We start from the raw sequence: 69,623 nt of genomic DNA, 5'->3' as shown, positions 1-69,623 counted from the left end.
GTGCCAGAGAAGAAATTCCTGAACTTGAAGTCCCATGACTGTCACGTTCTAATGACGCAATTGCTGCCGGTCGTTTTAAGAGGAATTCTACCTCCACACGTACGTCTAGCCACCGTAAAGCTATGTGCATTCCTCAATGCAATTTCTCAGAAGGCAATCAATCCAGAGCAACTAGCTACTCTGCAGAATGATGTCGTTCAATGTCTCGTCAGCTTTGAGTTGGTGTTCCCTCCATCCTTCTTCGATATCATGACACACCTCCTAGTTCATCTGGTCAAAGAGATTCGTATTCTCGGTCCTGTGTTCCTACACAACATGTTCCCCTTCGAGAGATTCATGGGTGTCCTAAAGAAATATGTCCATAGTCGTCCCGGCCAGAAGGAAGCATTGCCAAGGGCTACGGAACAGAGGAGGTCATAGAGTTCTGTGTTGACTTTATTCCAGACCTTGACCCAATTGGCATTCCTGAATCTCGACACGAGGGCAGACTCAGCGGAAAGGGAACACTTGGGAAGAAAACATATATTGGTACGGGAAACGATTACTTCAATAAAGCACACTACACAATTCTCCAGAACTCCTCATTGGTGGAACCATATGTTGAGGTACACAAAGATTACCTACGGTCCCAGTGGCCCGGGAAGAATGAAGCTTGGATAATGCGTCAGCACATGGAAACTTTTGGCGATTGGTTGCGCAAAAAATGTCAAGGTGATGAAAACATTGATGAGCAGCTTTATTTGTTGGCCAGGCAACCATCATGGCATGTCCTCACATACAAAGGGTACGAGATAAATGGTAACACATTTTACACAGTTGGCCAAGATAAAAGGAGCACCAACCAAAATAGTGGTGTACGCGTGGATGCCACGGATCCAAATGGGAACAGACAAACATATTATGGACGCATAGAAGACATATGGGAACTAGTCTATGCAGCTAATTTTAAAGTTCCTTTGTTCCGGTGCCAATGGGTGAAGATGACCGGAGGTGGGGTAACAGTCGACAAGGAGTATGGGATGACAACCGTGGACCTTAACAATAGTGGGTTCAAAGACGAACCATTCGTCCTTGCTGCAGACGTGAGTCAGGTGTTCTATGTCAAAGATATGTCTACGAAACCAAAGAGAGGAAAAAATGATGACCACTCAATCATCAATGAGCCAAAGCGCCACATTGTCCTTTCTGGGAAAAGAAACATTGTCGGAATTGAGGACAAGTCAGACATGTCAGGCGATTACGAAAGGGATGATCGAATTCCGCCCTTCATAGTCAACAAAGACCCAAGCATTCTGTTAAACAATGAGGATACTCCATGGTTACGACAGGATCATAACCAAGGGTCATACGTCAAGAAGAAGTTCACTGTTGTGTCGGCTTGACTTTGTATGAAACTATATTTGAGAATTGTGAATTTTGATGTGTGTAACAAACTTTGTATTCATGACTTTGCCAATTGTTAGAGATCATCAAATGCAAAATTTGTCATGACTATATGTGTCAATTGTGGATTTTCAACTACACCTTCCCAAAACTTTGTCAAATGCAAAAATGGTCTATATATGAAATGTAGATTTTGATGAGTGGAACAATATTGGTATTCATGACTTTTCCATTCGAGACCATGTAGGGTTCCGAAACCGCTGCGTGGCTATGAGTTCTATGAAAATTCAAAATTCAGTGGTTCAAACTTTTCCAAATGAAAAGTTGACCATTAGACAAAATGTAGAACTTGATGAGTGTAGCAAACTTTGTATTCATGACTTTTCCATTTGGGACAATCTAGGGTTCGGTCAAAGGGTGTGTTTGTAAAAACCAATGCTTTGACTTTGGTCAAACTTGGTCAAATAGCCCATTTGATGACTTGAAATGAAAAAAGTTTGAATACAAAGTTGTTAGAGATCATCAAAATCTATATTTTATATATTGTCCATTTTTCCATTTGGATAATTTTGAGCCAATCCTAGTTACATTTCTATAAAATCCAAGACGGGTTTCGGTCAAACTTGGTCAAATGACAAACTAAATTACTTCAAATGAAAATATTTTGAATACCAAGTTGTTAGATATCTTCAAGATCTAAACTTTTTATATACACAACTTTTCCATTTGAGAAAATCTAAGTTAACAATACCCACCAATTCTTGAATCTCACACAAACTATATGAAACTATATGTGTCAATTGTGGATTTTCAACTACACCTTCCCAAAACTTTGTCAAATGCAAAAATGGTCTATATATGAAATGTAGATTTTGATGAGTGGAACAATATTGGTATTCATGACTTTTCCATTCGAGACCATGTAGGGTTCCGAAACCGCTGCGTGGCTATGAGTTCTATGAAAATTCAAAATTCAGTGGTTCAAACTTTTCCAAATGAAAAGTTGACCATTAGACAAAATGTAGAACTTGATGAGTGTAACAAACTTTGTATTCATGACTTTTCCATTTGGGACAATCTAGGGTTCGGTCAAAGGGTGTGTTCATCAAGATATATATTTTTATATGATTTTTTATTTGATGAAAATTATACCCAACTAGCATTCCTAGTAATAAATAACAAAAATAAAAAGTTTTACGTCAATATGATGTGAAAATAAATTTCCAGTTCATTGGATATAGTTTTTGTAAATTTATTGGAATAATATATTTTTGCATTAACAAAATACTAAACATTTCTTACAAAATCATTGTAAATTATAAAAATACAATAAGATATTTAAGTTTAAAAATTTTCATGTGTACATTAAAACAAATTACAATATATGTCACTATTTAAAAAACATTATGCAAAATATTTAATTTACTATACAATTTATAATATAAACTGTATATATAAAACAATTGAAAAACCCTAAACTAAAAAAATGGGCCTTTAGCACCGGCCCATAGTGGGAACCGGTGCTAAAGGGTCCTGAAAATTTCAGGACCCCGCCCGAGCCCGCCTAGACCCTTTAGCACCGGTCCGTGGCTGGAACCGGTGCTAAAGGGTCCCTTTAGCACCGGCTGGTAACACGAGCCGGTGCTAAAGGGTGACCCTTTAACACCGGCGCGTAACACCAGCCGGTGTTAAAGGCCCTTTAGCACCGGTTCCAGCCACGGACCGGTGCTAAAGGGTCCGCCTCTATTTAAGTCATGGGCGTCCTGGATCTGAGCAGTTCGTCTTCGTCTTCGTCGAGTTCATCGCATCCAGCGCCGCCGCCCGTTCATATGCCCGCGCGCGACCTCGCCGATCTCCAGCGCCGCCGTCTCCAGCGCCGCCGCGGTCAGCTCCGGCCACCAGCGCCGCCGCCGCGACCACCATCTCCACCAGCGCCGCCATCTACGTCTCGATCTCCACGCCCGGCCCCGCGCGCGTCCACTGCAATGTATAATCCAAAACCATATATATACATATATATATATATAATAAATACTCCACTGCAGTATATATATAAAATAAATAAATGTTATGAATTATATGTCAATCACTTTGCAATTTTAGTGATTTCTATATATTTGTACACAAAAATAATAATTAATGAATGCTAGCTAGTATATATATTAAGTATATATATATACACACTAAAAAATAATGCATGATGTTAGTATTTTATTCTAGTAATAGTTTTTAGTACATTAGTATAAGTGTAGTGTTGACCTGTTATAAATTATATTATGCTAGTATATATTTGTAATATATTAATATTATTCTTGTATTCTTGTATTATGCTAGTATATATTTGTAATATATTAATATTATTCTTGTATTATTTTGTAGTAAATTATATTATGCTAGTATATATTTGTAGTATATTATTCTTGTATTATTCTTATATTATTATTTTATTCTTGTTTTATTCTTGTATTATTCTAGTGTATTACTAGGCTTAAGATTCTAGTATTATTTTTTAGAGCACTCCAACACTTTTATTATTTTTGTAGTATTCTTGTAATATATATTCTTGTAGTATTTTTAGTATATATTTGAAGTATATTATTCTTGTATTATTCTTGTATCATATTTTATTTCTAGTGTGTTGTATATATTATTGTTTGTACTATTATTCTTGTATTATTCTTGTATTATATTTTATTTTGTAGTGTTTTGTATATATTATTGTTTGTACTATTATTCTAGTATTATTCTTTTAGTATATTATTCTAGTGTATTACTAGGCTTAAGATTCTAGTATTATTTTTTAGAGCACTCCAACACTTTCATTATTTTTGTAGTATTCTTGTAATATATATTCTTGTAGTATTTTTAGTATATAGTATGTATGTATGTTCTATTTTTTTATATATGTATTATTTTTTGTATGTATGTATATTATTTTTTGTACATACACACACACATATATATGTAATATTTTTTGTATGTATGTATTATTCTAGTATTGTTTTTTATTCTAATGTATTACTTGGCTTAAAAGATCCTAGTATTATTTTTAAAGCACTCCAACACTTTCATTTGTAGTAGTATTAGTGTATTTCTTATCTTATATAGAATATATATATGTATGGTTGCAGACATAGAAATGGCTGACCGTCCTCATGATGATCCTGATTATATGGAAGCTGCCATTCAAAATATAATCGACGACGGTAGTCAGTACTTCGTTGATTACCACGACATCATGCAAGGCAATCCTACTGAGCAACAAGAGGGCAATGCCCCTGAGCAACAACTTGTCGTGCAACAAGAAGAAAATACTGGCGAGGTATGTAAATGTAAACATATATAAATAATGCATCTCTTACATTAGGTTTTAGACTTATTACTTGGTTATTAATTTAGTATTTTTGTTTCTATATGTACGTGTAGCCTTCTGGATCGACCTCTACGGGGAGAAGCGTACCTCCACGAGGGCCAAAGAAGCCGTTGGAGGGCCGCTATGTAATCTCTGAGTTTGAGATAGCTACAGGCAGACCACTTGGTGAGCATGCAAATAAATATGTTAATCACTGTGGACAGCAGATTATGAGACAGAAATCTGCACCAATCTTATGAGGTTCTTTGTAAACCAAAAAGAAAAACAAAAAATACTCTTCCCCTTCAACTTCGAGTGAGTTATATAGTTATTAAGTGCATGCATATTTTATTTTACATTATAGGACTGACCCTATATATGTGTGTAAACAGCTTTCACTGGATACTCATGGTCATTGAAATTCCCAAGAACCGATTGATAATCTTTGACTCAATGAGAAAACCACAAGAAAATTATCAACAAATGGTAAACGTTATTCAAAGGTACGTAATGTCGATCTCAGCTACAAAAATATCATAATATGACTCTGTAATTATTAGTTCACGATCCACAATGGCTGTGTATAGGGTTTGGGAAAGATTCATTGACCGTGAACATCTCAGTGGATGTAAAGCGCCGCTTAACATAATACATCCACAAGTAAGTTCTACTAGCTAACAAACTTTCGCTAACTTTTAGCCTTCTTATTGTCGTGGTCATGAATATTTTTATATATATATACATCGTACAGTGGTGTTTAAGACAAGAAGGGGGGAACAATCTATGTGCATATTACGTGTGCAAATTCATGATGGCACAAGTCAATCAAACACCCACAGAGACGCTCAGAGTACGTTACAGGTCTCTTTTCATTATCTCATGAATTATATTGAATAACTTAGATAACTAATACCTTTTTTATTTATTTCAAATTAAAGACGGAATGGCTGAGGGAAAAGGTCCTACAACAAGACCGAATCAAAGCTATCCAAGAGACGATAGCAGGATTTCTCCGCGACCAAGTGATCAATCCAAACGGCGAGTTTCACTTCAACGGCAACGAAACTCTTATACCAAACAACGATGATCATTTGTATCGTTTGTAGACATTGGGAGAACAAACTCTATGTATATATGTGTTACGAATTTTGTACATATAAAACTATATATATATAAAGCTTTTTACATATATATTTAATTTTTGATGTGGTCTATTCATTTTATTATAGGCAAAGCTTAACTATTAAGCTTAGCCTATAATTTTCATTTATATATGCTTAATATGCGTGTAATATAAATATATTATTGTATCAGCAAAACATGTATTGAAAAAACTATTATTATATATTATATATAAACAATAAACAGAACCGAAGAAGTGAACCAAAAAAAAGAAAAAGAAACCCTTTAACACCGGTTGATAATACCAACCGGTGTTAAAGGGTCCTGCAACGTGGCAGCCCTGGCAGGACCCTTTAACACCGGTTGGTGTTACCAACCGGTGTTAAAGGGGGGGCTTTAGCCCCGGTTAACGGAACCGGGACTAAAGGGTGGGCCTTTAGTCCCGGAAGGGTAGCACCGGCTCGGGAACCGGGACAACAGGCCCTTCCCGACCGGTGCTAATGCCCGAACGTGTGGCAGTGGGTAGTCCAACATCGAGCTCCCTTATTTATTTAATATTAAAGAGGCAATGGCAACTTCAACAATATTAGAAGAAATAGCTCATAAAATATTTTATTCAATAAGAAGGAGATGAAATGATAAGCTAGCTTTTCATGACAAGTTAAACTCACACATTTTTTTAACGATTCATGTGACTATACTTACATATTTTCAAATATACTAGCATATGTTATGTTACTTATTTTTTTATGTTTATATGAACTATTAAGTTGACTCTATCGTTGAGGGTACGGTGCTCTAACGATTCTTCCGTCCATACTTATGAAATTGCGGTCAACCTCCTGTCATATCAATCAATAGTCTACATATAAACCTTATAATTACTTGAGTAAAATCCATCACCGGTCCTTGAACTTAGTTGACGGTGTCATCTAGGTCCCTAAACTTATAAAGTGATATTTGTAAGTCTGTAGATTTGGCAGACCATGTCATCTAGATACCTGAACTTTTAAGGTAATCAACACTGGTCCATAAACTTGGTCGGTGATGTCATTCTAGTCCGTAAACTTTTAAAATGATCACCACCGATCTCTAAATTTATCAAGCGGTATCATCCCTATCCAAACATAGTCTAACCTACTCTATAAGCTAATGTGAATCCAACATGTGTCAATTAATCAATCACTATTTATCTCATATTTATCATAAAAATATAAATTATATAAAATAATTTACATCAACAAAATAAATACTAAAATTAGAAGTAACTTTTAATAGAGAAAACTTTTAATACTATATATAGAATCTTAATATTATTTTATAATACTATCAATGATACATAAATATTTAATTAATTTTACTATTTTTATACTTTAGTTTAAATCTAATATATTTGTTGGTGTAAATTATTTTAACACTTTAATTTATTTTTTGTTGATGTAAAATATTTTATATAATTTGTGTTTTCATGATAAATATTAGATAAATAATGCTTGATTAATTGACACATGTTGGATTCATGACAACTTATAGAGTAGGTTAGACCATATTTGGACAACGATGATATTGCTTGCCAAGTTTAGGGACTTGTAGTGATCACCTTGAAACTTCATGGTCTGGAATGACACCACCGGTCAAGTTTAGGGACATGTGGTGATTACTTTGAAAGTTTAGGGATCTAGATGACACAGTCTGCCAAGTTTACGGACTTACAGATATCACTTTAGAAGTTTAGGGACCTAGATGATACCACCGGCCAAGTTCAGGGATCGGCGGGGATTTTGCTCTAATTACTTAATATAATTCCAGCAATTAACCATCGTCCATGTCATATAGCCGACTAGGTATGTACGAGCCCCATGGAACAACTAATAAAAGCAGCTGAAGAGAGGTCAACCACGCAGCCAGAGGTGTGTGCACCCTTCATCGATTAATAAAGAGGAAAAAATAATCACTTGCATTTCTTTTACTTTCTAAAGTGCTTTCATGCCCTTTGTATTTTTTTTTAATGAAGCCCTTTGTATTCCTTGGGTGACTGAAACTCACGACCCGTACTTCAGTTAAAACAACCTGTATATCGTCAAAACTCAAAACCGTGAAATCATCATACGCCTAACAAAAGAGAATGAAGTTTGTAGGCCTATTTGATGATGAAATAAAATAGCATCCGATCGACGAGAGGATGCCAACTCGGCGAAGTGAAGATGAAAATGCCATTAGGCTTGGCCCGATAATTGACATCTTGCCCGGCACATATAGCTATACAGTGGTTAGTGATGCGTTGCTGACAAAAACGGTGTCCGTCCATCCCTGTCCATCCAAGTCATCCAACAATAATGCTCAGCTCAATCATCAACCCCTTGCTCACCGAACTACCCCTCCCGCGCAAAAAGAGGGGAAAAAAGCAGCCATTCATGACAAAAGTCATTTTAAACACTAAACAAAAGTTAGATTATGTATATATTTTTAAACGAATCCACCAAACAACGCGCAAGACAGAGAAATACTTATTCAGAAAACTGAAAACGAGTGAGAGTATGATATGCATATGCACAGGGGGTCCTATTCATTCATGCATGGTCGCTGTTAGTTGCATTGGTCTCCTTTTATCGTCCACGGTCCACACTGATGCTGCTATTAAGTGATTCCGTGGTTTAGTTAATTAATTATCAAAAGTTCGGCCTTTTCTGGCGGAGCTAGTAGGTGCGTGCGTCGACCTTTCCTCTCTCTCTTTCTTTCTTGTTTACAAGCAAAGTCAAAGTATCAGACTCAGGTATATATGGTGTGTTAAAGCGTGAGTCGGGTAGAAATGGAATTTTTTGAGCATGAGAAATGGAATTTTCAGATTAGGATCATTTTGGATGGGCGAAAATAGCTTTAGACATCAAGTAGGTTGAGTTGGGTTTCCTAGCAAATTGGAGTTACAATTACTCTATCAACCTCTGTGCTCTCATACGGGTTAGAATATACTTTGGAATGGAGAGAGTACATGTTTGTGACTATATCGCTTGTCGTATTATTCTAATCTTTTAATTTTTTTCTCTAATTTTTGTGTTTTTAAGTAGTTGAGATGAGTGATGTGTATTCGTACTTACATATTTCAGAATTTTCGTGGATGCTCGTGTGTTGGGTGAACTGCCTGTGGATTGGATGCTAGTAGGAGTGGTTTGGATTAATGTTGGATTTGGGGAGGTGGATCGAGTGTATTGCTGTGGAGTGGATTATTGGAAATGGAGTGAGTTTTGACCCATTACCAGGCCATTGCCATGCATAAAATATATGTAACTATTATATGCAACCAGTGAGCCGCAATCTTTTTGTACGTACATATACCCTCATCAGTTAGACGAAAAGATGCCCCCACCCCCCTATTCAGTATTCAACATGGGTGTTATCCTTTTTCTACATAACAACCCAAACTTTTGGGTTTGAATATGCCTTCCAATTCAACCTGCTGGCCTTCATCATCTGAGAAAGTCCTGCTAGCTAGCTACAGTTTACATCATCTTTTACTTGCTTGGCTTGTAATTTGGCTCCATGCAATTTGCAATGCCGGCCATGCATGCACCTATAGCTAGCTAGCAGCCTACTAGCATGCAGCAATGCATCATCGATCTGCTGCTGTCTGTCTATACCACCTTAATTATCTAGCTAGCTTGGAATCATCCCATTTTTCTCTTCTGGAAATCATCAATCTACCTTTGGAATTCAGTCATCAGTTTATCGCAGACTTTGCAGCAGGCCTCGAGAATTCAGCTTGCATTGTGCACGCATGAGAAAAGCTAGCTAGTAGGCCGGCGGTCGGCAGAGGAATTCGAAGAGCTAGCAGGATCGGAGTCGGAGTAGGTGATAACAAACTGACGACCTTGACTGCTGAGGCGACGCGGTGATAGATGCATGATAGGCCGTTCGCAGGCTGCCATCGTATCGCCGTCAACAAAGGTTCGGCGTTGAAGACGCGGACATATATGCGTAGTTACGTAATACTACGTTGCTTCAACTCACAGTAATAATCTTGTAATGTTGACACGCTCGCACTGCATTATATATATTAATTTTCATATATGCACGCGTGTCTAGGTATTCCTATTCCTTCCATCCATCCATCCATCCATCCATCGCCAAATCTTTCAGTGTCCCTTTTGACCTTTTTCTTCTACCTGCCTGCTGCAAATGTGATGACGGATGGATGACGCGTTGTATATGCACGCACCGACGACGCTTCTGCCTTCTGATGATGTGCGTCCTATATATATGTTCTTTTTATTTTCTATACAACGCAATCTTTGTTTGGGTGAGGTATCATCAGGTAGTAGTAGTATATATAGTAGTATAATAGTAGTATTATTGTTTCCTAACGGCAGGATGTGAGAGTTTTTGGAGGATGATTATGTTTCTTTTATGGAATCTGATATGATGTTGCAGCTGCTTGCGTGTGTAAAGTCTGAATCCTGAAACAAACCTAGCTAACAACCTCGCTTGTTTGTTAAAAAATGGGGTGTTGGTGCAGCGTCTTACTTGCTTCCTTCTTTCATGCCCCTCCAACTCATTGGGGATGGTATATATGGGATGCAGTCCTCGATTGCCGTGTTGAGGTAGTCGGACTGTGCGACCGATGTCTTAATTGTTCAATAACTGTTTAACGAACGGGTGATCGATAAAGCTTTTGTCTTTTCCACTTCGACCTAGGCCATGCACCCAAAAACTCAAAACTTTACAAGATTTCCCGTCACATCGAATCTTACGGCAAATGCATGAAACATTAAATGTAGATAAAAAAGATAACTAATTGCACAGTTTATCTGTAAATCATGAGATTAATCTTTTAAGCCTAGTTACTCCATGATTAAACAATGTTTGTCAAATAAAAACGAAAGTGCTACAGTGTCAAAATCCAAAAAGTTTTTGCATCTAAACAAGGCCCTAAAATAACTACATACTCTCTCCGTCCACGAAAGAATTAATTTCTAGAGTTGTCCTAACTCAAACTTTTTAAACTTGGATCAAATTTTAGAAAAACTACTAAGTTTTATGGTATCAATCATTAGATTCATCGTAGAATATATTTTCATATAATGTGCATTTTATGTCATAAATGTTGTTACTTTTTTCTATAAAGTTAGCCAGTAACTTAAAAAAGTTTGATTGACACGAATTTTAGAAATTGATTCTTTTATGGACAGAGGGAGTACAACTTTACAAAAAAATAGTAGCGGCGCCGGCACAGCCCCTATGGCTAGATCCGGCAGCTGCGCGGCCCCTACGGCTAGATCCAGTGGCGGTGGCAGGATCAAGTGAGCGACGACGGCAGCGGCCCGTAGATGGACTCAGCGAGACTGTCCATAGGTTTCTCTTTTTTTCTTGTTTGACAACCGCTAAAAATATTCATATAACAAAAATATATTGATATTTATGTTGCATAATATGCATTACTAGATTAATTATGGCATAGTAAACTTATTTGAAGATACTCTCTCATTCTATAATATATGACGAAGCAATTTTTTTAGACAAAATAACACTACTATAGATATTTTTTTTCAGGCGGACATTTTTCATTAACGGAGGCGGGCATTCTAACCACCTCGAGTCAAAGGTCACAATCAATGGAGATCTAGGAAACTGTCCACTAAAGAATGGCATAACTAGAAGAAATGCATGTATTCTCAACATTTCTCTACGAGTACCCGTTCAGATGCATGTTTATGGATCCAATCCTATAAGACAAAGAAAAGGACAATATGCTAAATTATGGTCAGCGAATAATTTAGTTCCTTAATCCAATATATATGGCTGCGGCCCCGATAATACAGTATGTGTTACTATTGCAAGTGTGCCGTGCCTAGAGAGATATCGATGTGAAGGTCCAGTTTCGCCTAACACGCTGTCGCAAACTTTAACTAACCAAGCAAAGCTTGTTGTAAACGTGGACGTACTTCTCTTTATGCGTCAAAAAGCAAGCATTTTTTCCCCCTCCTTCCTGAAGGCTGCGCTGAAGCAGGATGGATGCATGGGTCGGAGGTTCCGTTTTGGATTCCATCTGAAGCATCCGATACTTGTCACAAGTTGTGCCAAAAAAAAAAACAAGCTTGTTCGTCACAGCAGCTGACAGGAACGTCCGGAGTCGTGGTAGGAAGGAAGGAGTACTCACTCACACCTGACAGCAACGTCGCAACGAACTCTCTCGTCAGGGGCCCCTAAAGATGTCAATAGGGGCCCACGACCCGCGATCCGATGGGTATTTACTCTATTAGGGTATCAATATGGAGTGAAACCAGTACCCATGGGTACACAAACGGAGCAAACCCTTCACCCATTGGGTACGCGGGTATGGGGACGTTCTAATAGTCCCCATACCCATTTACCCATGGGTGAAAAATACCCAGCCTAAAACTAAAGAAGCCCACCAGCCACCAGTCCACCGGCAGCCCATACATTGAAACCCTATGTAGTGCTAGCAAAGTACTACTCTCTACTACATGATTTGTATGGACAATGAACTATTATGATGTTGTGACTAGTGGTTGCAGCAGAAATTATTATGTTGCTATTTGCTAGGTATATGGTAAGGTGGCTATGTGACGATGCTTGTGAATGGCTATGCGACGATGCTTGTGAATTGCTACTACGTGACTGGTGCTTGTGAATTGTTGATGTTTGGCGGGTATGGGTGACCCGCTGGGTCTAATTTACCCACCCGGGTATGGGTCTGGGGAAATTCCCCCACCCATCACTGTATATGGGGATACCCGTGGTGTCATATTATTGTCACGGGGATGGGTCTGGGGAGTTCATACCCGATGGGGATTTACCCATTGCCAACACTAGGGGCCCCTTCTCCTCACCTGCGACACATACACGCTTCACGAGGTAGCCACCACACCTACAACACACACAATCACATTATTAGTCATTTAAGTACTTTTTTTAGGCTCTGTTTAGTTCCCCACTTAAAATTTTTTCATCCATCCCATCGAACCTTTAGACACATGCATGGAACATTAAATATACATAAAAAAATAAACTAATTACACAGTTTGGTTAAAAATCACGAGACGAATCTTCTAAACCTAGTTACTCTATGATTAGCCTTAAGTGCTACAGTAACATACATGTGCTAATGATAGATTAATTATGCTTAATAGATTTGTCTTACAGTTTCCATGTAATTTGTTTTTTTATTAGTTTCTAAAAACTCCTCCCGACATCCTTCCGACACATCCGATGTGACAGCCAAAAAATTTTCATCTCCAATCTAAACAGGGCCTTAAAAGAGCAATATATACTCTTTTTAATATGCTACCTAGGCACACATCATGCATCACGAGACTTTTCAGCTTAATGTTTTCTGGTTTTTCAAGCTATTAAACGAGAGTGACTAAAATTCAGTTTCTTTCTTATTCTCGTCTGTATTTCGATTGACTCTGTGATAGGTCGATGTGCATGTGTTGTTTGTGTGTGACTTTTGTGGTTGAGGGAATTTAATTCCTGTTTACTTACATGTTCAGAAAACCTTTTTTGCCTTCCGTGACATGCGACCTGATCATAGAAAACCAAGGCCAAACCAATTCTTCTACCCTCTTTTCTTCGTTCTTTCCATGAAAAAGACCACACTGGAACGATTGAGGCAATCCGTTAATTGGACACCAGGGCGTTGAAACAAAATCGCTATTAATTAACGGTTCATATATTGTCTGTATAAGATCATGGATGGATAGATACACACTGTATAAGAAAATTTCTTCAATGCCATTAAAAACTATAAATATACTTTTATTATTTGACATGATGCCATGCATCGAAGAATATATATAGTGCTCCTTCATTGCCATTTTTTCTTCCCTTCTATGGTATCACTGATAATATTTGGTAAAGTTAGAAGCTAATTACACCGCTAAATCATAATAATTTGATAGCACAAGTTATGACTATTTTACCCGTGGCGAATACCCACCACCACCAATCGTGCATTATTTAAGAGGAATCTCATTTTCGTGGGAGGTTCATTTTTTCATACAAATTTAATGGAAGAGTTATATTTCTGTCAAAATCCTGGAATATGTATAAAACCACATTTTGTCAAAATGCATGAATGATCTTTGGAAGATGAACGTACACTAGGTTGGGTTTGGACTACTTTTACCACAACACTGAAAAACTAAAGGAGTATAATTGTCTTTCTCTAGCACCAACTAACAGATAATTAACCAGCAATGGTACACAAGGGAAAGACAAAATTTAAACTAATTACATTAGAAGAAGAACCTATAGTTTTTATAGCGAATAAAAAATAGTTATAGATTTTGATAACATCGAAGAAATTTTCTTTATTGGATACATATAGCGAAGCAATGCAACCATTGTTTCGACCTACCTTCTCTTGGTTATTAACTGAACCCACATATATCATAGTGTTTGCCACGGCTTCTATTTTCAAACAATAGCAAAGAAAGAGCTTCACCAATCAGCTACTCTCTCTCCACCTGTTCTATAATTCTTGTCGCTTGGAAGTTGGAATAATGGAAATCTCAAAAAAAAAAAATCCAGCTTTTGGCTATGATTTTCTACTATTATTAATACAAACAGAAATCAATAGATATAGAATGATATCAAAGTGCTTTGTAAGAGTAGTTATCTATAGTACTCCTTAATCTCAAACTATAAGACATTTTGACTTCTATAGAGATTCATTGTTTTTATTATATATTTAGATAGACATAATATATATCTAAGTGTATAGAAAAAACCATGTATCTAGAAACTAAAATCTCTTATAATTTAGAATGGAGGTAGTACATGATATCTTAGTACCTCCATATCCAAGATGACAAGGGCTATGAAATCAGAGGAGGAAGTATACATCTATCTACTCCATATCATATCTATACTTTCTATTAAAATGAGAATTTTCCTTACCATCAATTTTTTCGCCCATACATCACTTTAATTTCTCCTCCATCCTTTTGTACCTACAGTCCTCCAAGTATAAGAGCAAGTACAATAACAAGTTTATATCTAAGCTAATATTGATGTGGAGAAGAGATGGGAGCTTAGTAGACTCTCATGTAAGCAATAAGCTATACACAGAAGCATATACATTAGTAGACTCAAGTAACAAATATTGTGAGAAGACACCTGTTGTACAACTTAACTCCTATAATTTAACTTATAGCCAAACACTTAGCTATATTATTGACCGTGCTCTATGAGTTATGTTTGGTTTTACTAGTATTAGTATACTCTCCACCGGGCTAGCACTAGCGAAAGAACTAAAAAGAGCATGGAAGCTAGTCATGGGCCCACCAGACGGGGTCTCTGTCGTGTGGGTACTACACAAGCAGTATAGCAGCACTGGAGGTGGCGTCCCTGTCATCCTCTTGTGAAGACACCGCCATGCCAAGCCAAAGCCTCCCCGACCTGCACTGCTGCCCTTTCACCAATCACCCACCAACCCGCCGCCGGTGCGTCCCCTGCAGGCTCCTCCTCCTCTTCTTCCATGCAGGCTCGCACGCACACGTGGCACGCCCGCGTTGCCTTCCTACTCCCGCCGCCGACCGCCTGTCTCTTCGTCCCAGAAGGCCCCCTCCGCCACAGCCATGTGTGTATAAATTCGTCGCCCCCTGCCGCCGCATCCATCTCCATCCCTGGGCTGGAGGCTGCAGGAGAGCGCTTCGTTCCCGCTGTGCCGTGCTCGCTTCGTCTTCTCCATTCCACCGCCGCCGCCGCCGCCGCCGCCAAGAAAACAAGGCATGCTAAATCTGGCAGCGTACCATTATTATTAGGCAGCCATTACTCAGCACTCACTCACTGCTGTTAGAGAGGCGTTTCCAATTCCAATTCCATTTCCATTTCGCCGCGACGACCGGCCGGGAGGATCTCGATCGTCGGACATCGGAGAACGAAGCTAGTCCAGGCCGCCGCCGCCGCGCGCCGGCTGTTCTTGGAAACAGGCCGCCGCCCCGGCGTACGTCGTCGCGGCGAGAGTCTGCTCGGAGTTTCACGGTGGTTTCCATTTGATCGATTCGGACACGCATGATTGATTGATCGCCCGGCTGGTTGGTCTGTCGTTCGTCGCCGGCGTGCTTCTCGTGCAATGAGCGACGTCTCCGTCCGCTTTGTGGTGGCGGTGGCGGTGGCGGCGGTGGCCGCCATCTCGCTCGCCGCCGCGGTGTCCGCCGCGTCCGCCGCTCACGACTACGGCGACGCGCTGCACAAGAGCCTGCTCTACTTCGAGGCGCAGCGGTCGGGGCGTCTACCGTACAACCAGCGGGTGCGGTGGCGTGGCCACTCGGGGCTCACCGACGGGCTGGAGCAAGGCGTGGACCTGGTGGGCGGCTACTACGACGCCGGCGACCACGTGAAGTTCGGCCTGCCCATGGCGTTCACGGTGACGCTCCTCTCCTGGGGCATGCTCGAGTACGGCGGCGGCGTGGCGGACGCCGGGGAGCTGGCGCACGCGCTGCAGGCCATCAAGTGGGGCACCGACTACTTCGTCAAGGCGCACACGGCGCCCACCGAGCTGTGGGCGCAGGTGGGCGACGGCGACTCCGACCACTACTGCTGGCAGCGGCCCGAGGACATGACCACGTCGCGGCGGGCGTACAAGGTGGACGCGGAACACCCGGGCTCCGAGGTCGCCGCCGAGACCGCCGCCGCCATGGCCGCCGCGTCCGCCGTGTTCCGCGCCGCCGGCGACGCGCACTACGCGCACCTGCTGCTCCACCACGCGCAGCAGCTGTTCGACTTCGCCGACACCTACCGGGGACGCTACGACGACAGCGTCGACGTGGTCAAGAGCTACTACCCGTCCTCCAGCGGCTACCAGGACGAGCTGCTGTGGGCGGCGCTCTGGCTGCACCGCGTCACCGGCCGCCGTGACTACCTCCGCTACGCGCTCGACAACGCCGAGGCGTTCGGCGGCACCGGCTGGGCCGTCTCCGAGTTCAGCTGGGACATCAAGTACGCCGGCCTCCAGGTTCTCGCATCCCAGGTACGTTCAGACATTTGTGTACAAAAATGTGTGAAAAACACAATATATATATATATATATATATATATATATATATATATATGGAATTAATAATGCACAATTTAATCCTTTTTATTATCTGATGAAGGCGTCGTCATGCTGTCCTCTTGTTGTGTTGTGGTTGAAGCCTAACAAAATTTACCACCGTTGATTGGGGAGAGTGAAATGTTTGCTTCAAAAAACAGATTCTTTTTTGTTCTTTTTTTTTGGGGGAGAAAAAAAAATGTTTGGCATGCATGCATTGCACAAGGCAGCACAACGTGTGAACTAACCAAGTGTAGTAGGTGGTTAACATTCTCTTTTGGATGGCCCACGCTTGATGGGGAAAGATGTTTTAACTGGAAGCCTGCAATGCAAAGTGAGTAGCAGCAGTTCCATGTTCCAAGATAGCATCAAGGGCAAGCCTGTTTGGTGCAACCTTCCCTTTTGCTTAGGCTATCTTACAAGCATAGGCATATAGCTCTGCTCACCCATTGCTTTTGCTTGTGTTTGAATTTGGTGGGTGCACAACATCTCCACATCAAACAACAACTTCATCTTGTGGAGGAATGCATATTGTGTAGTAGTATATATGCGGATTTTAGTAATTTGCGAGGAAAGATACGTGTGCTGATTTGGCACATCCACATTTCCTTTGGGAGAAACAGAAACCATATAGCATCAACAGCCTATATAATATATATACACATGGACAAAATAATCTAGCTCATTAAGCAGAGAATCACTGTTCATAACCATGTGGATCACAGCACAGGAGCCCTCATCAATTGTTTATGATGAGCAAGCAGATCATATCTTCCCTCTACCTGTTCCCTTGTCCTCTGCCAACCATTTCTGTCATTTTTCTCTCATGTGTTCTTGGTAGCATGCATTATTCTCCAACAAAAGAAACAGACTCTTTTCCTAACCTTGGGAATTTATTTATAAGGTGTAGTAGAGTAGAGTAGACTGATGACATTTTTCTGAGGGATAGTGGACTGATGACATTATTATTGGGGGTCTTGTAGAAATGGACTGCATTCCTAATCCTGACACCACACTTTGACCACAGCTCCTTCCAATGCTTAGAATACAAGACAGACGTCTCTTACCAATGCAAACATTTCTTTATGCATCCACAAGCCTGCCTGTCTGTCCTCTATCTCATCATGCTTGGACTGTGATGTTGTGAAGCAAGCAAATCAACCAACTCTGAAGATTCTAGCCATCTTACTGTTGATGCACCTGGACAGAAGAGTCAGTGTCATTTTGAAATCTGTTAGTGAAAGCTTAACACATAAATAAATGATCTGACAGAGAGATAAAGAGATCAGGAGCATGAGACAGATCTTGACCATGAAGGCAGCACTAGAGCCAATTTTAAGGTAGAACAATGGAACATCCATCAACACATGGGTCATTCAACTAACAGTAGTTACATGTTTGGAAAAAGGTTGGAAGTTGTTGGATCACAACCAGAGACCTGACAAACGGAACCCTGAAAGAAGGATCATGTGGCTAGGATCCTAAATTTTCAAGTACTAGTTTTACCTTTCGGTTAACTTATTGTATACGAAGCCTACACAGCTAGTTTTGGATGACACTGAAATTTGGACCGTAACAAGACAGGGGGATGTGTCATATAGTACATCCTAATCCTACATGGCTGCTCAACAGGCAATTCTGCATTGAATAGCTTCAAGTCTCACTCCTGAAGTCAACAGTAGTATAGTGTTTGGCCAAATGTTTGACTAACAGGAGCTGATAATAATGGAGTATAACAATCTGATTTGACGTGTTTCAGTCAGAATAATGACAGTTGCTTGAAGCATAGTGCAGGTTTTTTGTTTTTTGTTTTTTTGGCTTTAATAAGAATATGAAAATACACTAGAACAAACACTGTGCTAATATCTCTTAATAAATCAAAATAATAAAGTCGAAGTTTCAGAGACATGCTGTTCTGTTCCTGGAAAGAAACAGCGTTTTTTTTTTCAAGTTTCAACAGCTGCTGATTTTGCTGTGCTTGCCTGTGAATCTTACAGCTGCTGGTGGAGGCGAAGGAGCAGCGGCTGCGGCTGAGCGCGGAGGAGGTGGCGGTGGTGGAGCAGCTGCGGTCCAAGGCGGAGTACTACGTGTGCTCGTGCATGAACCGGAACCCCGGCGGCGCGAAGCACAACGCCGGCCGCACCCCGGCGGGGCTGCTCTTCATCCGCCCCTGGAACAACCTCCAGTACGCCTCCGGCGCGGCCTTCCTCCTCACCGTCTACTCCGACGTCCTCTCCTCCCTCGACCAGCCCCTCCGCTGCGGCGGCTCTGGCGACGACGACGGCGAGCCCGCCGCCGCCGGCGACGCCGGCGAGGTGCTGGCGTTCGCCAAGTCCCAGGCCGACTACATCCTGGGCACGAACCCGATGCGCACCAGCTACCTGGTCGGGTACGGCGCGGCGTACCCGCGGCAGGTGCACCACCGCGCGGCGTCGAGCGCGTCGTACAGTCACGACCGGGACTTCATCGGCTGCCTGCAGGGGTTCGACTCGTGGTACAGCGCGCGGCGGGAGAACCCAAACGACCTCGTCGGCGCCGTCGTCGGCGGGCCCAACGGCGAGGACGTCTTCAACGACCAGCGCGGCGCGTACATGCAGACCGAGGCCTGCACGTACAACACGGCGCCCATGGTCGGGGTCTTCTCCAAGCTCATGCAGCTGGAGGGGCAGTCGCCGCGCCCGGCGCCGGCGCCGGCGGAGGATCTTTGATAGAAGACGTCGTTTTCCTTGAAAGATTTCAATGACAAATGGTGGGAAATAAACATTTCATTTCATTTAAAAAGAGTACAGGGAGATGTGATATTGATTTTAGGATGGATGTGTGTGTATACATGATGATTCTTTTTGTTAATTCCTACTAGAGACTACCGTAATTGTTTCATGTTTTTGCACATAACAAAGGAATCGAAAAGAAGGAATATAATTTTCAAGTGGACCATATATCAATTTCAAAAATGAACTCGGTCTATATTTGTTTGAACAAAGTTTTTTTTTTTGGTGACTGAATTAAATGCTACAGTAATAAAGGAGGCGTCATCAAGAAAAGAACCAGCAGGCCAAGCTCTAGGCTATAGGCCGGCCCCATGGAAGCCCGCGTGTCGGGGCAACGGCCCAATATTCCTGGGCCGGCCCACTAAGAGGGTGGAGGGCTCGAGGCCATGGTGTGTGCCGCGTAACCGTTGCGCTCTGCAGGAGTTCGACGGAATGCCCGCACCACCGCCGTCGCCGCTTTGCCTGGCCTTCGGCTGCGGCGCGCGCCTGAGGTGCTCGATGATGGAACGCGTCTCTGTGAGCCCCGTGGGGATCGGGCTAGGTGCGCCACCGGCACCTTCTCACCGGAGGCGATGCGGGTCGACGTTCGCCAGCTTGACGCCGCGCGCGTCGGGGGCGCTCGGTGAGGCGACTTCCTCGGCCGCCTACGCCCCCCTACGCGCGTGCCGGGGCCGCTGGGCCAGCGTGTGCCTTGCGCGGCGGCTCATTCGTGGGCTCCGCGCCGACATGCGCACTGAGGAGTGAGGGACCAGGACCGACTGAGGTCAAGGAGAGGAAAGCTGCCCCGTTCGGTTGCTGCCGGCCACTGGCTGTGCGTGTGGCGGCCGGCCTCGCCTCAGGCCTCAGCGTTGGCGTGACGTCGTCGGGGAGAATCGGATAGCGCGTGGCGTGCCGACATCAGGGTCTCCCAGGTCGCGCACTACCTTCGTCTTCGTCAGGCGCCAAGCTGCCCCGCATTACGGAAAGGTTTTCTCCTGCAGTACACAACTGGTAGGCTCCATGTCATTGTCAGTCAGGGTCTCCATTTCTTTCGCTGTCCAAGTAGTTGGTAAAGCATCTAGTGCGTAGAAGATTCGGGGCTTAGTATCGTGATAAACGATGAAATTGTTGCTTAATAGTCAAGTCAGAGATAACATACTGCTTTTCCTTGGTTTTATTTTATCTGTGTATGCGCATGCGCAAGATTTGTGTCAGGTCAATAGGCTGTTGAAGGATAGTGACTATTCACGGCAGCTCCACAAGATTACAAACACTGATTATTAAGAGGCACACTGAACCTACACCACTAGCTGCCCTCTGCACCAAATTTTCTTGAGTTGAAAGTGGATTAATTCTCTTTACTCCAGGTCTTGTTCCATTCCTGAGAAACACTGGGTTAATGCTTATTCTGAAATGCCTGACCCAAGCTCAGGGTCCACAATGTGAGCTGCGCCAGCTTTAGGTGCATTATTCTTTGCTGGTGATCATGAGAGACAAATTTTGACCATTGCCACAAGAGAGAGAGAGAGAGCAATTGTAAGTGTTGTAACAATTATGTAGTACTTGTCTCCTCACTGTTGCTGGGGCATAATCATGTAGCATGACAAGATCTTTTTTTAATTGGAAAATACCTGACTTAGTTCCTTGGACGTTGACTTTTGCGTCTACGTTTGCGGCTAAGGACAACCTAGTAAGGTATGCATGCATAGGAACCTGTCAGTGGCTTAGTCCCATGGATCGGCATATATAATCGCTGTCTGTCTCTCTCAGAAGGTCTCTCTTTATGTTCTGTGCTCACAAGGTTGGACAAGAAGCATGAAGCTGAGTGTTGCTGTTCTCTTATTCTCCATTTTGCAGTATACCAGTGGCCAGCCAGATAGCCGAGGTATGTTGCCCTGATTCTTCACCTTAAGTTCAGATGATAAATAGAAAAAATGCATGTAGAGCTCAACTCAACTGCTCATGTGTGCATTCCAATGGTATATGTATGCGTGCATGGTTGATAATTGGAATTCTCGATAGAAATCCATTTGTATAAAAGAGGAAAGTAGAACCATTTCTCAAAACCATATTCTTAGATCAATGTGTACAAGCAAGCTTCTGAAGCCAACTAGTTCCTCATGATTATTTATTTGCCATAGTCTTCTGACTTATATTTCTCTTTCAGGTTTCATAAGCATTGATTGTGGCATCCCGGAAAACTCTTCGTACCAAGATCTCACTTCAACCATAATATATGTCTCTGACCATGGTTTCATCAGCTCGGGAGAAAACAGCAACATCTCCTCAGATTACATCAGCCCATCACTAGCACAGCGCTATTATAATGTCCGCTTCTTTCTAGATGGCACGCGGAATTGCTATACCTTGAGATCCTTGGTTGCCGGAAACAAGTATTTTGTTCGTGCAGCCTTCTATTATGCAAACTATGATGGCCTGAACAAGCTTCCTGTTTTTGATCTATACATGGGGGCAACTTATTGGAATGAAGTTAAGTTCAGGGATGCAGGTTCAATTAATTGGATGGACATCATAGTTGTGGCTCCTGCTGATTACCTGCAAGTTTGTTTAGTGAACAAAGGGACAGGAACTCCGTTTATCTCTGGGCTGGATTTGAGGCCACTGAAGAGTACTCTTTACCCAGAGGCAAATGCTAGTCAATCCCTGGTGCTGATCAATGCCAATCGGTTTAACATGGGGCCCACAGACAAGTCTGTAGTTCGGTGAGTTTGATTTAGTTCTGCATGCATCAAATGTAACTGGCCAAGTCAGTCTAATCATCCATTGGTTGGTAAAGTAGGAATTTGATGACACAAATCTGAAAAAGAAAATAATTCTTTATTAATGATTGTGTCTGCTCCTTTTAGCCACTTTTGCATGGATTGTCTCAGAAGAATGATACTTTAAGATGACTAATTTTGCACCATCTTTAATACCTTTTATTGTTAACTGAATGAACTGTACTAAACAAGCATATTTCTTTGGCCCAAACAGGTACCCATTGGATCCCCATGATCGTATCTGGTTGACATATGGTGCCATCCCAACCTGGAACGAGGCATCTGCTACATCTGTTGTTCGGAATTACCTTACTGATCCCTATGATGTGCCATCTGCCGTCATGCAAAATGCTGCAACACCTTCCAATAGTTCAATAATTAATTTCTCATGGGGTCCATCTGATCAGTCTGTGAATATCAGCTCCAGATACTTCTTTGTTTTCTACTTTGCTGAGTTGCAGCGTGTAGCAAGCGATGAACTGCGACAGTTTGATATCATTGTCAATAACAGCACATGGAACAAAAAACCTTACACTCCACCATACCTATTTGCTGATTCATTTTCAGGTACGGTTCAGGGGCAAGCGCAGAATAACATCTCACTTGTTGCTACGAAAAACGCAACACTCCCACCAATTCTCAATGCCATGGAGATGTATTTGGTGAAACCGATAGATGAAATTGCAACCGACCCTGGAGATGGTATGAGTTTAAAATGTACATTAATGCATTTTGTAAGTTTTCTATAATTATAGCTGTATCGATGTTAGGTTTTCTTACAATTTGTAAAGCATGAAAAGTAGTACCACTTCCTTTTTTAAAGGGAAAAGTAGTAAAACTAATTTTGCTGCATTTGTTTTCTCGAACACATAGGAGAGCCTACGTATCATTGTTTTCAAAAAACAGAGCCTACGTATCATTGCATTAATAGAGGAAGAGAGTTACAACTTACAACACACACAAATCATTGCATTTGTGTTATATCATATTTTAGATGTATTTCTATCTTGGTAACAGCTTGTGTATCCATATACCTACTTTTCTTGTTTTTTGCCATACCAGCTAGAGCCATGATTGCAATCCAGGAAGCTTTTGGTGTGAGCAAAAACTGGATGGGTGACCCATGTGCTCCAAAAGCTTTTGCATGGGAAGGATTGGACTGTACTGATCCTTCAACTGGTATTCCAAGAATAACAGCATTGTATGTTTCAGACATATCTGAAATAAAGAAATAAAAAATGATTCGTTATAGCATTGTAAGTTTCAATTTAAACTCTCAAGCTGGACATAGCAAGAGCAGAAACTAACTGTTCTGCATTCCTTTTTTTTCTTTTTTTTTGGCAGAAACTTGTCTTCAAGTGGTTTGGCCGGTCCCATCACTACCTATTTTGGAGATCTGAAAGCACTCCAGTACCTGTAGGATTTTTTCCACAATATCTTACTTTTGACTTGCTCTGGCATGTTTCTTTTGGTACTACTAGACTAGCAAGTTCCAAATTAACTCTATCTGGTTCATTTCCTCCCCTCTGCTTGTTTACTTGTATGTTTATCTATTTTCTCTTCTTGTATGTCTAGTGATTTCTGCACTGTTTACTATAGTATAACTAAATAACACGCACCTTGCAGTACATTTATTGAACTTCATGTGAAATATATGTTCTCTTTCATATATGTCTCCTTGTGTTCTTTTTTCTTATGTCTCCACCGCCCTCTAAAAAATTACATTTTGAAAGAAAACTCATGATGTGAAATATATGTTTCCGGAGAGGATGCAAAGCCTGTTTGCAATTATTACTAGTCTTTTCCTGAATTCAGACATGAAACTAAGCTGATAAATAGTACCACTGAAACATTTTATTCCACCATACCTTAAAGCTATTTCTTACAAGAACTGTTACCTATCCCAGGGATTTGTCACACAATAACTTGTCTGGCTCCATTCCAAATTATCTTGGGCAGCTTCCATTTCTAGTGTTTCTGTAAGTCTTACTAATATCTGCTCGAGTTTTGGAATCTTCATAGAACAAACTTTTCATATGCCATCAATTTTCTTTATAGGGATCTCTCCAGCAATGATCTTCGTGGACCAATTCCTTACATTCTTCTTCAAAAATCCCACAATGGGACTCTATCACTAAGGTATGTTTTATACTGGTATGTTACCAAACTATAGAGCAACCCTGTTTCAAATCAAATTGTTTTATTCAAAGAATTTATAAAACGTACTTGGAGGATGCAGTTATACTATTTCAAATGTTGATCTAGTGTCGTAGCATCTGTTTGAAATATATCCTTTTATTTGGACTTTTCTTGTTCCCAAGTACCTTGTGAGTCCATTTAATACAGAAGCAGCACTTATCCCATTACTAGGTACTAATTTATTAATAGTTGTCAGTATCATTAGGACAATATCATAATGTCGGTAATAAACAAAATACTGCATTTGTGTTTGGAATTTCATTCATAATAGAAGGCATTAAGAATTTTAGTTCTTTAATGTAACATTGTTTTGGGTAAAAAGCATTTCTGAGAACAGTGACAGTGCTTCTATCTTTTCCTTGTCAATTTTTAGATCTGAATGAGGACTAAAGATATAGAACACCCCCCTTTATTGGGGTTATCTTGGAAGCATATCCTTAATGTGAATCATTCCGTGCATTTTTTACGCTTCCAGGCTTGGTAACAATTCAAATTTATTTGGGAACGGCACTAACTATGGATCAGGTCCAAAGAAAATGAATGGGGCACTTCTCTCTGTAATAATCATTCCAATAGTTGCTGCCATTGCCTTATTTGTTATCTTCACTGTTCTGCTGCTCCAAACACTCAAGGAAAAAGGTAATACCACATGGAGAAAATCATTTTTTTGGCGCCACACACTGTTGTATTTCTTGTCTTTTAATACCCTTTTTCATATGATGCAGCTAGGAGAAGGGCTGCTGATCCTAAAGATGAAACAGCATTACTTGAGAACCGAGAATTCTCTTACAGAGAACTGAAGCATATTACAAATAACTTTAGCCTAGAGATTGGCAAAGGTGGGTTTGGAGCTGTCTTCCTTGGTTACTTGGAGAATGGAAACCCAGTCGCTGTAAAAATACGGTCAGAGTCATCTTCACAAGGGGGCAAAGAGTTTCTGGCTGAGGTAAATGGGAATGAACTTAAAAGAAGTAGATGTGCCACGTTTCCACTCATGCTCCCTCCTATGAGATATGATAATGACATAATGCAGTAAAGTTTCCTTGTATTGGCCTTTTCGCCCCCTTTGTGTAACCATCCGTTTCATCATTCTGATGAACAGTAGATTGAAGTATTTTATGTTTTTGTAGATGGAATTACAATTAGTAATCATTCTTAATATGTTCTTTTTCCTTCCTGAACAACAATTCTCTGAACTACACTGCAGGCTCAACATTTGACAAGGATACACCACAAGAACTTGGTATCATTGATTGGTTATTGTAAGGACAAAAATCATTTTGCCCTTGTCTACGAGTACATGCGTGAAGGGAACCTGCAGGATCATCTGAGAGGTTGTTCATCCTGGCTACTCAAATATAGAATGCTAACATAAGATAATCCTGGTTTTAGGTGTCCTAAATTAGAAATCAACTGTGCTATATCTTGGCATTCAAATTACAGAGGAATGCTACATTTCTCAAAGGAGCAATTTGCAGATCCTACAATAGCTGTGATTATGGTTACTCACTGCATAGATAGATGCACATTGATTTTAGAGTGTATGAAGTACATGAATTTCTCCAACATGTGCTTTGAATTTATACTGACCGTGTATGATTTCTTTTTTTTTCCCATTCGGTGTTCAATTTCGGTTGATGTGTCTAGACACTTCTACTCACAAACCACTCACTTGGGAGCAACGCCTTCAAATCGCCCTTGATGCTGCTCAAGGTATGAATGAACTGTCTCATTTCTGAGATTACCGTTATATATGTACACTAATGCAAAATATATAAAAAACTTTCACTTTATCGCAGGTCTGGAGTACCTGCATGTTGCATGTAAACCAGCACTGATTCACAGAGATGTGAAGAGTAGGAACATCCTCTTGACCACCGACCTTGGGGCTAAGATTGCTGATTTTGGTCTGACCAAGGCTTTCAGTGACTCAGAAACACATATCACCACTGAACCAGCTGGTACAATGGGCTACTTAGATCCTGAGTAAGTCCCGAACAGCTTCTCTCCTAGTATATCACAATCCACTTCCAGTTTCAAGCAAAATGTCCCTTTTCATCAGCACTACCTAGAGTAGCATTCTGTTATGGAAATGAGTTATCATAACCTATCTACCAGTCTACCAAGTACTAGTGTACTCTACCTTTGCACACAGGTATTACCGCAGTTACCGGATCAGCGAGAAGAGTGACGTTTTCAGCTTTGGTGTCGTTCTCCTGGAGCTCATGACAGGCCATTCCCCGATTGTCCCCATAAACGACAGCGTGAGCATCCACATTGGCGAGTGGGTGCAGCAATACCTCGACCAAGGCAGCATCGATAGCATCATAGATTCAAGCATGGGGTGCGACTACGACATCAACTCCGTCTGGAAAGTGGCCGACCTGGCGCTGCACTGCAAGCAAGAAGTCTCCAGGGAACGACCTACGATGACAGATGTGGTGGCACAGATCAAGGAGAGTATGGAGCTTGAGGCCCGCCGCCACGATCTCCAGGGAACGACCTACCATGACAAATGTGGTGATGGTCTGAGCTATGCCGGCGAGAGGAACGCGTTTGAGGTAGAAGGAAGCGTTGGGGAGATATCAGAGGCCTCTCCTGGGCCGGCAATGAGATAGATTCTTATCTTTTGCTGAAGTGCTAGATATTGAGCAGGTTACAGAGGCAATGAGATAAGTAGGTTTAGAATTTGCTGGTACAGAATGTTCCCTAGTACTAGAAAGATATTATAGAGAAAAATCGTTGATGCAAGATTAAAACCATTTGGAAGGCGTGCATGTTAAAAAAATTCTCAATTATTTATAGGTGATCTGCTTGTTATGGTAATAATTGGCAAACAAGCAATGATCAAGCATATACATAATGTCAGACCCTTGAGGCCTTGACTAAGCTGCTACTGCTAGTAAAAGATACTACTACATTCCTTGCACGTAACTGTAGGGGCGTTCGCTACCGGTGGGGTTCTAGAATTAAAATGATAAAAAAAAAATCAGATCTGACTCAAATGGGTGAATCTAAAAAATTTCTATAATTTTGGATCGTTGTTCAGATGTAGCTAATATTTGGCTGAATTTTAGCCAAAAATTTGATCAAGAGGAATTATTTATAGCTCAATTTTTCTATACTAAAGGAAGAACTTGTATATACTGAAGGAAGAACATGTAGGTTCGTTTGAGCTCTACATCACTTTTTTTGACTACAAGTTTGAACTTCACCGAAAAATTTCTGGTATGATGTTGTTTGTTTCACGCCGACTCACTGGAATGGGTGGATTTTGCCGAAATATTTCGGGTCGAATCCCAGACTCTCCATCAATCCGATCTTGGCCTTCTTCCCTTCCCGCGGACTCTGGGCAGCCTCGCAATAACAATCCGCGGCCCGCGCGGGTCGGACGGAGCTATCGCGTCGCACTCCTCCAAGTGGGACGACGACGTTCACGAGCCGCACGTACTAATACCCGCTGCGCGCGCGAGCGCAGGCAGCCAAGCTAGCCACACCACCACCACCACCTCCACCACCATCGCCGCCGCCGAGCAGGCGCCGGGCATTCTTCGGTTCTTCACCGCCACAGCGCACCGAACACGAAATTAAGCAGCGAACACGAAGATGCTCCCCCGGGCGGCGGGGAACGACGAGACGACGAGAGAGGGAGGAGAGACGATGGGGCTGGAGTCGCTGGACCTCCTGGGACTTGGCTTGCTGCCGCCGCCGCCGCCGACGATGGGCCACGTACGGAGGTGGTTCATCGGCGCAGCAGCAGCGGCCGTATGAGAAGACGGGCAGCTACGACGACGAGCCCCTAACTGCCACCGAGACGACCCCTTTGACGTTGACGACGACGGTGCGGCGCCGGCCGCCCGTGGACGTGGACGACGGCGTCCCTGCACCTCCGGCGAGCATGCCGCCGATATTGCAGCAGCCCGCGTGGGCGCCACCAGCTCAGGCGTCGTCGTCGTCGTCCCCGAAGGTCTGTACGTGTTCCAGGCCCTGGCCTCCCTCCAGGAATGAAGTTGAGTGACACCCATCGTGCTTATCTGACAAATCGTAACGAGCCTCTCTCAGCTCGGTTCTTTCAGGGGGGTCTGCTTTCAGGTTCCGTCGCCGACGCCTACCAGTGATCAGCTGCTGGCCGCCGCCGCCGGCCAGCAGGGCAGGGCGCACGCCGTGGCCACGCGTGCGCCGCCGCTGATGCAACGTGCTCCCTGCCCCTGCCCTTGCCCCGCCGTAGGCGGATTGTTTCTTGGCAGCACCAGCTGCAGGCCGCCGCCGGTTGCCGCAGGACGACTCATCTTTGAGGGCTCCGGCTCCGGCTCCGGCTCCGGCTCCGCGGCAGCAGCACGGACACGGAGCAGTCATGACGATTCCACCGCGCCAATGACGATAATCTACGCGGGCTCTGTGCGTGCATACGGCGGTGTTACCTTGGAACAGGTAAGAATATCCACGCCTACTCTCATCATATATATATACTGTGTGCCGTGCCGATATATAAGCTGCGAGTGCATGCAAGAATACTGAACAAATCAGGGATGTATATATATGCCATACATGCAGGCCGAGAAGATCCTGGCTATGGTAGCAAAGGAGGCTCGTGCTGCAGGAATCCTGGCAGAGCCGCATCAGTTAGAACTAGTTGCTGCACCCACACCCACAGCCACAGGTGATGATGATGCGGCGCTGATGACAATGCATTACTGGAGATTGGCTCATCATCATGTCAACGATAGTAAGGACTCCCTCCCTCCTCCATCCTGAAAATTGCATTGCATCGCAGTGATATATATATATATATATATATATATATATATATATATATATATATATATATATATATATATATATATATATGGATAATGTGCATCTTAATTAGTTGTGGCTTGCATTATATTGCTTTATTAGGTCTTAAGAGGACGGCATCGCTCGCCCGCTTCCTGGATAAACGCAAGAAGCAAAGGCATGAGCAAACTCATGCCATTATTTTTTTCAGTCGTCGTCTATCTATGCCATGCCATACCATCATACCTTTATTATCAACAAGTACTCCCAACAATGCAAGCAAGCACATCATCATATATATCTTCATTCGCAAGAGCTATGCATGGCTTGGGGGTGGTGTCGCTCTTCGATCATCTCTAGCGCAAACGTACTCCTAATCTCGATCAGAGGGGCGGTATGGTATGGGCACTGGGCAGAGCCTACCTATATATCCCGATGAACGAGATGATCGGACTGCGCTTTGTAGCGTACGTGCTGAATCTATCTGACTCTAGTGTTGTTCCTTGTTCTTGTTGCGCTCCTTGATTTGCTTGTTGCAGGGCCGAGATCAGTAGTGCAGCAGCGACGACGACGACGATGCTGCATCATCATCACCCTCGCAGAGACGACGACAGAGATCAGGAATGGTTCTTCCCTGCTGCACAAATAATGGACGACGCCACGGTTTCGGCAAGAACCAGCGCCTCGCTTGGCGGCATGGATCGGCGGCCAGGGGCCTCCCAAGATCATCCCAAGAGAATGAAAACAAGTCATGGTGAAGAAGATCAGGCAACCGTGAGCACTGAGCTGAGGATCTAGCTGATGGGGCACAGCGCTAGCATCGTCCCATCCAGCTGTTTGTTCAAAGCCGCTTCTCTGAGTGGGGACAATCCAGGCCAAATCATGGATTTACTTGCTATGGCGGCCGGGTTGATCAGCATGCACTGGATTCAAAGCTTCTCATCTGACTCTAGTCTTTTATTTATTTTGACTTCATTTCGTTTCCTGGCCACATTCTTGCTTTCGTTGTTTTTTTGTTTCTTTTCTTTTGAGCCGCACATTCTTGGGTTCATGGATTCAGGCATCAGAACCCATTTCCAGTTTATCCAATCGATAAAAAAAAACTTGGGGACCGTCAGTTCCCTAATATTTTGTACTATAAGATGATCAGCTAACCTTTGTCTGCTAACAGTAACTATTAATTGGTAATTGCACATATTCTCCGCAGGCACAGTTTTTGGGGGCTCGATCATGCTAGAAAGAACGTAGGTAGTAATTTTTATTTTTTCAGACTTGCATTTATTTGTTCATGCTAGAGAATGTAGTGATTTTATTTTTACACTTTGCGTGTGTTTGGTGCTAGTAAATTCTAGAACTGGTGTTGTACCTGCAGCTCACTGTAACTACTAACTGCACATCTTTTCGGTAAATGTAACAAAGTTTTTGGGCCCTTGAGAGAAAGGATGTAAATTTCTAGGCCTACATGTGTCGTCAGTTCTATAACCGGTGCTATACCTGCTCACTGTAACTGCAATAAATTGAGCATCTTCTCCATAATGTAATACTTATCGGCTACCTTATTAAGCCTCCAAGTCAAGGTTTTGGTAACAATCTTATAGACTACATTAAGAAGGCAAATATGCCTAAATTGTTTTATGTTGTTAGCCCCTTTGACTTTGGGAATGAGGTTCAGAATACCATAGTTATTAAGCCTAAAGAGGTCCAAATGACCAGTTCTTAATTGCAGCATTTCCAGCAAGATATCCTTGATTTCGTTCCAGAACTCCATGAAAGAAGACTGAAGAGAACCCTCTTGCTGAATCCAAGATTTCTCAAATCTAAATATTTGAGACCTGACACTTCTGACTGGACAGGCCTCCACCAGCAATGGATTATGATCTGAATCAATCCTGGTAAATAGAATGTGCTGATTCCAAGGTTCTATCTTCTGCTGAAGTGCTAAATGTTACAGGGTTACAATTACACAGGCAATGAGACAGGTTAAGAAATTTGCTGGTACAAAATGTTCCCTAGAAATATATTTATAGAAAAAATTCGTTGTTGATGCAAGATAAAAACCATTTGGATGGGATGTCAGGGAAACAATTCATTGTAAAAGGGGTGTGAGACAAGGTGAACTCATTAACTTGCCCATTCCTCTGAATTCCTCGGCTGATTTTCCTATCATCCAGTACGCTGATGACACTTTGATCATTCTTGAGGGAGATGCTACTCAACTTTTCTTCTTGAAAGCTGTCCTTCATTCCTTCACTAAGTCTACTAGTTTGAAGGTCAATTACTCTAAATCTGTTATGATCCCATCAACTTATCAGATGAAAAATTCAATCATTTGGCCAATACCTTTGGCTGCTCTCCCTTTCACTTACCTTGGACTACCCCTCGATTTGACTAAGCCCAATTTAGAAGATTTCCTCCCACTGATCAATAAGTGTGAAAGAAGGTTGGCTTGTTTCCCCAATTTCCTCTCCTAAGCCGGAAAACTTGAACTCGTCAATGTTGTTCTCACTGCCTTGCCCACTTTTCATCTTGAGTACTCTTGCTCTTCCCAAGGGAGTTATCAAATAGATCGATAAATATAGAAAGCATTGTCTATGGCGAGGATGTGACCTAAAATCCAAAAAACCTCCCAAGGCTGCATGTGAATTGGTTTGCAAGCCAAAGGACCAGGGTGGTCTTGGAGTCCATGACCTTAAAAAACAAAATGAAACACTTCTTATGAAAAATTGGGATAAATTTCTCAACAGAAAAGACATCCCGTGGGTGGAACTAATATGGGAAAAACATTACAATAACAATAACGGGAACTTTTCAGGACATACCAAAAAAGGATCCTTTTGGCGAGACACTTAGATCACAGAGCCTTTCAAATTGCAGTATCCAGAACTATACTCCTTCGCCAAGAAAAAAAATGATCTCAATACAGGGCATGCTAAGTCAACATTCATTGTCAAATCAGTTCTACTTGCCACTCTCAGGCCTTGTTTAGATCCAAAAATTTTTTGGATTTTGACACTGTAGCACTTTCATTTTTATTTGACAAACATTATCTAATTATGGAGTAACTAGGCTTGAAAGATTTGTATCGTGATTTACAGTTGTGTAATTAGTTATCTTTTTTATCTATATTTAATGTTTCATGCATGTGCCGCAAGATTCGATGTGACGGGGAATCTTGTAAAGTTTTAGGTTTTTGGGTGCATCTAAACAAGGCCTCAACTGAAGCAATTGATTACAGATTCAATCTCTGAAAGATCACTTTTCTCTGACAAATCAAAATGACTCTTGGCATACAATATAGGGGGACTTTTCAACTTCAAAGGTCTACAGATACCTGATGGGGCAGTCACAAGTGCACCAGATCTTCAAATGGCTCTGGAAATGCTTCTGTCAGCCTAAACACAAAGTTTTCTTCTGGCTACTCCTAAATGACAGGTTGAGCACAAGAAACATTTTAAAAGGAAAAATATGCCACTGCAGTCTTACAACTGTGTCATGTGCACTCTTATGGTAGAAGAAACCTCTGAACATCTATTCCTACAATGCTCCTTTGCCAAGGATTGTTGGAACTTGCTGAGAATATGTCTCTAGAACAATTTGAATATCCCTGAAGATTGCAAGGTAATCAAAGATTTTTTATGATTTCAACAATACTAATGAGCTGGGCAATTTGGACAGTGAGAAATGACTTCATCTTCAATAATATTCAACCTCAAGTCCAGAGAGCAAAAGAAATTTTCTTGAAGGAAATCAATTTGCTAACCTTGAGAGCCAAAGCAAAAGACTCTTTAATTTTTGACTTATGGATCCAAAATCTGTTATAATTTTGTTGTTTAATTTTATTTTCTTCCTCTCTTTTTTTCTTAAGCCCCTGGTCTGTCCTGTTCTATTTTTACTTTTTTAATAAATTTCCGTAGGAGCCACGGCCCCTCCAGTATTCTCAAAAAGAAACAAAACCATTTGGAAGGGGTGCATGTAAAATATTCCCAATTAATTTATAGGTGATCTGCTTGTTATGGTCATTGGCAAACAAGCAATAATCAGGCATTCATAATGTCAAACCCTTGACTGTATACGCTGCTAGTAGTAGATACTACTACATTCCTTGCACGTAACTGTTGAATTTTTATATGTAATTGAAGGAATTGCTTCTGCAACTGGTACGGATTAGGACGTACTGGACCATGCAAGGTATATATAATGTATCTACGTGGTGAATTAGGGTCATTATTAATTTATATAGAAACAAGTTGACTTTGTTACTTTTTCTGAGAACCTGGAAACTAGACGACCGTTCTTGGCTAGAAGAGGGAGAGACAAGACAGGATACAAAATATAACACACTTGATATATACTTTCTCTGTTTTAAATTATATAAGTTATTTGGTTTTTGTAAGATATTTTGAAACAGAGAAAAGTACCGTACGTGTACGCTTTCGAAGAAAATATTCATCTTAGGCCTTGTTTAGTTCCGAAAAGTGAAAAGTTTTCGGTACTGTAGCACTTTCGTTTATTTGTGACAAATATTATTTAATCATGGACTAACTAGGATCAAAAAATTCGTCTCGTGATTTACATACTCCCTCTGTACCTGTTATTTTTGACGTCCTGGGCTGGTGAGAGGAATCCGCAAAGCTTGACGTTACCCAGCATCATACTCCAATACGGACGCAATTGCCCCTGCATGCGCCTCGCCGCCCGCATGTGACTGCTCGGCTTCACCATAATTATTTGCGCTGCCTCGCGAGGATGACTTTGTCGCCAGCACGCTCGCACAGTACGCGTCAAGGCAGCACGCTCGCACGTTGGCCAAACCCAACGAGCGCGCAGGGCCAAAATCATGCTAGCAAGCGCATGCATGGAAGAGTGCCATGCAAAATAATAAAAAAGAGTGCCATGCAAAAAAGAAGGCTTAGCAAATCAAAAAATAGTATCTCCAAAGCAGTCGAACCGGCAACCTCCAGCTCAAGACAGAGAGATCTCACCAATCGAGCTATACTAGACTATTGTAAAAGAAACACAAGATTCGATGTGACGGGAAATTTTGAAAACCTTTTAGTTTTCGGGGTGAAGTAAATGAGGCCTTATAATTGGCATGCTTGCCGCGTGTGTAAAAGCAGTAGTGTGTTGGAGAAACGTGTCGGCTCGATACACCAACTACACCATCAACCATGGCTGGCGTCAGCAGTGACGGAGCCAAGGGGGGGCTGGCCGGAGCCATGGCCCCCTAACATGTGTCAACAAATTTTCCTAGTATAAATTTAAGATTTTTATTTATATTAAAAAATAAATATTACAATTTTTTGTCATATATATTTATTAATATTCTCAAGATAATAAAATCGTACTCCCTCCATTCTAAATTATAAGTAATTCTAAAAAATTTGGAGAGTCAAAGCATCCTAAATTTTGTCAAATTTATATAATAAGATAATAATATTTATTATTAATTATATTTTTGCAGTATACCTATTTGATGACATAAATCTATAATTCTTTTTATAGTTTTCGTCAAACATAAGATACTTTGACTCTCTAAAATTCTTAGAATAGTTTATAATTTCGGATTGAGGAAATACAAAACATAATTAGATAATACTACAAAACACGTTAGGAAAATTGAGACGCAGATCTTAAGGTTTACAAAATCATCTCAAACATCTTGTTGTTAAGGGTTTATCATCTACCACTGAAAGAATAACATATTTGATTGTAAATACATATAGAAAATACGAGCATCTGTGTCAAGTTGATAAATTGAGCTAGACGGTCACTAGTTGTATTCAGTTTTGACAAATTAAATTTTTTAGTTGACCTCCCTTATGTATAATTCCTGGCTCCGCCACTGGGCGTCAGGGTCCGGGTCATCGATTCAAGATCATGTGGCCCGCTCGTCCAAAATGTATTTTTTTTCTTATTCTCTTATTCTTTATTATTATTAGGGCCTTATTTATCATACCTTTTGATTTATATATAAGATACACATATAAATATTTAATTTGGAAGGACAAACATATTTTTTCGAACCGAGGGTTGACCCCATTTCCATTATCAAGATAACCGAAATACAACTAGTATTATTCCAGATACATGCATGGGAAGAGCAAATAGCTAGATAACCAAGAACGAACTGTAAGGAAGGACAAACATATATATATAAAAAAGAGTGAAACGGGTTATTCTTCATCGGTTCCAATTCCAGCGTGTCATGATGTTAACCTGTCTCGATCACATCTCATTCCAACCCAACAGATGTGACGCTTGGGTAGCTTTTTGAGGTCGATGATGGATACATATATATACTGCATCTATGACTCGCATTTTTTCGGGCCATTCACCTGTGACTCCAAAAACTAATTATATTCGGCTTATACTTTCTTTTTTGGAAGGATATTCGGCTTAGGGCCTGTTTGGAACGTAGGAATGTAAAACGCAGGAATAGAAAAAAACATAGGAATAGGATGTAGTATAAAGCGAAAAACCACAGGAATCTAAAACAGAGGAATACTTGAAGTTTGCTGTTTGGATTGCAGAAAAATTTTAAACATTCACGTTTTCCCATGCAGTGAGGAAATAGCCGTTGGGTAAGTTAGCCGTTGCAGCCCTGCAAGTGTCGTTGCTTACCCTGGCATTGCTACAACACCTTGCTTCTCCTGCTATATATAAGCTTGTCGGGTCAGCAGCATATTGCATTGTGTGTCCAGCAATACAATAGCTTTGCCATTCTCGCATCCATCCATCAGAGACAAATACCATTTCTTTGAATGGATTCAAGCTACCAGCGTAGATCAAATAATGAAGAGGAATTTTTTTTCTTCGTACTCCCTACCTTACAAGAAGCTAGTTCATCCCAATCATCGCAAAGGCAAGCCATACATACATCAGTCTGGAATGGAGCCATATTTATTGATGAAACACTAAATGGGCATGAAGTCGTATGCCGAAGGCGATTTCATATGGAGAGAGAGATTTTAGTTCGAAGATTGCGTGAAAAAGGACTTGTTGATTCAAGGTATGTCTCGGTGGAAGAGCAATTAGCTATATTCCTTTATGCAGTATCAAAAAATGCAAGCAATCGAGTATTACAAGATCAATTCCAACATAGTGGGGAAACAATTAGCCGTCACTTTGCAGCAGTGCTCAATGCACTTACACAACTGACATGCCACTATATATGCTTGCCTTCTCCACACCCGCATCGTATATTAAGGCAGCCTAAATTTTCTCCATACTTTCAGGTAGTCAAAAAATAGTTAACTTTCATGCCAGTTTTATTGTATTTAATATATGTAAAGTGGGTCGTTTATATTGACTTCACCATTAATATATATACAGAACTGTGTTGGAGCTATCGATGGCACTCATATTCCAATGATTATTCCTGTTGCACAACAAGAACCATACAGAAATAGAAAACAAGGTCTATCACAAAACATGATGGTTGCATGTGACTTCGATCTAAAATTTGTGCATGTCCATGCCGGTTGGGAGGGGTCTGCTTCTGATGCAAGAGTTCTACAGGATGCACTTAACCATGGATTTAGTGTCCCCCCCGGTAAATTCTATCTTGTAGATGCAGGCTACGCAAATACACCACAATTTCTTGCTCCATACCGTGGAACAAGATATCACTTACAAGAAGAAGGAAGAGCAGGTCAAAAACCACAAAATCCGAAGGAATTATTCAACCTTCGACATGCACAACTACGGAATCATATAGAGAGAGCTATTGGTGTATTAAAAATGAGGTACCCTATACTAAAGGCTGCTTCAGCATATGACATAGAGACACAAGTTGATATCTCTGTAGCTTGTTGTTTAACACACAATTTCATTCGGTTACACAATGGAGATGACAGTTTGGTACATGGTGCTACCACAGATATCAATGACAGCAACATGATAGATGTACCAGAAGGAGATCACCAATACAATAATGATGTGCCATCATTTAACAACTTGCGACAAGCAGGAAATGAGATGCGAGATGACATAGCAAACAAGATGTGGGAAGATTACATTGCCAGACGTACAATTCAGCGATAATGATGTACTACAATGTAACTTAACATTCCTAGGCATTAGAATACCTAGTTAGCTTCTACTTTACAAAAGACAGTGACAGGTAATGTAAACCAGTCACTACAGGATGCTAATCCTAATCATGTGAGCATATATGCACATGAACCAAAAGTGTACCAATATCAGTTAGGTAATCTAAATTTGTCTAAGCAACCATCCTACTCGAAATGCATCACAACCAAATGAGAGAAAAACTTCCCTGTTTGACGGATTGTCTTTGAAGATGTCTGCTGCTTTTAGCATATCTCCAGTTTGTAGCTCACTAAGCCCCTCAAGTACAGTGATGCATTTCTTGATACTGAAAGGATCATCTAGCTTCTTCTCTTCTATGGCAACGAATCGTTCAATCTCTTCTTTTTTCAGCCTCAAGTACTTCTCATGAAAATCTTCAGTTGCAATAGTGTGCTTGGTCTTTTGCCTTTTGTTACGCTTACCATCAACTGCCTCTGGAGTTGAATTAGATGGTCGGGTACTGTGACGAAGAGTTTCTTCAAATTGTTCAGGAACATGTGGTGCTAGATTTATGGAAGATGGTCCATCTGGTCTGTCTTGAGGCATGAAAGTTCCCAATGGAGTAAATGCATCATTACCAAACCAATTAGTATCATTCCTCTCCTCTTCAATATCAAAACTGAAAGAACCAGGAGCAGGTATACTAGGTGACTGCGGTTGCACATCAGGAGAGACTTGTGAAGGCGATATTGCCTTATTGGTATAATGATCCATACCGCGACAGCTTCTTCCCTCAGCATAACGCCCTGTAAAAATTATGACAATATTTTAGAGTGGTCTTAAGTACTGTAATCACATGCAGTAAAAATAATAACTAATCAGGCTCATATCAACTCACCATCATATAAAGCAAACAGATCATCATAGTATGGAAATGACTTGTCTCGCCAAAACAGAGCATCCTTATTCTTGCGTGTCTCCATTGCTGCCCAAACATCTGGTGGTGCTGTCACCATCATTCTATCAGAATCCCAGCCAAAACCACTTTCTGCCACCAAATCTTTTATAGTACGAAATTCTTTTTTCATATCCTGCTCCTTTTGTTTCACTTGTGCAATAGAGAACAACAAAGAAAATTTCTGATTGAACTGAGCCACAATACTAGTCCAAGCATCCTTACTCCATGCATTGTGTGTCCGGAATCTAGGCACATCATGGATTTTTAAGAGTTCAATAAGATATAGCCTCCTCTGGTGATTCCACTTAGCTCTATTCTTTGAGGTGCCTATGAAAAATATGATGAAAATTTCAGTTTCAAAATAAGTTAAATAACAGATATTAGAGTTCCTACCAGGAGAAAAAAAATCTAGGCATAATATACAAAACGTAAGTGCTATCTCCTTGTGCTAACTGCTAAGAGTAATTGGAGAGAGTGCTTCGTAGTTACAAGCACACACAAAAAACATTTATTATAGAAACTTAGGGGAAAGATAAAAGAACTCCATAGATCAGATCTAAATAGAACATGTACTGCCGGATCCACAAATTTGGATCCAGATCCAAAACGAGGGCAAAATAAAACTATTTTTGAAGAGGAAAATCATATCATTATCAAATCCTACCTGGTTCTTCGTGGATTTCTTGACTTCCCCTAGATTGGTGGACATCAAGCCCCTGCACCGATGGAGTTGCAGGGAGAGACGAAGCGGAGAGAGGGGGATTTCGTGGGGATGGGCTGATTCGCTGATGGTGGTTTGCCATCTCCACCTGTTCGCGCCAAATTTTTCTAGGGTTCCATCACCATGGCGGGAGGGAGGAGTCAGAGCGCGCGAGAGCGATGGAGAAAAGAACGAGAGATGCTTTCCCTTGAGTCGCGGTGGATGTTTTATTTCCCGTGAAACATACATACCCGGCTGCCTTTCCTCCGGAACGGAAACTACAAATCCTACGTTCCAAACGCATTCACAGGTTTTTTTCCTAGAGGAATGAAATCCTTTAAAATTCCTATGAAAAAACTGTGTTCCAAACAGGCCCTTATACTTTTTTAAGAAAGAAACGAAACAAGGGAATGTTAGGTTGGCATTTCTCTCACACAGATACTCACGTATACACGTTCACACACCGAAGAACGGCACGAGCATCCTTCTGCGAATACTCGCTTCGCGCCGTCCAATTTCAAGTATATATTTAGTCAAAAAGGAGTACATTTGACTTCTCAAAAAGTGAAAACAATAATTATAAAGAAACGGGAGAAGTATTTCTTAAAACACCACATGTATACATCACTATATATATTGATGGTTATATACTATATAGCACCACTAAAATTAACTAAAATGCAAACATTCATGCTGAGTTGAAGACTCTGAACTGAAGTTTCAAGGTGGACATGTTTCTCCATGAGAAACCTCTAGTCAGAATTTATATGTGTGCATACTCTCTGTTGTAGTGTATCCTCTTGTTGAAAAAAAAAAACACGATCGCCTTAGCTAGTAGCATCTCAAGTCATATGTATTCAACTCCTCGTGCGAGCGAGCGAATTTCAAACGATCTAGCTAGGTTACCAAAAAAAAAAAGACTCGTATGCTCTGTGTTGTATGTTTAACATATTATTAGTAGGTTTCAGCAAGGCAGATATGACCCTAGGCACGTATCCTAGGTGCTTGGTGGCACATCCAGAGAGCAGCCAATCTTCGGGATTATTTCTCGGCCTGTATACAAGAGGATTTTATTAAGCGAATATCATATAGAGCTAGCCTTAGTCGCAGGTCGAGTTTTATTTAAATATATCGTTGATCAACATAATAGCATAACATCTATGCTTATTTTATGTTGTTAGTTTTTTATAAAGTTTATTTCTCTACCGGGACTGGAATCTTAGGCCTTAGTTTCCGTTGACTAAATTTGGCTGAATGCCACCCTGCTCCTCCATCATGGTCCTCACAAACCTGCAAATGACATCATCATGGTTCTAGTAACAAATTATATATTTACTCGTAATGCCTAACAAAACATATTTTTTTATATAGCTAATATAATAGGCAAGTCTATGAATGCAAGGTCAAACCGAAAGCGATCCAGAATATATAACAGAACAATAAATTAAAATGATACAGCCACTGAAGTTTTTATTTTATTCCCGGTAAGAAATGAGTCGTACGGGGCATCGCAAACAAAGATTACTGCATGCAACAAGAAACCGCCCCTGATTCCCATCTTGATGGCTTTTCCACCCTTATGCTGACACCCTTTTGATTCTTTCCACACAACAAGTCACTTTCTTGTGCTCCCCTTTTCACCTTTTTCTCTGTCTTTACAGCATTCAAAACTTACAGAAGCAAATTAAAAGGTGATGATGGAGTTAGTGATGAATCTAGAGAGATTACTGTCTGAAAGTGCCCTTAGACTGCATGCTTTTAAGTCTTAATAACTACTACATGCATCAGAGGGTTCTTTCAGCCTAATTAGGTTATGCCATCCATATGTATCTTTGAGATGAAGGCACTGCTAATTCATCAAACATTTGCACGGGGACTCTGAATGATTGGCTGATATTATATGAATTCGATGACTTAATCATGCTTGTGGGGCGGCACCTTTGATCGATCTCGACAAAAGCTCAGCAACACTTTTTAGGGAAGATTTGGAATAGGCCTTCTCTCTCTCTCTCTCTCTCTCTCTCTCTCTCTCTCTCTCTCTCTCTACTAGCTTTTGGGGACTGTCCTAGATGCTTTTCCCTGGAGTTGTCCCTAGAAAAAAAAATGCATGCTTTGCGTGATAGTGCATTATTGATGTAGACATCGTCGACAGCATTTTCCTGATCGACCAGGCAGCTATCTTGTCTCCTGTGTAAATTATTTGCAAATATGTGATGATCACACACAAGTTGATGAGATCAGGGGATGAGGGGAACAATTCTCTTGGCCATAGAGATTGAATAATACAAATCTGGATATGAAATCCAGAAACTAGTAATAATTTAATAGTGGAGGAGGTTTGGAAGATCCATCCAATTTTCTTTATAGATTTTTTTGTTCAAAGAAAAGACTTGCCTACAAATCATTCAGGGAGCTTTGGTCAGTATTAGTAGCAGTAGAACCATCATGGATAAGTTTTTTCCCCATATATTATATTCCTTTTTTTCTTTTTTGGAAAGAAAAAGAGAGAAAACTTGTTATATATATTTTGTCCTTTGTCTGTTGCATTTGATGGCGGATGTTTCATCTGTTGGACACACATATTGGTGCAGTACAGCTTGTTATATTCATTTCCTCAACTTTTGTTTGTTGCATTTGATGATGCATGATCCTCCTCAGTATCAGTACATTTTGTTTTCATGGTGAGTTGATATCCCATCTACGGTTGTTGAGACGTGAACATTTTAAGTGTTTGTTTGATTTCCCATTCCTATCAAGGGGGGCAAAGGAAAAAAAAATCCTGTTGTCCTGAAGTCTATTATCACATCAGAAAAGGAGAAAGAAAAAGTGGATATCTTTTGGTTTGCTGCAAATATAATAATAAACTTAATTGAAATAATTAAAAACAGCGCATAAAACCTTGAAGCGCTAAACCTTGATATTTACAACTCTTTTATTTCTCCGACTACTGCTACTAATAGCAATAATATTTCACACACGGTAGACAAAAAATCACTTTTCTCTCTCTAAATTAAAATGATCTAGAAAACACATGAAACCAATAAAAATCTAGTTTGATGGCTTCACGAGCTCTGCCTCCTCTAGCTACTACGTGCTAGAAAACACAAAAACCTAAATTTAGTTTTGATTGCTTCTTATTCACTTGTCTAAAAAATCATAACTAAAAATATTATTTACTTATTTGTGGTGAAAATAATATTATTGAATGGCTAATATATTTGACAGATAAGATGAAGCGAACAACCTCTTCACTGGCTCCGGCTCTTAAGTTATATGCTAGAGTCAAAGGCACGAGGAGACCTCCTAGGCAAGCTCTAAACAGTTTAAACGGTTTCTCATCAATCAAACTTAACAAAGATTAGGAAAAGAGAAGAGAAAACTATGTGAAATTCGAGTGTTTGCAAAAGTCCATCGCGGGACGCAATCGCAGAGAGAAAGAGAGCTAGAAATTCAGGGCTCCTGCTCCTGCACCTCTCCTGTCCCAAAGTCGGAATTCGCTCCCTCCTCTCTTCCAGAAATGCTCCGAAAATCCAGCCACCATCGCTGACAAAATCGCGCGAACCAAACCGAACCACCCGCAGTCCGCGTGCCCTCCTCCACAGGACCACCGGTCCACCGCCGCCTCTCCTCGGCTCCTCCTCTCTGCTGCTGCGGCGGCCGTACCGTCGGTCGCCTGGACTGGACGGGTGCGGCAGCCACGTCTTCGTCTTCATCGTGACCCACGGAGAGGAGAGAGGGAGAGGCCTGGTGGCTGGCGACAGGGAAGAAGACGTCTCACCTCGCCTCGCCTCGCCTCGTCGTCTTCTGCGGCGTCTGTTCTTCAAGCTCTCCCCCGTCACCCACCAGCAGCCCGCTGCCCGCCCCCCGAGGAGGACGCAGCGGTACGACTCGTTCCCTCTCCCCTCTACTCCGGCGACTGTTGAGCGGTCTGCGTGTGCGCCCGATCACGTGTTCTTCGTCTTTTTCTTTTCTTTTATTTATTTTAAGTAATTCTTCAGTGATACAGTGGACTTTATAGTACCCGATTGGAACCGCTTCTTGCTTCTTGTCTGTGATTCATGGAATCGTGGGATTTGGATGAAGTTTCTTAGTTACCACTTGGTTTCTTAACCTGCTGCCTGTCGATGGTTTTGATATTTGGATTCAGTATTTCTCTTCAGAATGATTTTATTGAGTTCCCCTACCTCCAAAAGCCGTTTAATTTCTAGTTGAACAAGGTGTGGTGTGGATTAACTTACTAGTTACTACTACTTACAACTGCATCTGTCTGATACTGATTCATATAGGGAGTTGGCTAGTTGTTATTGTTTTTTTTTCCTTGAAACATGGTACTGTGTTTCATATCTGCAGAGTATAACTGATTGTGTTAGCATTTCTCGTTGAGGTCAACTAATTGCAAGTTTGCAACCATATATTTCAAAATTTGGCTGATCTGAAAAGGCTGTACCATGCTACTGCATCAAACTTCTAGTTGTTTAGCTTCCACTACCATTACTTTTGCTAATTATATGGCACAAATGTTATAAAAAAAAGTACTTAATTTTAATGTAAACACGCCAATATTGTTTCCATATACAAAGTCTGTGCCTTTCCTGCCTATGGAAAATCCATGTGACATGCTAAACTATAGGGTTGAGAGGCTAATTTTCTTGCTGCTTGGTCCATGCAGATTGCCATGAGAAGATAACTTTGGTAGTGCCAAACATCAGCCTCGGAATTTCAGCATGGGTTCGGGGAATTTGGTAATGAAGAAGGCGATAAGGCCCAGCTCCTTTGATCTGGACATAAAAATTGATCAAAGTTGGATGGAGGATGTTGCTTGCCCAATCTGTCTCGATTTCCCCCACAATGCAGTACTGCTTAGGTGCACCTCATATGAGAAGGGCTGCAGACCTTTCATATGTGACACTGACCAGACTCGCTCAAACTGTCTCGAGAGGTTCAAAGGCGCTCATGGACTGCCAGCCAATTTGAAAGTCTCATCTCGTACTGTGGCTCCCCTTAATAGCATTCATATCATTTCATCAAATGCGAATAACCGCCCAGCTTGTCCGTTGTGTAGAGGTGATGTGATTGGGTGGTTTGTTATTGATGAGGCTCGCTTGCACCTTAACCAGAAGAGAAGATGCTGTGAAGAGAGTCGCTGCTCGTATGTTGGCAACTTCCATGAGCTTCAGAATCACACCCAACAAAAGCATCCAAACTCACGCCCTTCTGAAATTGATCCTGCTCGCCGGGTCGATTGGGAGAACTTGCAGCAGTCTTCTGACATAATAGATGTCCTGAGCACAATACATGCACAAGTTCCAAACAGTGTAGTTCTTGGAGATTATGTCATCGAGTATGGGGATGATGAAGCGGGAGATGACTATGAAGTTTACCACAGGGTTAGAGCAAACTGGTGGACATCCTGTATTTTTTGCAAAGCATTCTGTAGATCTTCAGGAGGAGGTCGAAGAAGGACAAGATCAAGGGAAAGGAGAAGTAGTGGAACAAGGAGCAGCAACAGATCTAGTCAAGAAAGCTTTACTCTTGAAGTGCCCACAAGATCTGTTGACATGAGAGAAATCAGATTTGATGAAATTGATGATGAATATATAGTTACAGGGGCCATGGCTAGGGCTGCTGTGTCAAGGAGAATGGCTGCTCATTACAGGTCTGTGTAGTTACTGTGTTATTTCCTGCTTTCTGTTGATCATATGGTTAAAATGACATGCACACGCAGACTTAAAACTATCAAGAGAAATGATTGTTTTATTTATGTTCTCTGTTTGCACACTTTTTTCCTTCACAGTCTCAAGCTGTGCCCAATTCTTATGACTATTGCATGGCTACATTCTTGTCCATATGTTTCTTTTTGTGGTGGTGGTGGGGGGGTGGGTGGGGGGGGGGGGGGGGTTGTTCAGAGAGTCCATACAAAGTTTTAATCCTCCCTCAGTGATTATTGGGATCATTTGGCTGAAACTTTATAGCGTTATTATTACGGATGACTCCCTGTTGAAACATGCGGTGTACTGGATAACCAATAAATCAACAGCGCAGTTTGTTTTCAGCTCTTGACAACCAAATCTTGTGCATGGCCTTCAAAATCTCGTAACAGTATAGCCTACAGCTATTACAATTTGAAATTCTCGTAACACGATACCTTACAGCTATAACAAATTGTCCCCTTTTTATTGAATTAGTTCACCCCTTCGCTGATATGCATTCTGTTTCATCAATTCAGGGATCCCAGATTTGGACGCCGCATTCCTAGGATCATCAACTAAGGAAAGCTGTGCTGATGTCAGATGCAACAAAAATCAGAACCGTTCTACCTCTGTTCATTTCTATTTCCTTTTCTTTTTTTGCCTTGAAAATGAAAAGGAAGAAATCACTTTACCCTGTGGGTGGTACTGGGGCAGCCCAAACTTGATGTACAGATAAGATAGCAGTAAACTTTTTCTTACTGTTGATTCGCTGCAGGTTTCACCATTTTAGGTTCTTTGGTGTAAATATTTAGTTTCCTACTACCTTGTAGCAATGCTGAAGATCAGTTTCCTGTCTTGGAAATCCTTGTATCTCAAATTGCTTCTCTGAAATACAGCCAACTTTTATAGCAAACGCCCGTAAGACGTTTCCATGCTTGATTTTCTCGCCCTCTTTCAGAAATTTGAAGATGCTGAGATCACAGGAGTGTCCCATACGGTAATACAACTTTTGAATTTTGAATTTCATATGGATGCTTGTGCTGCTGGAATTGTGAAAGACCTTCCGTGTTGGAAGGCGCTGAAACTGAAAGGAGCTGCTATTATCTGCCTCGCAAGCAGATTTCGTGCTGGACTGTCTGATCTGTGCCTGGGCTTATCGAGACCTTTCGTGCTAGACTGCCACAACCCACGTTGCCTTTGCTCTGATGGCTTCCATGGTGTGTCTGCTTGATTCCGGTTGACTCTGATTGCTTCCATGGTGCGTCTGCTTGATTCCAGTTCACTTTGAATCACCGAGTGGCTCGAAGATGCCTGGCTTGACAGGATGGGCAGCTCATTGCCTCTGAATCTTTGTTTATCTGAGGTCGTCTTTTTGACAAAGCCTTCTCAGTTAGAGAGAGGGGGGGGGGGGGGGGGGGTCATCGACCTAACGCTTGCCGAGCTAAAAAATGTTACACTCTTTAGACACGCAAACGCTTGCCGAGCTAATTCATGAACAACGTTGTTGACTTCTCTATTACAGTGCTCAATTGAGATTTGTGCAAAATCAGTGCTCAATGGAGACTTCTGCAAAATCCTTCCATAATTCATAGCATTCATCAAAGATAGGAGCTGATGTTAGCCTTGTTCGCTTAAGCTTATCCGCCGAATCTGTCAGTCATTCAGCAGTGTTTTTCTCTAACAACAAATCAGCCAACAATACTTTCTATGGTCGTCTTTGTTACACATCACTGTTCCTTTTTCTTTTTCTGATTAAAAAACAGAGAGATGCGTCAGAGATGGCAAAATGGAAAACTCTGAATGGACCGGTTATAGTTATCGATAATATAAGCAGCCGATTAGGCACTGCTGCAGGTCCACCAAAAATCGCAGGTCACGATAACACTATTTATACATTGAATCATAGTAAGATGATAGAAATCAAATCAAATAACAGAAACTTTTGAGAGAATAATCACATGGCCGTCACTAGATCCTCACAAGTCACAAGTTGATTTGCCGCCACCAAGCCCTAATCCCAGCTAAGAGAAAGAGACCAATTGCAGTTGACATTCAGCACCAGGCCTCAATCATCAAGTCATTAATGTGCGATAAATGTACAGATAAGATGGAATTTTTAATATTCATCCTTTGATAATAAGATTAAAAAGAAAATGTTATAAGTATCACTATCACCTGGGGTAAGCACAAAGTGATACGAAAGCAAAATTAAATACAACTGGTGTTTGTGTTACAGCTTCTCCAGAAAGCAGCAATTGAGTAAGCCAAAGTGGCGCAAAGGCATAACTAAATACAACAGTGTTACAGCTTCTCCAGAAAGCAGCAGTTGATGGATCAAAAAACAGAAGACCACAGCATCACTTGTCACCTAAGGCAGCGCCACCAGAAGGCAGAGTACGTGTTGCATCAGGGGCTCCAGCTACACAATGCCAGTCCCCTTGTAAACATGATAAGAACTGAGATTAGCTTATGGATGCCAGCTATTTCATCATGGTAGACCATACAAACAACAACAGCAGAGGTAACTTATTCCTACTTCTAGACCAGCCGACTCCCAGGCATGGCACAAGTAATCAGGTCTGGTTGTCCACTTCACCAACCCCTTTTCTTGTACCCCACTGTTGAAAAAATAATCAGCCTCAGTCACATGAACAGGCAGCTGGATTCTCTCCAGAGACATTGCTTCAAGGAAGATGGAAAGCTTGCTGGGACCTTCCCATCTCAGATTAATGAGCTTGCTAGAGAAAGCTCATATATTTCAGTTAGCATCCACTCTTCTCCAGTTTGTCCTCCAAGAACTATTGCCTTTGTCCCTCCAACAACACAAGTACTGTGGCCCCAGGCGAACCGTGGAGGATGCCCTGGAACATTCAGAAGCCTCCAGGTTGGCTTCTCTTCAGTTGGATCCAGGAGGTAAAGTTTTGAAGCAGAGTGAAGACCCGCCACAGACCCACCAAATATCAAAACTCTCCCACCAGGAAGGCTCACGGCAACATGATCAAGGCGAGGAGGTGGGCCAACTCCAGCAGGATTACCAGCTCCTGGCATCCTGCTGCCAGTGATGCACCTCCAGCAAGGCTTGTCTTCACTTAAATCTAGAGTGAACACATCACTAGATCGAAGCCGTAGAGGACCACTTTTAGCAAGGCCACCAAACATCAGGATTTTCTTGCCATCGTAGACGGATAGTGAGTGCCCCAGCCTGGAAGGTGGAGACCAAGATGCAGGTATCTCCCTCCAAACAGGTTTTTCCATCGTCACATCTAGGAGGTAGGTATCACTGAGAAGAACACCAGAGTCAGCACATCCACCAGAAACCACCAGCTTGGTTCCATCCACAGTGCAAGAGCTATGCCATGACCGCGGTACAGGGGGTGCAAGGCCAGGAATCTCACGCCAAGTTGGATGCTGCGCATCAAGATCCAAAATGAAGACATCATTAAGCAGCCCCTGCCCCCCACAGCCACCAAACAGAATCAGCCGTGATCCATTCAGGCATGATAGGGTATGGCCCCAGCGACCAGGAGGAGCTGAGCTCACATTGATGTGCCTCCATTCTGGCTTGCTGGCACTCAAGTCCAGCACAAATGTATCATTCATTGGCTGCATGTTAACACCCTCTCCACCAAATAGGACAACACGATTCCCTACAGCACAGGCACTGAAGTTGCAGCGAGATGGCTCCACTGCACCACCGACTGTCAATTTCCTCCAGGCAACAGCTTCAAGGGTGGTCAACTCTCGTGCTAGCCGGCCCCATGCCAAACTTCTTGATCCTGCCACGGTCTCAAGGGCCCGAGTAGCTTCAGTGCCCCATGCATTCTGACAAACCATCCTCCAAAGGTCTTCATTCCTTGTCATGTGATAAAATCGCTTGCAAACAGAGTTTACCGATGCTATATCCCTGGGTGACAATTTAGACAAGATCTTCTGGCAAATTACCTCATCACTCAGCAGAAAGAGACTAGAATGTTCCCACAAATTACCCTTGCCTACTGAAGTTGGTGAGTCAGTGTTGCCAGGTGCAATCCATGTGGATCTCGCAAGTTCTTTTGTTACAGAGCCAGGTGAAGGACCCAAGTCAACATTAGAATCATTGAAAAACTGGATACCCATATAGTGTGTTATCATTTCATCATCTCCGTATATGGGTGTTAATTGCAGCCTTGCCATGTATGGAGAACCATCTTTTCTAAAATTCAACAGGTCACCCTGAAACTCAGTCCCTTCCTCTAAACATCTCCGAATCCCAGTAACAACTGCTGCATCAACAAGGGGATGTCTCCTCTGAGCAAATGGTCCTCTGCATTGTAGAAACCGGCTGCAAAAGAAGCATCAAAACAATAAAAAAATAAGATATAAGTGACATCGTACTAGTAAAATGAGTAACATACTAACATAGCATGTTAAATTCTTTCATTTGATCAGAAGCAAAAGAAAAATAGAATATTAAGGAAAGTATTATGTCAACAGACTAGCAAACATGGACTTAACCTCTTCTACAAGCAGTTGAATAAAAGCAAGCAAGGTATGTTCAGAAGTTCATGGTGTGCTTTCATTATTTAACTACTGATACAAAAGATTACATTTGGTGTGCCTTAAATGTCTCAACCACATGACTGGGACCCAAGGCCACCATGTATAATTCAGTTATTTGTAGTTTCTACCACTAATTCTTTTCAGGCACCCCCCCCCCCCCGGTCTACATATATCAATTAAAACCGCTTAAGGCATATCTATTTGGTCTCTAAAAGAACTTAGTTACTATTACCACTGGCAACATATTGTGGTCACCATATGACATTATTTAAGATAACAGATCAGGATTCCGGTTTTGCTGGAGCCACCAACGATTTTTAGCATCACACTGACCAGGTATCACTAAGTCTTCCTTGTGACATCTGGGCAAGTTTAAATTTGGCCCAGGAGGCCCATGTATGTGTTTATGTGAATTGGGGGGTGGGGGGGGGGGGTGTTAATCCCACCTTGGTTGTTGATGGTGGGTTAGACCAACATATAAGCCTTCTTGACTAGACTACAGTCTATAACTCCAACTCCAGGTTAACCCTTTTGCATAAGTAAGTTGGTCAGCATGCTAAGTGGACATAAAAGATACCAATAATATTCTACAATCTGCGGACCAAGAGAAAGTGGTGCAATTTGGAGCCAGAAGATGAAACATATGCGAAAAGTAACAAAGCATCGATGTATTTGTAATTTGTTGCTGCAAGACTGAACTATACAAAAGGAACTTATGTGAAACAGAACAGTTGGCTATAGGATGTTAAACCAAAAAGTAAGAACAGATTAAAATTTCTGATCTAGTCTTCACACAAGTCGAGGCTAACACCACTTCAAGATTAACAACCACAAAGCCAGCACTTTTATTTAGCAAACTCTATCCATTATAGATTTCTAGCTACTAGTTTCACCATAACACAAAATAAAGATCATTGACAGCATATACAAACATATACATTCTTTTTAAAAATAAAAATAAGAGCTCCCGTACATATTAACATATTAATAGGAAAAAAAAAAGGAAAACATGTAAACCCAAATTCCTTGTCAAAATGAATCTCCAAAACAGATCCAGGAACAGTAGGCTACCACTAAACATAAGTTATCATTTGGACCTCATTTTAACCTATGAAATACATTTTAGAAACTCACTTCAGTAAACAGTAAAACCCACGCTGTGGAAGAAAAACAAACCAGCTCCATCAATTCTCAAGGGAATACTTGACACATGTGAAACATCTTCTCAAGGGAATACTTGGCACATGTGAAACATAGCTGTGGGCTGCAAACTGACCATTTTCCTTCCAAACCATGTGAAGAAGTGTAAAGAGACCAAAAATATTCTCCCTCACTACTTATGCTAGGATAAAATGTAGAGAAACGGGTTGTCATGATTTTGGTTGGGCAAGAATTGCAAGCCAACCAAGCAGGCCCATAAACCTAACACCGTCAAGAAGCTGGTTGCTGCAGTAGTTCATGCAAATGGAACCCTTGATTGCTGCAGTTCACAAAGCTTAAACTAATGCCATAAAAGAAAGAAAACTGCTTGTTAGCAATTCAACCTAGCAAAGCAGCTAAACAGCACCCCGATTTAGTTCCAGACAGCCATTACAAACCCAAACCCTATGGTCTACGGAATACTGCTGAAGTCACCACGAAAGAGCAACAATCACACTAAAAAACTTCCCCGTGGTGGATCACCTACCTATCCGCGCCCCAAGCGCGTCCTCTAGCAACGAACAAATCCCCCGGCCCCCGCGCATCACCACGGACCAACGAGCTTGAATTGAGACACGTGGGTATCGAATCGAAAGCAGGAGCGTGTCAGTCGGCTCACCAGTTCCTCCCGAGCACCTCCTCGGCGCGGTATCCGGTAGCCTCCTCGAACCCGCGGTTGACGTAGATGATGGGGAAGTCGGGCTCGAGCGCGTCGGAGACCACCATGCCGCACGCGCCCAGCACGCCCTCGATGGCCAGCGAGAACCCCGGGCCCGCGTCCCCGCCCCCGCCCCCGGGGCGGACCTCTTCTTCCTCCTCGTCGTCACCGCCGCCGTCGGAATCGCTGTCCCACTCCATCGCCGCGGGAACCCTAGCCCATGCCGGGGCGCGCCGCTACCGCTAGGGTTGTGGTCGGAGCGGGGTGCGACGAAGGGTGCGGGGCGAGAAGGCCGGATTTATACCGCGGCGGGACCGGATTGGCGAGGTTAACCGCGGGGGGTAATCGGGGGGGAGGGGGCAAGGTGGCGGCACTGGACTACTGGAAGGAAGGTGGTGGTGGAGGAGGCAGCGACGAACGAGTGGACGACGACGGCGAGGAGAGGAGAGGCGTTTGGGAAGACGGAGCGCCGGGTGGCCGATCTGCGCCGTTGGATCTCCGGGTCAGGGAGGGTGGACGGCTGCGATCGTCATTCTGAGGGTGCGTGTATATAAAAGGTTGAAGAAAAGTATTTTGCTCCCTCTATTTCTCGAATTATAAATCATTCTAACCTTTTTTAAAGAGAAAAAAATCTCAAAGTCGACTAAATTTATATAATAATAAAATAAAAATATTTATAATTTTAAATAAGTATGATTATATTTTTTATTAATTATATTTTTATAATATATCTATTTGATGTCATAAATTTTTGTAATTTATTTTTTTATTTTGGACAAACTTAAGATGTTTTGAATCTTTAATAAATTTATTAAAATAACTTATAATTTAGACCTCCAACAATTTCTTTATCACATGTTCTACTCTTTACTGAAAACCCTTGTCTGACACTATTTTTTTTTTCCTTTTGGCTTGTTTGGTTGTTGCTCCACACAAGCCATAGCCAAAAATTGGCTGCAGCCAAAATCAAGCCATATATAGCCAAAATTATATCTTTGGATTATAGTCATTGCCAATAATTGGATACCTTGAATAATTACTGTATAGGTTACTATGACATATGGGTCTCATATACCATTAACGTTTTAATTAAATGATGAACATATCAAACATGGATCTTGAATCGAAGATTTAGTTACACCGAATATGTTTGTTTTGTTGAAACGGAATAGAAAACTGGTACCAGATTTAATCTATATCTCTTATAAAGATAAATCTCACTGACTATTTCTCTTGTCATGCAAAGTGTCCACATCAGCATCCACTAACACATCCAACTAACACATGCCATTATGTCTTCATTTAAGCTATTCATATTAGCAAACCATATCATTTATTAACATATATTGCTATATTACTAACACCATACATATACATCTCCCGATTCTTAGTGTTAACACCGTAATCTATTTATATTTTTTCTTCACATCCGCGGCAACGCGCGGAGAATCCTTCTAGTTTAAGAGACATTGTACTCCTACAGTCATTTGAAGTACTTGTAAATAAGATTATGAATAGTAGGGGTACATTTTTGAATTATTAAATGCATCCAAGCAGCAGTGGCCACGTCAGCCATGCATGAGCATGTGAAAGCCAAATTTTGGCCGCTTTTTTGGTCGCCCAGATCTTGCAACTTGCAAAGCAAACTGTTTTTTTAGCAATGCAAAGTAAACTGTTTGAGAAAGCCTTGCCTGACCAAATATTCTTTTTGGCTGCTAAAATTGGGCCTCCAATGAAACAAAGACCAAAATTAGTTGCTTGCCATGCCCAAGCTCTGCACCTTTTACCATACAATATAATCCGGCCCTGTTCATAAAAGAATATAATTATGGGTTCCGTTCTGATCAAGTTTAACTAAGTTTATATAAAATAATATTAGCATTTTTTTAATCCAAATAAATTATTAAAACATATATTTTATTACTGCTCTATAATGATGTTTATTTTGTATCATGAATATTTGTGTATTTTTATATAACTTTGATCAAAGTTTAAAATGTTTGATTCTTCAAAATATGAGAATTGTATTCTTTTGTGAACAGAGAGAGTACAATATACCATATGACCATGTACTCCCTCTGTTTAAAAAAGAATGTAACTATAGGAAACATACCAATTAAACTAGTCCAACTTTGACCAAGTTTATTGTAAATAGTATTAGCATTTATGTCTCGAAATAAATTTATTTTGAAAATATATTCTATAACTAATCTAATGATACTTATTTTGGCTCGTGGTTATTAGTATATTTTCATATAATTTTAGTTAAAGTTTAAAAAAAAATTGACTTCTCAAAATGTAAAAATTACATTCTTTTGTGGATGGAGGAAGTACCATGTACCATACAGTATATACCTTTCACATGAAAATGCCAGGAAAATTACACCACGACTTGGTTTTTGGGTCTCCAAACAAATCAGCCCGCGAACACCCCTTTTGGCGCGGCCTGGTTATTTGTGGCCCAAGTAAGTACTTTCTGATGTCCTTTTTCTTTTCAGAAAATTTCCTGCCACAAAGGCTTTCATCACTGCTGATCATCTTATACTCATTAGAGAATAGGTACTGTCCTCCCACCCAGATGCAATGCTTGTTTCATGCTGTCATTCAGGTTTTCCGCTTCACTGCTTAGCTCCATGCATGCATGTATCGATGCGTTTAAGCACCATACCAAATTACCAAGCCGTCTCAGGCAGACTGCAGGCTTGCGCGTTGGCGGAGGCGACTTCAGATTCAGTCAGTCTCCGGATCTTAGTAACAACTGCTGCGGTCGACAAGGGGATGCCTGCTCTGAGCAAATGGTCCTCTGCACTGCAGAAATCGGCTGCAACCAACAACAAAAAAAAGGAATAAGTTTTTTTTCCCCATCGACATGCATGCCTGCCTGCCACTGAATTCAGTATATGTCCTGGCTAGAAAAGAGCCCGAATGGCACTGTCAGGTATTTTTTTTTCGAAATCGGTAATTTTTTTTCGAAATCGACACTGTCAGGTATTAGTGTACGTCTTAATTTCTATAAAAGGTTTTAGTGTACGTCTTTCTATGAAAGGTGCCAATAAAAATCTATTTACAACAGCAATCTGCAGACCAAGAGGAAGTGGTGCAATTTGCAGCCAGATGACGAAGCGTATATGCAAAAAGGAACATATTAGGGAAGTACAATTATTCTATCTGTTGTTGCAAGACTGAACTAGAAAAGGAACATATGTGGCACAGAACAGTTGGCAGTAGGACGTTCAACAAATTGTAGCAATATATAGATTAAAATTCTCGGCCTCAATCTATCTTGACACAAGTCCCCTTGATTGATAAGCTAACTAAAACAATTCAAGATGTTCACTTCTCTGGCTACTAGTAATAGACGATAAGTGGGCACTTCTATGTAGCAAACTCCATGCATCAATTCTAGATTCTAGTTATTACTAAGCTAGTTTCCAAAAAAAAAAAAATCACTGCCAGGTGCCAGCATATACAATCACATGGGAAACATTAAGAGAAAAAACAAATGTACATAGACAAAACCAAGAATGATTTATAATTTGAAACGGAGGGAATAACTGCTAGTGGATTAGGAATGAAAATGACCTAAACAGTCGGGGTGTGTGGAATAGGGATGAAAACGACAGGAGGCAATCGGGGTTTCTGGATTAGCAGGGATGAAAGCGCCCGACTGAGTTAGGGTGCGTATGGATTAGCAATGATGAGTCGGGGTTTGTGGATTAGCAGGGATGAAAGTGACCGACTAAGTCGGAGTGCGTGGATTAGCAATGATGTGCACTGGCCAGATGCGACGTCGCCTTTAAAAAAAAAAATTGCTTGGGGGTTGACCCTATTATTATGCATGATGTGCACAAACGGACGCATTCCACGGCAAAAAAAAACGGCATCATCAAGTGGGTGAAAATGAAAACTGCAACCCCTATTTTCTCCAGGCAGCGTCAGCGCCCATGTCGATCGTGCGTCTTCCCACCCCCGCCCCGCAAGTGGCGCGGCCGGCAGCAGAAATGCCGCCGTCGACGACCCAGAAGCGGTGGCGGATGAACAAGGAGACAGGCAAAGCAGAATAGCTTTCCAGTTCCAACAAGAAGTTTGATGCTCATAAACTGTCCGTGAACTCGGCCCATGCATGCTACTTATTATTCTTCACAAGTTCACATGTATAATATGTTCATAACAGTTCATGGATCTCTCGGACACACGCCAGTTTACAAGCCTTCCAACGTCCTCGGCGGTTTTAACCCTTGGAAGGCACTGCCGACGCTTTGCACACTGGACACCAGTTCTTCTGCCTAAGCCACTGGCCAATGCAGCACACATGGTACCAGTGCTCGCACGGCAGCCTCCCAACTTCTTCGCCCTCCATGTACTCTTCCTGGAAAATAGACACAGATGCTGTAGGTTTCAATCCAATATTTCTGCACCAGTTTCTTTGGTTATGAACATGAAAGGACTGAAAAAAAGTTAAGCCCTAAAAAATATCAGTGATGAAGCAATAAGCAGCACAGTGCAAAATCAAGCATAAATAACGTTTGCAAGAAAGGGTGCTGAATTAGCTCCACAACTTCAAGCGTAGTCTGACGCCTACCACTGATATTGCAGAAAAATAGCCTCTGTAATAGAGGCTTCTAGAAAACAGTCCTCCATGGTTCGGTCGCCTTTGAACCTTGTGAAAGGCTTGTGGAAATCCTGGGCGCTGTCAGAATGTAAAGTATTTTTATGGTTGGTCATTCTGAACAAATGTTGGGCAGCCGATCGACTAGCAAGAGGAGGCCTAGCGCACTCCAGCAATGTACGACATGTGATTAGGAGGAACCTCCCCAATGTATCCTCTCCACTTGTGTGTTTGCTCATCGATTTCTGGTATAATGTGCTCAACATATCCTCGTCAATTGTATGGCTTGCCATTAAGAACAAATGTTGGTCAGCCAGTCGACTAGCAAAAGGAGGTCTAGCATACTCCAGCCATGTGTGCCATGTTATTAGGAGGAACCTGCCCAACATATCCTCTCCAATTGTGTGTTTGCTCGTCAATTTCTGGTGTAATTTGCAAGCTCAGCTTGGGCTGGACAGAGTGGCTCCAAGACGCAATGAATTGAGCTTTGCAGATTGGTGGAGAAAGGCAAGTTGAAGGATTGGTAAGGCCGAAAGAAAGGGGTTTGGGTATAGGACTACTTCGAGGAGGAGATGAGACCCTGGTGCCTGAAAAGCTTCAGCCTTCAAGGATTGGGGTTAGGTTAGGCTATAGGGCTAGTTTGATTAGTCCAGGTTGGAGGTCGCTTTTGTTTTTCTGTTTCAGGCTTTTTTGACTCGTGATGTACAGCAACCCGTCCTTGTCTCAGTCATATTTTAGATGAGCAGGTTGTAAGGGGCCGTTATTCCAAAGCCCTCCTGCCTGATCGAGAAAAAAAAATCTTGTTTTGCACTTGTATTTGCTTTCAAGAAAGGCAGACTTAGACATTAAAAAAACAATGCCAGGAACCCAGTACATTTTTATTTTAATTAGACTTTTGGGTAGTGGGATAATAGCAGTATAGAAGGGCCTGTCCTTCTGTGAGAAGGGTAGACAAAACCTGTACTACTCAGTGCCGACTATCCAAAACAAAAGGTCAAAACTCAAAACCTTTTACTCAGTGCCCAAAATAACCAGTTTCACATGAAGAGAAAGTGCTCAATGTTGAGTCTTTATATGCATATTTTATACCCACAGAAATAGTAGACCCCCTAGGTAAGGTTACCACATACCTGACATATGCTGCATTTCATGTCATCAACGGTTGATTTGCTCACTTCTGAAGCGACTTGACTATATATGCTTCTTCTGAGGCATTTCGTGAACTGCTCTTCCGAAAGAGCTGTGCTTACAGAGCCTATTCTCTCTTCCAGGGCCAATAATTCCTGTTCAGAAGGAGATACAAGCACCTCTTGCGTGAGTATAAATATGAACCAAGAGTATTTCATAAAGGATCATAGTTAGTGCTCAAATCATAGTAAGGGCTTCAAACACAGAATAAGGAAGAATCCTCCAGAAAGAAAAGCATCCTCTAACAAAACCCCTCCAGCATTCAGGCGGAACAAGACATGATAAAAGATAGTACCTCATAGGACATATTATCAATATCCATCCGCATGTCTCTATGCCGATCATAGGAGGCAAAAGCACCAAAAAATAGATTAGTCTCCAGCACCAGCAATTGCTGCAAAAAAGTTTATTCAAGATTTCAGGCAAAAGAAAGATTTGTGGAGCAAAGAATAAAAACGAAATAACATCATAAGTCAGCTCTGCTTGTTGTTCAATCCTCTCCAATGCTACCACAACCTACAGAAAATAAACCTATTTCGTTCCAAAATGTTACACTTAAACCACCTTCTTAGTCAAAGTTAAGGATATTTATCAAAAAATAAGATAAGCATAACATATTAACAGGATTATAATGACATAAGATCTAACAACAAAAACAGAACAGCTGGAACTACTATAGGAAACATTTTAGAAAACAACCTCTGTAGTTCCTTCCATGGTTATGTGTCTATGACTATCTCTCTCCCCCATAAGACTATGGAACATTTTTCGGTGTCTTTCTTCAAAAAGGGAGCTTGGTCTTACCCTTTCAGCTCGAGTATTCGAGCAACGGCGACGACTAGATGAGAAAATGTTATTATCAAATTCCACAAAGAATGGCCTTATTGAACTCTCAGTGGAGACTTCTTCCAATGAAAGATGTTCCTGAGCTGGCTGTACATTTCTTGTGGGTGACTCATGCAGAGAAAGCATACCATCTGCTCTTTCATCAGGAACACTCATCCTAGTGGCATGAGGAGAAGGCCGTCTCGTCCTAACTGAAACTGCTGGTTCCTGATGGTTTCTGCTGCTTCTTTGTGGTATTTGTTGAGAAAGTGATTGTTCATTCATTCTGATTCTGTGACCAGTATTGTGAATATCTGTAGGAGGTGAAAGACCTAAACTTAAGCTCCTTGATCTGGAAGAGTTTTCCTGGTCAAAAGCCCTCTTTCTCATGAACTCGAACCTCCTACTACTAACAGACTCAGATGGGCAACCTGATGGCTGAGCATCAGGCACTGACGTACAACCAAGGTTTTTAAGACCACGTACCTGCCCTCCACTAACATGACCATAAGCTGGCCTCACACCCATGGTAGAATTTCCAGGTATAGAAGACCCATTAGTCAGAGACGAAGAACATGCTCCTGGAGTACCCATATTCACTTCTTTGTGTTTCTGTCTCTGTGTCCTAGAACTTAGTGAAGCAGTTTGGACCAAGGACTTGACTGTATATGAAGAAACACCTGAATGACCAGTAAAATGAGAGCCTTCTGGATAAGGTACTTGTTCGGTAGTAAAACCTTCCGATTCACCTTGCAGAGTGTCTGAACTCTCATTGTCTACAGCAATTTTCTTACTACCCACTAGCCGCTTGGCATCAACCTTTCTTCTACTACTTCCAGCATTGTCAAACCCTGGCAAGAAAGGTTGCCTTCGCCTTTCCTCAAACTTGCTAAGTGGAAATTTGGAAGAGCTTGCAGGTGCCACCTTTGAGCTTGAAGATTTAAATGAATCACGCACATATCTTGGTCTTTCTTGATTATCGCCAATTCTTGCTTTCATAGGATTGAATCTAGTGCTGCTTCCCGGTTTGTCGCTGCTGTGATTATTAGTCCTCTCTTCTGAACTTTGATTTCTAGAAGAGAATCTGGAACCCCTCCTGAGATATGCAATTTCTGCTTTTGATCCCCTATCTGAATACTCCTCCATATGATTAGGCTGCAGTGAGTACCTCAAGAATTGTTCTGTGATATCCTACAGTTGCAGATCTGTAAGACAATTTGGTAAAGGTCAATGATAAAACCTAGAGGATAGATACAGACAACAAATGAGCAAGAAATTCAGAAATATGCACCTGGACATATTGATAATGAATTTTTTACTCAGACAATAAAATGCATTGGAACTAATATTAGTGTCAATAATCCCACTATGCCCATCAGACCATCCACAGAATCATAACAACAAATTTGAGACACTGTGAATATGAATGTATGAAAGCTAATTATAACCAAAGGTCTGTTTGTATTGGGGGGTATATCACTGGAGTGGATAGTGCTACACTGCTGCACTATAAACTTCCAAATGGAACCTCATCCTAACACCCTCCGAAATGCACACTGACAAATGCCTTCAAGTTTCAGCAGGTATCCATCACAGTTCATCTTCCCCAATGAACTTCTAAACGTTAGATATAAAACATAAACATCTGAAAAGTGGTGCGCTCAAAAGATCAATACGAGCAACAAACAAAAAAAAAAACAGTCAGATTGTCCCTTAGCATTTGGCAACCAACTATGTACAAAATCAGTTTTGTCCTAGCATACTTGTCATAGCGATGACCATAATCGCTTTTGACACCCAAGTCTGAGCTCTATTGCCCCAGCTTCAAAGCCGGTACCAAAAGCAGCCATGTCCGAAGTGGAGGGGGTACCACTACCAACTCACTTTCCGCATCAACATCAGACAGGACTGAGGACCCCACATCATCAGTAACCAAATGAGCGAGAATTTGAGACACGCATGTCAGCACGGAACTAGAGGAAAGATAGACACAGCAACATTTTGAAGGTTAAGATAACCCTCATGCCCAAACAACATTTTCCAGATAAGCCAAAAAAGGGGGGCATCGGGACCACCCTCCACCAGATCATGACATGATCATTGACATTGCATCGAGAAGGGAGTGCGATGACATCATTCGTCTATCCACATATACTCCTACCACTTTTTCATCAAATAATACTAGTATCCTTCTTTTTTTCTTTTTTTGGCTCCCTCTGAAACCCAATACGAAGCACAAATAGTGCCAATGTCAGTAGTAACAACTAGTTACCCGGCGTAACAGATTATTACCCACTTACTGAGTTACAGCGAGTGCCAAACATCTCACGGTAAATTTGCTAACGAAAACTGCATCGCCATCAGACCGTTCAGGCCAAGTATATGAATCTCTTTCGTGAAACTACCATGTCAATTGCTTGCTTCTAAAATCATCTGAACAAAACTATAGCTCACCCCCACCCGACTCCCAAACAACAAAAATAAAATAAATCCAATCTTTCTGCATTTCAGAGCCTGAAACCCACACCAAGACGGACAGAAGAATCGCCTTGCTGTGTGAGAATCAGATTAATCGCTCCTGAATCGTTCGTATGACCGTGGGGGGAAAGAAAAAAAGAAAACAAAACGACTCCAAACTTTCCTCCGTTTCTGAGCCACCAGCCGATCATTCGGTTCGACAAACCCCCCAAGCAAATACTGGCATTCGAATCCAACAACAGGATAAAACGGAAACAGGCAAACGATCGAGAGGCCGCACAGCATCCATCACCTCTTTGATCCTACTAGAAGCCGCAGCCGTGGCCGTCGCTCGAGAACACCAGCATCGACAAAAGAGAGCCGGGGGAGGCGCCCGCCTGCGCCTCGGGATTTAGAAGGAACCGCAGCGTGCTCCGGCTTGCCGCTGCGTCGTATCGGATGCCCCTGCCGGCGCCTGGAGGAGACGCCGGCCGAGGAGGGCGAGTCAGGGAAGGAGCGGGGGTGGCTTGGATTCCTCCCTGGTTGGATCCGAGGCCATTTATCACGGGCCAGGCCCCGTTAACGGGTCGGGCACGGTGCCTGCCAGTTGTCGCTTTGCGAGGGTGGGCTGCTGCTGCTACGTCCACGTCGACGTCCACGCACGGAAAGAGGGTACACGGACACGTACGTACACTACGGCGGCAGCGCGGAGCACGGGGGGTGGGCCCGGGTGGGCAGTGTGGGTGGGTGGGTCGTCCTGGGCAAGTGGGCGTGATAAATGTAGCCGAGTAATATTGTGGAGTGTGCGTGCACGTGACAAACACGTATTTTTCAGACACCGTACGATACGACGCGGAATGTATTAGGATGAGTGCAACTTCAAAAAAATACTTTTATATATATCCTTCGGAATTGAGATTTTGTAAATCTCCTTTAGAAAAAAAAAAAAACAGGTGCACTTGTCTTGTATCGTGATTATTTTCTTTTTATTATGTGCAGGGAATATTTTCTTTCGTCGGTAAAGTACTGTCCTATCTTGGTTCACGGGTTGTACAGGTAATTTATTATTCTTCTCTTCCTTTTCCTTCGTCGTGTAATAAAAAGTACTCGTACTACTATCTTCGACTCAGGAGTTGTTCAGTTCTAAAAACTTTTCAGTTTTCGGAAATGTAGCACTTTTGTTTTTATTTGACAAACATTATCTAATTATAGAATAGCTAGGTTTAAAAGATTCATCTCGTGATTTACAGATAAACTGTGTAATTAGTTTTTATTTTCATCAATATTTAATACTCCTCAAGATTCGATGTGACAGGAAATCTTGAAAAGATTTTGATTTTTGGGTAAAATAAACAAGGCCTCACCGAAAAACAGCTCGAAATGCATGTCAGAAAACCATCAGCTGAATGATCAATCAACGATTGTTGATGTTGAAGTTAATATGTTACGAGAGAAAAATATTATTTCATAGCTGAAAAGTAAATGTTAATTTTGGCTAAGGTCAAACGAAATGCTCAGGTTAGTCGCGCACTCATTGCATGCATGCCTATTGCGTTGTCGTCCGTTAAATCATGGACGCGTAGTGACCTCTTTACCAGTTTATTATTGTTAACCAATTTGTCCACAAACCACTCAAGTAGCACTAGCTGCTAACCCGGCATTAGCCCGCGTGTCATCACACGCAAGAACACAATCACAATCCTTGTTTGGGGAGAAATGAATTCTGTACGAGCGCAACTAATAACTGGCAACTGCAGTTGGTGGCGACAGCATCAAATGGGTCGGCTGCAAAAGATCGGAAACACATCACCTGAAACCCCACGTTCAGCCACTTTCGAGTTTGGACAGACCCTTTTTTATTCAGCTAAAATTTTTGGAGAAATGAACACTTTTGGAAAAATGGATCTAAACAGGGGCTGTAAAACTTAGGCAGTAAAGATTTGAAATTTGGGACATTTGAGCCTCAAAACTATGTAAACTTATTTAGAGGCACGTGTCTTGTGTGCTGCAGACCAAAAAATTTGAAAAGCATCTAAACACTTATTTAGAATGTAAAGTTTACGGTCAAAAGTTTTGAGATATAAAGATTTAGGATCCAAACATGCCCTCATTCATTCGTTCACGTTGTGCTCTGAAAAACTAGTTTGGCTTTTTTTCCTAGTATATATTTTTGAAATGGTTTTTTTCTAGTATATTAGTATAATATAATGCATTAGGTGTCTCTGCCAAAAAAGAAAAAAGGCACGCGAAAGAAAGCCACGGAAAATGGCCGAATGTTCCTTCGGCGATTTTTTGGAGCACGGGCCGGGAGAAACGGCATGTGGACGAGAAAGTAGCTAGGGTCGCAGGAGTGGTTAGCATGGTGACATCGAGGTGATGCCATTATGCCAATTTGCCACGAGGGAGGGCGATTAGGATGGCTAAACACGATAGGATTTTGTTTTCAACCTGATTTGCAGCGTGGCCATTGATCCGGTCATCCAGAGTAGGCCAGACAAATCAGACGGCAACGCGTCCTGGCCACCCTGTGGGGTGTGTGGGCCCCATCCACAAGTGGGCAGAGGCAAGGCAAGTCACAACTAGTTATGGGCGTGCACCTGCCCTCAAAATTAGGCAGTGTTCATTAGGACTGAAACTGAAATTCAAATCACTAGTGCAGCCAAGAAATTAAAAGGAAACACAAGCTTGAAGGCAGCTGTTTTTTTTTTTTTTGCAATCCTCTAGTGGGTAGTGATGTGCCTCGGCTTGTCCTGTGCTGCTCTCATCCTATCCTAGGCAGATAAAAGGTTCAGGTCAAGTCATAAAAGGGTAGTAATGATTGTGGGAGTGAACAATGATGGTTGTAGCCGTGGAACCATGATTTTTAGAGAGATAAATTAAGTGTGCTGAATGACAATGGGAGTGAACATGATGAATGCAATGATGCAACCTCTGAATAGAGGGATACATATATAAGTATCATTTATATACTCATCTAGTCCCTCTCATTAGTGCATCACCGTAACACTTAACCTGAACAGCAGCAACAACGCTTCTCTGAAATGGCCGAGGGCTTGTTTAGATCCAAAAGTTTTTGGATTTTGACATTGTAGTACTTTCGTTTTTATTTGACAAACATTGTCCAATCATAAAGTAACTAGACTTAAAAGATTCGTCTCATGATTTACAAGCAAACTGTGTAATTAGTTTTTGTTTTTATCTATATTTAGTGCTCCATGTATTTGCCGTAAGATTCGATGTGATAGCTTGAAAAGTTTTTGGTTTTTGGGTTGAACTAAATAAGACCTGATTTGGCAGCAAGGCACAGGTCAAGTCCGATAAGGCTCCAAGTAGCTTAGCATTCATGAACCCTTCATCTTCCAACTAATACAGATATTGAAAGTGAATAAAAACAGCGGAAGTCAAGGCCTTGTTTACTTCCCCAAAAATTTTGCAAAATTTTTTAGATTCCCCGTCACATCGAATCTTTAGACGTATGCATGAAGTATTAAATGTAGATAAAAATAAAAACTAATTGCACAGTTTGGTCGGAATTGACGAGACGAATCTTTTGAGCCTAGTTAGTCCATAATTGGACAATATTTATCAAATACAAATGAAAGCGCTACTATTCATATTTTGTAAATTTTTTTAAAAGTAAACAAGGCCCAAAGCTTCGGAAACATTAAAGTGCAATGGATGGGCAGTGCAGTCCCAGCTCCCAGAGACCCAGCTTACCTGGCTGCCACTGGCCCACTGCCGCTGCCACATACGCCCATCCATAGGACCAGTCTTTCATGAGCCATCGGGTGAGCGGGACATGTCCTTGTGGGCATGCCCATCCATTTGGGCCTTGTTCAGTTCCTAAAAAATTTTGTAAAAATTTTTAGATTCCTCGTTATATCAAATCTTTAGACACATTCATAGAGCATTAAATATAGACAAAAATAAAAACTAATTATACACTTTGGTCGGAATTGACGAAACAAATCTTTTGAGTCTAGTTAGTATGTGATTGAATAATATTTATCAAATACAAACGAAAGTGCTACAGTGTTGCCCAAATGGTTTGGGCATGCCCACAATGACATGTCCCGCTCACCTGATGGCTCATGAAAGACTGGACACAGTATGCTGCAAAAATAAAAGTCAATTTACCGAAATGTTTTTTGTCCATGCCTCACTAGTGGAGAAACGGATCCGATATGGCTAGATATCCCTAATATTATATTTATTTTCATGTTTTGATTAGATTCGAATTTGAACACGTATAGTATTAACTATGCCGGATAGGATACGATTAGATATCGACATCATCAATATGCAATTTGAATATTCAAATATGAATATGATATTAGATGTTGAAGACTCAGATATGAACAGATTTAAACCCCTCTAAATAGATTTGGCCTTAATCGAAAAATGAGCATATTCACTGGTCTGAAAAGTCATAACTGAAATACAGTTTACTGATTTATCATAAGAGAAAAACACTAATACGGTTTACTGATTTATCATAATAGAAAAACACTGTTAGCCTGACAAAAAAAAATACGACATGCGGACTCTCTACCATTTTCATGCTAGCAGTGCAGGCGGCTCCCAACTCCTGTTATGTCTTATCGGAAAAAAAAAAATCTCCTGTTATGGACCATCCGGACTCGGAGCGCCTTTTAATGGACACCTGCTATTGACAAGAACATGAAACTCTTCTGCATTCATAGGCCGGCCCCACAGGCATCAAATTGCCATTGCAGACATTGTATTGCCATCAAGCAAAGATGATTCATTGTTTAGTTGCCAGCAAACAAAATGCGGCTTTTTAATAAACACAAGATTCATCGAAGCAAAAAGGTCCATGTATACATGTAGTCATGTACGTAGCATACATTCTGCTCGTCACCATTCCAAGCATCCACACCATCAGACGAATACAGAGGCATATGGTCATATGAACAACACACAAGCTTTGTTTGAAGGAATCCATCGTCTGTAAACAACGAGGACGCAAGCATTTTCAAACTTCCACGGACCGGAGTCAACCACTCAGGCCAATCTGCTTCCTCGTCTTGCCGATGAAAAGATCGCCGGATTTGATCTTGCCTGGCAAGCACCCGCAGATCGTCAGAAAGGGAATTTGAGCCAGCCCTTCCTTCCTTCCAAGAGAGACGAGTGCCAGCGGGTAACCGGTGCTGTAAGTTGACAGTTTGCTGTTAGGCAAACCCTTGATCAATAACTTCAGGTTCTTCGCCACTAGCAGGGCATGCTTCTGGGCGTTATACCCTTGTTTGATTTCCTGAACATTAATGGACATTAGTGCCAATGACTTCAGTAATATTTCAACCAAGGATGCTCCATGGACAGTATAAAAATTTAAGAAACATGAATTGTAATGACCAGTAATCAGAATCCACTAGACAGACAAATCTTTATCCAGAGCATCATAATGAAGGATAAGGTACACATTTGATAGTTTGGTAGTGAAAACTTTCATATCATCCAACTGCCAAGAATTAGTTACTGGAGATTAATCATTTAGATTATTATCTAACACCAACAGCCAAAATGCAGGAAAGGCACGGATGTAAATGGAGTAGCTAGGAGATGATTTTCAAAAATATCAGTGGTCTCTGCTGAACAAAAGTCATGTTACTGTCAATGTTGCATGATTGTTACATGATGGTTTAGTATTGCATCAGTGTGTGTGAAGAGGGCAATGCCAAAATGACAGGAGGTTTACGGGTAACCATAAATGAAGCGTGTCATTTGCAAATGAAATGAATTACGGAAGCCTATATATCTGTGTACTAAGACATGCAATAATGGAGAATATTCACGCTTTGCAAAGCTTTGGTAGAATCTCATTTAGGTTATCTAACAGTTATTATAAGCAAATTTTTCAATTTTATGTGCTGGGGAAACTGAAAGTAATCAGCCTACATAGATAAGGACTCATTAACAGTTCAGTATGCACGAATTTGGGTAGTACTTCAGTTTAGGCCAAATGGTTGCTATTCTCTACAAATTCAGTCATGGTAGGTGGGACAAGGAGAAAACCAACCTGAATAAAGTAACAGAGTCAAAAACAGAAGAAGAATCACAAGTTGGAAAACTTACAGGAATATCCGTGATGTCACCAATCGCGAAAATGTTATTATAACCCTTCACTCTTAAATCATTTTCCACCATTACTCTCCCCTTGCTATCCAAAGATTCCTTTAGGATGGTATCATGTAGCCACGACGAACTCAGTGGCTTTCCAATGCACACAAAGTGGCAATCAGCTCTTACTGTTTCTCCGCCTGATGTCTTGTACACCTTCTCCGTGTCTGATAATGAGCCCAAGTCAACAGATTGCTGAAGAAGCACGTCTACTTTCTTTGAAGTCAGCCAATCAAGGCACTTCTTTGAAGCCTTTTCTCCCATGAATTCGAGTAGACGTGGTCCTCTATGGATAAGGGTCACCTTCTTCCCCGGGTAGTCTACCGCAATCTCTGCAGCTAGTTCAACACCAGTTGGACCACCTCCAATTATCAGGACAGATTCTGATGACTCTATCTTCCCATTATCTGTAACAAGCATATACAAAACAAAACATAAGTGTGACAGGGAAGGTCACAAAGCAAAACTTTTTTTCAGTAAGTGCCTTGACTGAAGTTACCTCTCTGGAATTCTTTTAACCTCTCAGCTCTGCTGGCAGGAGAAGTCAAAGCATGGCCAGTCGCTATGACAAGATAATCATATGGAAGAGATTGACCATCAGCAGTCAGGACAGCGTCTTCGGTGATATTGACTGCAGAAGATGTCACGATGGTTGTGTCGTTGAGGTAATCTTTGTGATAGATTAATGATCTCTCAGCAAAAGATGGTTCCACCATCGAACGCAGCTCAGACCAGGGGATCTCCAGGTACTCTTTCCTGTCATCAGAAAGGGTAGCATGTATGAAGGAGCATTCCAATTACTTATGATTTAATGTGAACCAGGTGATGTTGTTAAGCTAAGTTTCCATCAGCATACAATAGGTAGATAAATCATCAGAAATTCCAGAGTGCTTCTTAGCAGCTAGCAGCTAAGTAGATCCAGAGCTTGAAGTTCGTATGTAGACAAAAAAACTCAAAATCATGCCCATTTCTATACCCCAGATTCAGGGCCTGTTTGGGACAGCTCCCCCAACTCCAAATTCACCGAAAATAGCTCCACTCCGCAAAAAGTTTGCCAAAGACTAGCTCCACCAAATTCAGATCCACCAACCTGATGGCCAGATTCACCAAAATGGTGGATGTCCTCAAGAGGTGCTCCACCAAACTCGAATTGGTAGAGTTGGGAAAAACTACCCACAACTGCCACGGGTTACACAAACATATCCCTTCGTTCTAATTTCCTGTCTCTTCTTCTTCCTCGCCCGTTCATCCTCCGTTGTTGCCGCTACTGCATACACCTCGTCGTCATTCCTACTCCGGCAGGACCTCTGCCAGCCACGAGCGTGCCACCACCGGAGCCCCGGCCACGCGGCAAGCGCTGCGCCGACCACGTCTCGCTCGCCGCTTTTAGCCGCACCGTGCTCCCCGCCGGCCGCAAGCGCACCCCCCGTCGTCCACGAGCGTGCCCTGAGCCCCGCGCGCCGACAGCAAGCACGCCATGCCCCGCCATGTGAGCTTCAGCCGCCATGGCCGACCACAGACGAGTTCCCTTGCCGGCCGTGCCCCGGCAACCCCGTCCACACGTGCCCGTCCCGTCCCCGTGCGACCCCATCCCAGCTGCCATGGCCGCCTGTGAGGCCCAGCGCGGCTGCACTTGCCCCCGGCGAGTCCCCGCGCGCCCACTCCCGGTTGTGGCCGTCGTCCGCCTCACCTAGCCCTAGCACCTAGACCTAGCCCTAGCGGTGAAGAAGACGGAAGAAAAAAATTCTCGTTTTGCCCCCTAATACGTGGGTCCCTATCCCAAAGGCAAATCAAGTCAATTCAAACAAAATGCCCTGCCCAAATCTGAATCTAAAGTATGTAGCCAAACGCTTCTATGGTAGATCTCACGTCGACTAGTGGAGTGGCTCGACGGTGAATCTCAGACACAGATTCACTTTTTGAGTGGAGGAGCTGTCGTCGGTGGATCCGGCCAGATCTCTAGGGCCGCAAGGATTCGGTACCGGCAGGGGCACGGGCCCCCCGAATGACACACCTGGACCTGGACCTTGGAAGCACGCACAGGCACGGCAGCCAGTCTAAGAAAGCAAGCAAGCAGCCGGTCGGCTCGGCATTTCCGCGAACGGGTGGCGGGCGCAGGAGCGAAGCGGGCGAGGAAAGGATCAGATGCTTACGGATCGAGGAGGACGACGTCGGCGTGGCCCTCCATGGTCTTGGCGAAGAGGGAGCCCGCGGGGCCGCCGCCAACAAGCACCACCCTCGCCTTCTCCCCCGCCGCCGCCATCGCCGGAGTCGGACGCTCGCTCCCTCGCGCGCGCCTCACCCAGTTGACAAACTCCCCCACCCGCTCAGCTCACGCGGCGTTACTAACGAAAGCTCGCGAGGGCAAAGGTGGCGGCTTTATAAAGAATCCGGTGCCCGCCGACCGCTGAGGCGTTGACTGACGCGGTGGGATGGGACGGTGGAGCGCCATGGCGCCACCACCTCTCTCACCTTCCGATTGTTGAGAGTGTGAACGCATCTCTTAAAAATTCTCCCTACACGACTACTACACGCAAGGAATGGCGATATTAAAATAACTAAATAAATAAACTACAAATTAACTAAATGAAAAGAAATCACGAATGTAATCATGTGGATTCGATTTGATCCCTCCTACCTTTTATTAATTTTTGTCTCAAGTACCCTGGTATCTTTTACATTATCTTTTTAGTTTTTTTATTATGTAAAGTAAAAAAAATATAAGAAAATAAACTGTGACGTGCATGGTCGCATGGTTAATAGGTGCAGCCAAGAAATTATTAGTAAAAAATCAGCGGGCTAAGCGTGCCGAGCACCCTGTTGCGCGGCGCTCTTACGGGACGGTGCCAGCGTCGAGGAGGCCAAGAGCGAGAAAAATACTAGTAGGAAGAAGAGGAGGGCACGTGGCCGAGTCTCGATCTCAATAAAACAACCTGCTGCTATGTTGATAGGAAGAGGACCAGCACAACCTACCAACACAATTTAGAATAATCAGTACATACATCATGTCTCAATTAATTTGAGTTTTTTCAACTTAGGCGGCTAGTCGCATATGATTTGATATTTATTGTGTACTGCAAATATTACATTACATAAAATATATGGTTACTATAGATGTGTGCTTTGATTTAATTTGTCTCTCTGTATGGCTGCGCCAAAATCAGAACGCTTGGTTGACATGTAGAGAGAGCACTATACTTAATGGAGTTGTT

General features: G+C 42.0%; 8 protein-coding genes across 13 annotated transcripts; 4 read left to right on the top strand and 4 right to left on the bottom strand.

The window, feature by feature from the left end:
* On the top strand, positions 15,283 to 19,847 carry LOC8069975 (endoglucanase 5). The gene is made up of 2 exons (XM_002453261.2): positions 15,283 to 16,847; positions 18,908 to 19,847. The coding sequence occupies exons 1-2, from the start codon at positions 15,951 to 15,953 to the stop codon at positions 19,616 to 19,618; spliced, it is 1,608 nt and encodes a 535-aa protein (XP_002453306.1). The 5' UTR covers positions 15,283 to 15,950; the 3' UTR covers positions 19,619 to 19,847.
* LOC8074645 (probable LRR receptor-like serine/threonine-protein kinase At1g05700) lies at positions 19,971 to 27,448 on the top strand. Of its 3 annotated transcripts, none has more exons than XM_021459299.1 (14): positions 19,971 to 20,671; positions 21,462 to 21,545; positions 21,828 to 22,383; positions 22,655 to 23,142; positions 23,503 to 23,641; positions 23,785 to 23,856; positions 24,348 to 24,419; positions 24,499 to 24,579; positions 25,115 to 25,278; positions 25,365 to 25,585; positions 25,847 to 25,973; positions 26,287 to 26,352; positions 26,439 to 26,625; positions 26,795 to 27,448. In XM_021459299.1, the coding sequence occupies exons 2-14, from the start codon at positions 21,476 to 21,478 to the stop codon at positions 27,255 to 27,257; spliced, it is 2,706 nt and encodes a 901-aa protein (XP_021314974.1). In that variant the 5' UTR covers positions 19,971 to 20,671; positions 21,462 to 21,475; the 3' UTR covers positions 27,258 to 27,448. The 3 variants fall into 3 exon arrangements, with proteins under 3 accessions (XP_021314974.1, XP_021314973.1, XP_021314972.1); XM_021459298.1 differs by having other exon boundaries at positions 19,971 to 21,355; XM_021459297.1 differs by having other exon boundaries at positions 19,971 to 21,355; positions 21,431 to 21,545.
* LOC110434685 lies at positions 28,100 to 30,939 on the top strand. The gene is made up of 4 exons (XM_021459300.1): positions 28,100 to 28,606; positions 28,702 to 29,070; positions 29,194 to 29,365; positions 29,955 to 30,939. Exons 1-4 carry the CDS (start codon positions 28,538 to 28,540, stop codon positions 30,062 to 30,064), a joined length of 720 nt encoding a protein of 239 aa, XP_021314975.1. The 5' UTR covers positions 28,100 to 28,537; the 3' UTR covers positions 30,065 to 30,939.
* On the bottom strand, positions 37,428 to 39,286 carry LOC8069974. Its single transcript, XM_002451512.2, has 3 exons — positions 39,069 to 39,286; positions 38,345 to 38,731; positions 37,428 to 38,252 (listed from the first exon to the last, which is right to left on the bottom strand). Exons 1-3 carry the CDS (start codon positions 39,205 to 39,207, stop codon positions 37,630 to 37,632), a joined length of 1,149 nt encoding a protein of 382 aa, XP_002451557.2. The 5' UTR covers positions 39,208 to 39,286; the 3' UTR covers positions 37,428 to 37,629.
* Positions 42,485 to 45,733, top strand: LOC8074644. Its single transcript, XM_002453259.2, has 3 exons — positions 42,485 to 42,985; positions 43,774 to 44,760; positions 45,331 to 45,733. Exons 2-3 carry the CDS (start codon positions 43,829 to 43,831, stop codon positions 45,371 to 45,373), a joined length of 975 nt encoding a protein of 324 aa, XP_002453304.1. The 5' UTR covers positions 42,485 to 42,985; positions 43,774 to 43,828; the 3' UTR covers positions 45,374 to 45,733.
* On the bottom strand, positions 46,892 to 51,640 carry LOC8074643 (putative adagio-like protein 2). Of its 2 annotated transcripts, XR_002452336.1 has the most exons (3): positions 51,153 to 51,640; positions 47,331 to 49,115; positions 46,892 to 47,231 (listed from the first exon to the last, which is right to left on the bottom strand). XR_002452336.1 is itself a non-coding variant. In XM_002451511.2 (2 exons), the coding sequence occupies exons 1-2, from the start codon at positions 51,389 to 51,391 to the stop codon at positions 47,516 to 47,518; spliced, it is 1,839 nt and encodes a 612-aa protein (XP_002451556.1). In that variant the 5' UTR covers positions 51,392 to 51,640; the 3' UTR covers positions 46,892 to 47,515. The 2 variants fall into 2 exon arrangements, 1 of the variants encoding a protein (XP_002451556.1); XM_002451511.2 differs by having other exon boundaries at positions 46,892 to 49,115.
* On the bottom strand, positions 55,257 to 60,812 carry LOC8074641 (probable E3 ubiquitin-protein ligase HIP1). 2 transcript variants are annotated; one of them, XM_021459335.1, is made up of 5 exons: positions 60,584 to 60,812; positions 57,688 to 59,018; positions 57,284 to 57,382; positions 56,931 to 57,083; positions 55,257 to 55,560 (listed from the first exon to the last, which is right to left on the bottom strand). In XM_021459335.1, the coding sequence occupies exons 2-5, from the start codon at positions 58,957 to 58,959 to the stop codon at positions 55,423 to 55,425; spliced, it is 1,662 nt and encodes a 553-aa protein (XP_021315010.1). In that variant the 5' UTR covers positions 58,960 to 59,018; positions 60,584 to 60,812; the 3' UTR covers positions 55,257 to 55,422. The 2 variants fall into 2 exon arrangements, with proteins under 2 accessions (XP_021315010.1, XP_002451554.1); XM_002451509.2 differs by having other exon boundaries at positions 57,793 to 59,018; positions 60,584 to 60,811.
* Positions 64,967 to 68,803, bottom strand: LOC8074640 (apoptosis-inducing factor homolog B). 2 transcript variants are annotated; one of them, XM_002451508.2, is made up of 4 exons: positions 68,565 to 68,803; positions 66,911 to 67,167; positions 66,367 to 66,818; positions 64,967 to 65,545 (listed from the first exon to the last, which is right to left on the bottom strand). In XM_002451508.2, the coding sequence occupies exons 1-4, from the start codon at positions 68,672 to 68,674 to the stop codon at positions 65,288 to 65,290; spliced, it is 1,077 nt and encodes a 358-aa protein (XP_002451553.1). In that variant the 5' UTR covers positions 68,675 to 68,803; the 3' UTR covers positions 64,967 to 65,287. The 2 variants fall into 2 exon arrangements, with proteins under 2 accessions (XP_002451553.1, XP_021315657.1); XM_021459982.1 differs by lacking the exon at positions 68,565 to 68,803 and adding an exon at positions 68,281 to 68,433.

The sequence above is a fragment of the Sorghum bicolor genome, chromosome 4 (assembly GCF_000003195.3).
Source record: "Sorghum bicolor cultivar BTx623 chromosome 4, Sorghum_bicolor_NCBIv3, whole genome shotgun sequence".
In the NCBI taxonomy this organism is placed as follows: domain Eukaryota; kingdom Viridiplantae; phylum Streptophyta; class Magnoliopsida; order Poales; family Poaceae; genus Sorghum; species Sorghum bicolor.
Note: the sequence above shows the minus strand (reverse complement) of the source record. Positions and strands in the feature narration are given on the sequence as shown.

Coding starts and splice junctions, on each gene's coding strand:
- LOC8069975 (XM_002453261.2), top strand. CDS start 15,951: ATGAGCGACGTCTCCGTCCGCTTTGTGGTGGCGGTGGCGGTGGCGGCG. Junction 16,848..18,907: donor TCCAGGTTCTCGCATCCCAG/GTACGTTCAGAC, acceptor TGAATCTTACAG/CTGCTGGTGGAGGCGAAGGA.
- LOC8074645 (XM_021459299.1), top strand. CDS start 21,476: ATGAAGCTGAGTGTTGCTGTTCTCTTATTCTCCATTTTGCAGTATACC. Junction 23,642..23,784: donor ATTCCAAGAATAACAGCATT/GTATGTTTCAGA, acceptor TTTTTTTGGCAG/AAACTTGTCTTCAAGTGGTT. Junction 25,279..25,364: donor CCAAACACTCAAGGAAAAAG/GTAATACCACAT, acceptor CATATGATGCAG/CTAGGAGAAGGGCTGCTGAT.
- LOC110434685 (XM_021459300.1), top strand. CDS start 28,538: ATGCCGCCGATATTGCAGCAGCCCGCGTGGGCGCCACCAGCTCAGGCG. Junction 29,071..29,193: donor GCGGTGTTACCTTGGAACAG/GTAAGAATATCC, acceptor CCATACATGCAG/GCCGAGAAGATCCTGGCTAT. Junction 29,366..29,954: donor TCATCATCATGTCAACGATA/GTAAGGACTCCC, acceptor TGCTTGTTGCAG/GGCCGAGATCAGTAGTGCAG.
- LOC8069974 (XM_002451512.2), bottom strand. CDS start 39,207: ATGGCAAACCACCATCAGCGAATCAGCCCATCCCCACGAAATCCCCCT. Junction 38,732..39,068: donor AGAAATCCACGAAGAACCAG/GTAGGATTTGAT, acceptor TATTTTTCATAG/GCACCTCAAAGAATAGAGCT. Junction 38,253..38,344: donor TCTGTTTGCTTTATATGATG/GTGAGTTGATAT, acceptor TAATTTTTACAG/GGCGTTATGCTGAGGGAAGA.
- LOC8074644 (XM_002453259.2), top strand. CDS start 43,829: ATGGGTTCGGGGAATTTGGTAATGAAGAAGGCGATAAGGCCCAGCTCC. Junction 44,761..45,330: donor AGAATGGCTGCTCATTACAG/GTCTGTGTAGTT, acceptor TCATCAATTCAG/GGATCCCAGATTTGGACGCC.
- LOC8074643 (XM_002451511.2), bottom strand. CDS start 51,391: ATGGAGTGGGACAGCGATTCCGACGGCGGCGGTGACGACGAGGAGGAA. Junction 49,116..51,152: donor GAGGTGCTCGGGAGGAACTG/GTGAGCCGACTG, acceptor CTTCTTTTGCAG/CCGGTTTCTACAATGCAGAG.
- LOC8074641 (XM_021459335.1), bottom strand. CDS start 58,959: ATGGAGGAGTATTCAGATAGGGGATCAAAAGCAGAAATTGCATATCTC. Junction 57,084..57,283: donor TTGATAATATGTCCTATGAG/GTACTATCTTTT, acceptor CCTTCTGAACAG/GAATTATTGGCCCTGGAAGA. Junction 55,561..56,930: donor TGAAATGCAGCATATGTCAG/GTATGTGGTAAC, acceptor TCTATTTTCCAG/GAAGAGTACATGGAGGGCGA.
- LOC8074640 (XM_002451508.2), bottom strand. CDS start 68,674: ATGGCGGCGGCGGGGGAGAAGGCGAGGGTGGTGCTTGTTGGCGGCGGC. Junction 67,168..68,564: donor GACGTCGTCCTCCTCGATCC/GTAAGCATCTGA, acceptor TTCTGATGACAG/GAAAGAGTACCTGGAGATCC. Junction 66,819..66,910: donor GTTAAAAGAATTCCAGAGAG/GTAACTTCAGTC, acceptor TGCTTGTTACAG/ATAATGGGAAGATAGAGTCA.